The 72,089-nt window shown below is 33.0% G+C and overlaps 2 protein-coding genes across 2 annotated transcripts in view; both read left to right on the top strand.

The window, feature by feature from the left end:
* LOC127865296 (uncharacterized) overlaps positions 1 to 11,634 on the top strand; it is a 15,286-nt gene extending 3,652 nt beyond the window's left edge. The window contains exon 5 of the mRNA XM_052405302.1: positions 11,083 to 11,634. Within this exon, the coding sequence (XP_052261262.1) occupies positions 11,083 to 11,288 (206 nt within the window). The 3' untranslated portion in view covers positions 11,289 to 11,634. The remainder of the gene's footprint in view (positions 1 to 11,082) is intronic.
* A 26,073-nt stretch (positions 11,635 to 37,707) lies between these two features.
* On the top strand, positions 37,708 to 61,490 carry LOC127864892 (uncharacterized). Its single transcript, XM_052404783.1, has 7 exons — positions 37,708 to 38,068; positions 45,223 to 45,388; positions 47,674 to 47,819; positions 49,655 to 49,775; positions 50,439 to 50,577; positions 51,309 to 51,436; positions 61,358 to 61,490. The coding sequence occupies exons 1-7, from the start codon at positions 37,963 to 37,965 to the stop codon at positions 61,488 to 61,490; spliced, it is 939 nt and encodes a 312-aa protein (XP_052260743.1). The 5' UTR covers positions 37,708 to 37,962.
* The last annotated feature ends 10,599 nt before the right edge of the window (positions 61,491 to 72,089 follow it).

The raw sequence follows: 72,089 nt of genomic DNA, 5'->3' as shown, positions 1-72,089 counted from the left end.
ATAAATCATATGAAAACATGTTACGACAAACGTGGTTGACTCGAATTAACTCTTAATTACACGCGAAAAATATGAAAAAGTAAAACGGTTTGTGATGAAAAAGGTATAACATTCGTGATGTTGATAACCCGTAACAATGTCACCATGACTGATGGAAAGATTGAATATGAATATACGAGTGTTCATGATAACAGACCTATTTAATTCAATCACATGTAAAGCTTTATAATATATAATTTAAACAACAAACTAAATAATATTATGAAGAATCTTTTCTTCTTTTTTACTTGTCGTTTCTCGCCAAAAATCTCACGATTAATTAATTCACATTAATCGATTTGCGGACGCATGCATTCATATTTTTATTGCGGATAACGTAATGAGGATCACCAATACAATTGCTTTCACCTTTAATGTCTTACAAACACGAAATCAACGAATATTTCGTAAAATATTTCATAAAATAAAGTCTAGATTTAGATTTATTTCAGTATATAAAATACATATGGCATGGTACACAACATTATTAAAAATTACTGCATAACACGAAATACAAATATCACAGATCAGCTAAAAGACAGGAGCTTAAAAGCAATTAGAAAGTTATCATTTGTTAAAAAAGTACATAAATATTGCTTCTTGTTATATCATTTAGAAAAAAAAATATGTTGCAACACATATTAAATACTATCATAGTGTACCAGGTCAAGTACTCATATACTCAGGATAGCACAAAAAAGGAAATGTGAATTTCCTTATTTCCATTGTGGTCATGGATGAATGATGACATGTCTTAGCAAGGCACAACTACTATGTTCTTATGGGTGGAAAAATTAGCAAATTAACATATGAATAACAATACAAGTCATTTGAATAACACTACACATCATTTGAATAATAATATTTATCACATAGAGATTACAGGCTTTATTAAGAAACTATAAGCTATTTAAAATATACTTTTTAATGCAACCTTAAATGTCTGTAAGCTGGGGGAATCTTTTATGACAATTGGTAAGCTGTTCCATAATAAACATCCCATATATGAGAAGGACTTTTTGCCAAACCCTTTTACTTTAGGGATACTGAAACATGACCCTTTGCTAAATCTGGTATTATGGTTATGAACAGTACTGGCTAGCATAAAATTCTTATTCAAGTAAAAAGGGGCAGAACCTGAGTGTATTTTAAAAACATGGTTAAGAATTATTTGTTCTACTCTTTTTTCGACAGGTAACCAACCCCAACTGAAGAAAGTATTCTTTATTGATGTGACTTCTTGGATCTAGTCTGAAAAAAACCTAATGATCTTGTTCTGTGTAACCTGGAGTCTGTTCTTCAGATTCTGAGAAATGCCAAAATACCATATAGAACAGGTATAATCAAAGTGACATTGAATCAAGGACATAATTAACATTTTTTTGGTATCAAATGATAAAAAGCTTTGCTTTCTGTATAGGAACTTAAGTCTTGCATTTGCCTTCTTAATGACTGATGTAACCATACTTTCAAAACTTAAACATTGATCTAAAGTAGCACCCAAATATTTGACTGAGTCAGTGTGCTGTATAACTGTACCACTGACCGAAATATTAAGGTAGGCTCCTTCTTTAACTTAGTTTTCGAGCCAAATAAAATTGATTCTGTTTTACCCAAGTGTAATGACAATTTATTGTCAACTAACCAGTGACTAACTCTTTCCAGATCTTGTGCTAATAAACACTCAATATCATGTTTAGACTTGCCAGACACCAGAATAGCAGAATCATCGGCATATAATAAAAGCTTATTGTTTACAACCCCTGCCATGTCATTCACGTATATTAAAAATAGCAGAGGTCCCAGTATTGAGCCTTGGGGCACACCACATAAGACATTTTCCAAAGATGATTGTTTACCAGAAACATCAGAACATTGTTTACGACAAGATAAGTAAGATTCGAACCATCTTATAACATCAGGGGAAAACCCTATCATTTTCAGTTTATCAAAAAGTATAAAATGGTCAACAGTATCGAAGGCTTTTTGCAAATCGAGTAGAACCATGCCAACATAATTACCTTTATCTAAGTTAAACCTTATATAGTCAGATAGATGTATCAGACATGTGTCGGTTGAGAAAGATTTCCTAAATCCTGACTGAAACTCATACAATAACTTCTGCATATTCAGATTCGTTCAAGTATTTTTGACACTATACACAAAATTGATACAGGTCTGTAGTTGCCGTCTTCATTTTTATTACCCTTTTTATACAATGGAACAACTCGTGCAGCTTTAAAATCATCAGGTACAACACCTTGTATTATAGATAAATTAATGACATGTGTAAGTGGACAACAAAAAATAGAGTCAACCTAAAGTCAACCTATAACAAATCAATGTTCCTTATAGCATTAGCCAAAATGTTTACGCTAAAAGTGGTATGGAAACATAGATTTAACTTAAAACAAAATGTTCGTTTTTATTTGTTTGTGTGACAATATATTCCATGTGAATTTCCGGCGATGGTGTCCGGACATTTACGAGCGAACGCGAGATAGGATTCGGACAGAGTTGGAAGCGCGACGTAGTTCTCATGAGCTACCCGAATGCAATCTCCCATTCGCCCGTAAATGTTTGGATATCGTCGCGGGAAATTCACATGGGATATATGTTCACAAAAAAAAAAAAACCCGAGCATTTTGTATCTCGTTTAATCTATGTAACCAAAATACATATAGCGTTGACAATTGGGATTTTGCTATAGGGAATACTGATTTTGTATGTAATCACTTATTTTTCGAAATATATTACGAAAAAGCCTTTGATTTCCAGACGAATGCACTCTGACAACGCCTACGGAGCCAACGGCAACAACAACGGCTGTGACAACAACAGCCCAATATGAGTGTGATTGTGATTATACTGACGCATCGACGTTTGAGGAACCTAGGCGCAAGAAGCAACCAAAAGGCAACATGGAAAAAAATGTTCAAAGGGATTTGGAGTTATCGTCCCTGTCAGCGGAAATGGACGACTAAACTCTAAAATTTATCGCGAGAAAACAATTTTTAAAGTACTCAATAAATATTTAAAATGAAAATATAAACAATACTTAATCAATACATATAAACATACTTTAAGCCCGCCATAACGACAAATATGGCGCTGAAACAATAATTAAAAGTGTGTCGCCATGTTTATTTTTAATGCGAGTACATTCGTCTTCCTACAATGGTTTCGTGTAGGATTCTTTAAATCTCAAACCCGTAACCACGAAAAACGACACATATTAACGTGAAGGTAGTCGACACGAATCATGACATGTGCTGCCTGTTTGTTGTTCTGATTATTTTTGACGTCGTCGTAGGGTGTGATTTAAGTGACATTCAAACCGCCCGACACTCAAGAACGATATGGTTTAAATCATAGCATATGTAGGTTTGATCATGTAATGAGTGTGCGTCAATCGAGCAAAGTGTAGTGCCTTTATACTCACACAAATAAATAATGGGAAGTGGTTAACGATATCAATTCTACGTTTTGTGTAAAACCTTTAATTTTTTCATACACACTTTTTTTCATATTTTCAATCTCGTATTTGTTCGCGCGAGGAACTTGAGTATACAGTTTAGAACCCTTTTTTTGCAGAATAAGATCGCTGACGGCTTTATGTTGCAAAATCTACTACTACTAGTACTACTACTACTACTACTACTACTCCTACTACTACTACTACTACTACTACTACTACTACTACTACTACTACTACTACTACTACTAATACTACTACTACTACTACTACTACTACTACTACTACTACTACTTCTACTACTACTACTACTACTACTACTACTACTACTACTACTACTACTACTACTACTACTACTACTATAGTACTACTACTACTACTTCTACTACTACTACTTCTACTACTACTACTACTACTACTACTACTACTACTACTACTACTACTACTACTACTACTACTACTACTACTACTACTACTACTACTACTACCGCTACCACTACAACTACCTGCTGTTGTTCATAAAATAAATGCATGTTACATTGCTTTTGATAATTTATATTCCTAAAGATATATCGTATGAGTAACATATCATGGGGATTAAATGATTGATACATCAGATGGGCTAATTTTCGTACAGTTTATGCTTTACAATCATTTTCTTATTTACTTTTTGTTGAGCTTTTAGTAAAAGAAATATAAAACATATAATTAGTGTAGATAAATATAACAATAAATTCAAGCCTGTTTATTTGCAATATCAGACGTGCCTGATATCTGATTTATAAAGTCAACATTCATTTAAGTCTTTAATGTGTCTTGCTTTGTTTCCTTTTGGTTTAAATTTGATTAGGCGACAAATATTAAACAAACTGTTGCATCATGAAGGTTTCAGAAACATGTTTAAGATTTTTTATTTTTATTTGCATGTGAAGTCGATCAATCACGATAAACTACACAATCAAATTATATAGTCTACTATATATCATATAGAACAAATGAGTATGTTAAATATTAGCATATGTGTGAACATCATATTAACCTAATTTCCATGTTTTTTTGTTATAACATGGTGCGCGTATAAACAAATGCAGCTCAGCTGTCTTCAAGAAATTGACCCGCATGGCAGTTAAAAAATTCTTTGAAATACCAATTTTGTCATTAAGCAAAGTAATACACCCTTATTTTGCGTACTTTCTTCCCGGTCGTATCGCATAGAAGAATCAAAACCCAGCTTCATTGTAAACTCATAAGTGTCATCATTAAATAGAGGTCCAAGATGTCGCCTAGCTAAAATAAACATAAGTTGAAATATCTAATGATATAATTTCACATGTTTTGATTTTTTATCAAGATTTTGTTTAGTAAATTAGGCTCCAATGTTGAAATTTCGACAATTTTATAGTGCCCAAATGCTATGGTAAAGGAAATGCTACCTTTTACTACAGTGCAATTAGTGATTGGAATCCTTTGCCAGATACAATAAAGAAAATTTAAAATAAACATAAGTTCAAATTAGCTGTTAAGAACCATCTATTGTGCTTAGCTAAAACACCTTAATTGTAACAATTAGAATATTTGTGATCTAGTCGTCATGGCAAATATATTATAGAAACATGATTGTTACAACTTACATGTATACTCAATTATTATCAGGGACTTATTGTTCATTTTGTGTAACTTTCATATAGGATTATATTATAGTTAGTATAACTTAAACAGGACCGCATTGGAAATAAGCTTTCGGGCTTTCATGGGCAATCCTAGGTTTTTACACTATATTATCAAAGTTATTTCATTTTACATACTTAGTTTCCCAAAGTTGTGAACTTGTTTCTATAATATATCTAATTACCAGTCTATACTGAAAGTATGTGTTAGTAAATATATGTGACATACATGTGTAACTGTGATATTTAAGTAATATATTTAACAACTGTGATATTTAAGCAATATATTAAATACCATACAGTAACATTTAACCATATTTTAAGTTTGAGGTAGTTGCTGATCTGTTCCCTTCAAAACTAGTCTGAGTTGATACGCTTTATTAAGATCTTTTATTTTGTCGCACTTTTGTGTTCCTTTTCATTGTCATATCTTAATTCATATTATTTTTACGGCAGTTTTTAGACATTAGGTTTTGTTCAGCAGCAATCTCACAAATACTTTTAGTAATAATTGTTATACTTTTAGAAATAATTGTTATGTAAATTTGATTTATAACATGTATATTATGTGTTTTAAACCTGAATAAAAATCAATCAATCAATCTATGTCTACACGTTAACTCGTATATGTTGCGTAACCAAAAAATGTGTATATGTGTAATTTGAAGAAATATGCATACTAAGTGGTTATTTCCAATGGCGTACATCCTTTATGCTTAACCACACTGTAATACAGTCACCCATCTTTTTCGATTACAATTTAACTCTGTTTTCATAAATACTGAGAGTTATTTAACTTGCTAAGTAAGACATTTTGAACACATTCGAAAATTCCAGATAATCTTTCAGGCTTTCTGCCGGGAAATTTCTCCAACATTTTAATAGCCTTTGGTTAAGGTCAATTAAGGTGAATACCTGACGTAAACCGCTTCGCAAAAAGTGAGCTTCTCCTGTAACAACTTGCTTAACAATATTCGGTAACATTTGTACAGGGATACGTGTGAGGAATATCTAATCCGAATACAGCGTTTACTGTTTTGTTTTTATATCACCACCGCAGTTAGCAGCATCATTAGAAGCGTAAACATACCATCAAAATAAAACATATATCACCATCATGACATCGGACAAGACACGTTGATGATTTATAGTGTCGTTTTTATTTGTCTTCATTTATTTCCTGTGCAATATACGCGGATTGTTATCATAACTAAAAAGCATTTTAAAAATCAGAACTGTCTGCAATGTCCTTTATAACACATTTCATTGTGTTCGGAAATGAACTAGATGCATCACGCTGTGAAGTTCCAAAGCGTTTGTTCTTATAAAACACACATATTCCCTGTTGACGTTATGCATTCACAGCGGTTACCTATTTTTTCCTTATTACACTTTTTACAGATGCAAACGTCATGGGGTCTGGCAGGGATTTTCCTCGTCGCAGCAGGTGAACACATGTTTATATCTAACTGTTTAAAACTAATTCTAAGAATACAAGAGCCGTCCTATAACTTTAGTAAAAATTATGTTTTAGCTTAAATTAATTTTGTTATACAATAAACCACATTCGACATTTACATGTAAATGAGTGTATATGCTTGTTCTTAATGATATGTTCGAAGGGGTGCCATATACGTTTAGTGCTCATAAATTGATCATGCCTTTGGTTAATCTGATGGGTAAAAGTTTTCTTTGTTGTTGTTATTATGTTGTCATATCTATTTTTACGGTTATACATGTATTGCATTCATATTTGAACTGATTTTAAATACATTCATTTGTTTGGAAACCAATACGAATAATTGTAACAACGTAAGTCAGTGTAACCATTTTTACTTGACGTTTGTTCATTTAATAGCTGCCTGTATGTATTATTAGGAAACATGAATAATGCCAGTTTATTTCCATATTTGTGTTGCAATTTAAATCTTCATTATTGCCTTTACCTTTGTTTCGGGCATTCTAGTGGACGGAGCCCTCAGAACGTCTAGAGTTTCTTATACTCCGGTGTATTTAACTGACATAGCTTATGTAGCTTTCATGTACGCGGATGGAGCAGTGGGCAACCTTAAGTACAGGTAAACGTATGTTTCTAGTGTATAGTTTGCATTCATTATAAACGTGTACAGTCGTGTATGGCCGTCGGCGTGGCTACAAAATCATAGTTGTAAGCCCCGTCCGTAAACCAAGATGCCCAGTCAGCTGTTTGTCATAGACCACCCATAATAAAATTGATGATGATGCTTTATTTGACAAAATATTGTATGTGTACATGTTAAGTGTAAACATATAATTAAACATATATTTATCTTAATGTCATAGATATATAGTTAGTATTCTGCACCTTCGAGCATTATGCTATGCATGCATTAAAAGATGCAGTTTGATTGAAGTGGGCCTCAAAACCTAATGCTGTCATGTCATTTGCACACATTGCCTTCCTTAAGGATAGAGATTAACACTATTCATAATAGAAGAGCACTTGAAAATCAAAAACAACGTCAACACAGAAGTTAAAAGTAACATGAATACTCAAATTCAAAGAATATTTTGCAAAATATTTCGTAAAATAAAAATTACCCATACAAAATCATTGTTCCTAATAGCAATAGAAAAAATAAAAAAAATTTGGCTATTGCTATAACGCACATTGATGCTTTATGTGTTAACGTTATTATTGTACGAACTATTCGTTGATTGTGAGTGTTTATTGGTTTTAAATTGTGTCCTCGCCGTGGTGTCCGCCTTGCGACCGGAAGGTCACGGGTTCGATCCACACGATAGGAGCGTATCTTAAAATCTCCTCCAGAGACACCAAGTACTGGTTCTAGTCCCAGGAAACGGACTCGAGAGCGTGATGAATGGCTTTCTAGGCAATCAATCTAAAATAAATAGGTTTAAACTAGAGTGTGTTATTTGGCATCACAATGTAATTTAAAACTAAAATCGGTGTTAAAATCAAAACTACGTTACCCAAGCACTAATGTCAACCAGACTATGGTATTGAACAACGTACATGATGCACGATATTTTTTGGCAATGGTCATAGGATACAAATACATTGCAGTTTTACATTATCGTTCTCCTAAATGTCGTTCATTTTAACCATATCATCATCATCATCATCATCATCATCATCATCATCATCATCATCATCATCATCATCATCATCATCATCATCATCATCATCATCATCATCATCATCATCATCATCATCATCATCATCATCATCGTGGTCGTCGTCGTCGTCATCGTCATCGTCATCATCATCATCATCATCATCATCATCATCATCATCATCATCATCATCATCATCATCATCATCATCATCATCATCATCATCATCATCATCATCATCATCATCATCATCATCATCATCATCATCATCATCATCATCGTTCTCCTCCCAGTATAATAAAATTAACACTTTAATCTTAGCCTGTTTTTCGAAATATTGCTTATTTCGCAAAGTGCACACTTCTTTTCTGGAATATTATTTGTAAAGTGTTTAGTGTACGTTTGCGTGTAAACTTCTGAATATATATTAAACAAAAGTCAAATAATATATACTTGCACTAGCATTTTTTATTAACATCTTAAGTAATGTAGCATTATGCATGTGTATATATACTCTACAATCTAATCATGCGTAACTTATATGTCTAAAGTTTTTCCATGTTTGATTTCTCAGCATTGTCAGTCAGCATCCTGACTGCTCTCGGGAGAAATTGCAAGTCTATTTTCTCCCTGACCTTTAGGTAAGCATTCATTAAAACAACATAGTTTATGTAGGCATGCTTTTAACGTCAAGGGAAATTCATTATACGTATTGGTAAATCCATATTAACTAAGTTTAAAATCAAACGTACACGTGGTAAGCATGGATATCTTTTGTCAAATAGAACATATTTATTTTGTTGTTTCAGTGCAACAGATGACGTTGCCACGATAAAACTAACCGAAACAGTTCCAATAAAAGTGTATGGTTTACCAAGTAAGTCCTAGATGTGATTGAGTAAGAAACTGAGGGCCATTTCTTGGTGAAGCGTGTATCAAAGGAAAACGATATATTGTCCAGTTGCGAACAAGTGAGAACAGGCGTTCCAATTGGTTGTGTAATGTGGACGATTGTCTTTGGTGTTGATTGCCTCCAACGGTTTACATAACTGTGTTAAAATAAAATTTTATTGTCGTTTGTGCGCGAAAAAAAGATCTGATAATGATGGCCCTGTAATATAATAGTGTTACGGGATTCGGAAAGCAATTTGTTAATATTAAAACTATTGAAATTGCGCAATTGATGTTTAGAAGAAAGAGTATATGGTTTTAGTGGGTTTGAAAATGTAAAGTGGACGGTATCTTACGTAGTCTATTATTTGTTGTTTTGGAGTTTATATGGTCATTTACGAATTTGAACGTAAAATGCTGAATATGTATTAAAAAAAAACGTTCTTTCACCGATCGCTTAGAAATATATCAAATTTATTAGATTGAGTAATTCAAAAGAAAGTGGGTTGATGTTTGTGGCATGTTTTGAATGCCAATGTTTATTATTTGTATTATAAATTACAACTCATAAGTATGGAGTGCGATTTATTAAAATGGCGCAAGATCTTAAGTAGTAGAAGAAACTAAGTAAAGTGACCTATGTCCCTTACAAATACACAAAAACACATATAGGCTGGGAGTTATTATTGTTAGAGGAGATATTGTACACTATATGCTATGTGCTTTTTTAAGTGGAAAAAACGTATACATATGACAACGCTAATGAGCAACACATCTTTTGTTTCAACAAATTGTGCATTTTTATGTATAACTTCTCAGCCAAGTCATTACATATGTGTACCCACATTCGAGTCATCGGCATAAACATATCATGCGTATTATAATATTACACATTTGAATCAGCTTTTAAATAGCTTAGGAATAAATTGAAGTAGGAATCACTAAACCACTATTTTGGAACTAAAGATAAATCATATGAAAACATGTTACGACAAACGTGGTTGACTCGAATTAACTCTTAATTACACGCGAAATATATGAAAAAGTAAAACGGTTTGTGATGAAAAAGGTATAACATTCGTGATGTTGATAACCCGTAACAATGTCACCATGACTGATGGAAAGATTGAATATGAATATACGAGTGTTCATGATAACAGACCTATTTAATTCAATCACATGTAAAGCTTTATAATATATAATTTAAACAACAAACTAAATAATATTATGAAGAATCTTTTCTTCTTTTTTACTTGTCGTTTCTCGCCAGAAATCTCACGATTAATTAATTCACATTAATCGAATTTACGGATGCATGCATTTACATTTTATTGCGGATAACGTAATGAGGATCACCAATACAATTGCTTTCACCTTTAATGTCTTACAAACACAAAATCAACGAATATTTCGTAAAATATTTCATAAAATAAAGTCAACCTATAACAAATCAATGTTCCTTATAGCATTAGCCAAAATGCTAACGCTATATGTGGTTTGGAAACATAGACTTAACGAAAAAAAAAGTTCGTTTTTATTTGTTTGTGTGACAATATATTCCATGTGAATTTCCGGCGATGGTGTCCGGACATTTACGAGCGAACGCGAGATAGGATTCGGACAGAGTTGGAAGCGCGACGTAGTTCTCATGAGCTGCCCGAATGCTATCTCCCATTCGCCCGTACATGTTTGGATATCGTCGCGGGAAATTCACATGTGATATATGTTCACAAAAAAAATAAAAATAAAAACGAGCATTTTGTATCTCGTTTAAGCTCTGTAACCAAAATACATCAAGCGTTGACAATTTGGATTTTGCTATAGGGAATACTGATTTTGTATGTAATAACTTATTTTTCGAAATATATTACGAAAAAGCCTTGGATTTTCCAGACGAATGCACTCTGACAACGCTTACGGAGCCAACGGCAACAACAACGGCTGTGACAACAACAGCCCAATGTGAGTGTGATTGTGATTATGATGACGCATCGACGTTTGAGGAACCTAGGCGCAAGAAGCAACCAAAAGGCAACATGGGAAAAAATGTTCAAAGGGATTTGGAGTTATCGTCCCTGTCAGCGGAAATGGACGACTGAACTCTGACATTTATCGCGAGAAATACAATTTTTAAAGTACTCAATAAATATACAAAATGAAAATATAATCAATACTTAATCAATACATATATACGTACTTATGTCCGCCAAAACGACAAATATGGCGCCGAAACAATAATTAAAAATGTGTCGCCATGTTTATTTTTAATGCGAGTACATTTGTCTTCCTACAATGGTTTCGTGTAGGATTCTTTAAATCCCAAACCCGTAAACACGAAAAACGACACATATTAACGTGAAGGGAGTCGACACGAATCATGACATGTGCTGCCTGTTTGTTGTTCTGGTGATTATTTTTGACGTCCTCGTATGGTGTGGTTTAAGTGACATTTTTTCATTTTATCATTCTCGTATTTGTTCGCGCTAGGAACTTGAGTATACAGTTTAGAACCCTTTTTTTGCAGAATAAGATCGCTTATGTAGCAAAATCTGTTTATCAGATGTTAAATTGATTATTCATTGTCATTTGTGAGAATATGTTTTCGAAAGTGCTTCTAACGAAATATGGAATCAATCAAAACCCGTTTGCAAGGGTATTGTACTTTAAATAAAAATCAACTGCACATACATAAGCGTCTTTTTGCAGCAATAGAATCTTACAATTATCACTTACAAAGATATCGGCCGCGCTCTGTGAAAAGGGGATTGAATGCATGTGCGTAAAATATTAGCCTTTGCAGTTTTCTCCGGCTAATCAGGGACGACATTTACCGCCTAAACTGGATGTTTGCTTAAACAAATATCATAAAAGCGTAAAGTGTCGTCCCTGATTAGCCTGTGCGGAAAGCACGCGCTAATCTGGGACGACACTTAACGCAAATTCATTCTACTCCCTTTTCAAAAAGCACGGCCTATATGTACAGCAGATGTTATTTTGAACAATTGCACATCGCAGCTGTCATTAGTTTGATTTTCAATCTGTACTTTTACAAATAAGTTTTTCCAGACCCGAAAATATGTTTAGTCCTGCCTAATGTTGCTCACTAAATACAATACGCGATCTTTCTTTCAAACATAATTTTAAGTAGATTTAGTTATAATTTAATCGATAATACCATCTTGCAAACATTATTGATCGATAAGTTCACATGACAATTTATCAAAATACTACTTTAGAAATCATTTAGACACAAACAGTGTTTCTCTCATTTCTTATTACTACATTCATTCTCGAAAGGTTGACTTATTTCAATTTCTACATGAAATCGTTCAACATCTCGCCTACACGTTTTCAAATTCACTGTTTATGTTAAAAAGTATACATGATATGTCAATTTAGCTTTAACGTATTTAAACTAAATCTTACTTATAAGATGCTGACATGTAACGGTTGCACTCCTTTATCACCCACCCAAGTTAATTGAAGTAAATCAATTACATGAAGAACAAACCTTGATATACGAAAGACAGCTTCACTTTTTTATCACCCGCCCAAGTTAATTGAAGTAAATCAATTACATGAAGAACAAACCTTGATATACGAAAGACAGCTTCACTTTTTTATCACCCGCCCAAGTTAATTGAAGTAAATCATTTACTTGAAGAACAAACCTTGGCATACGAAAGGCAGCTTCACTTTTTTATCACCCGCCCAAGTTAATTGAAGTAAATCATTTACTTGAAGAACAAACCTTGGCATACGAAAGGCAGCTTCACTTTTTTATCACCCGCCCAAGTTAATTGAAGTAAATCAATTACTTGAAGAACAAACCTTGGCATACGAAAGGCAGCTTCACTTTTTTATCACCCACCCAAGTTAATTGAAGTAAATCAATTACTTGAAGAACAAATCTTGGCATACAAAAGGCAGTCAACTGAATTTAACCAATGAATGTAGGCTCTAGATTCGATCACTTTCACTGATCCCTGAGCGGAGAGTATGTTTATTCTTGGATGATGTATCTCTCAAAATTAAATTATAATGACTGATCTTTCTTCTATAAATGTTTCGACACAAAAACGTAAGATTTTAAGTAGACTTATTTACTTAAGTTTATTGATAAGACCATGTCACCAACATATTTAATCGATATGTTCCCATTACAGAAAGTATATAGATGCATGCCTTTTTCATTTTATATTGTTTTATTTTATTCTAGAAAATTACTTATGTTTAAACGCATGCATGTATGTCAATTTGGATTTTAAAAAGTTGAACTTTATTTTGTTCATACGGTGCACACATATGGCACGTATTTTAACATATACATTGAAGGAAATATTAAACACGTATTTGAATTGGACATGCGTACATCAAACGTCTCCTAATTTTTATTTATGCGTTCGGACTTAAGTGTAGGAACATTTAATGAATAAACGCCATAATAGTTAAACTGTAGGTATTGCGTACTTTAAAACATATTTTAAAGCAATTTCACAACTAGACGACATAAGACCTCCAAAGATAAGTACAAGCAAACTTATATAAGTATTTTATAACAGATCATAATGATAACACAAAATATTCGTTATGTCATAAACAGATAACGGTATATGTTTTAACGTCAATGCTGAACGGTATTGCTTTGTACAAAAGATTAATATGTGTCTGGTCTTAATGTCATCAGTTGTTCATAAAACCGATTATTTTAAGATAATCCTACGGGCCTTCACAAAATTATGCAACATTATACGATCAAATACAACTATCTCGTTTGTAATTGATGACATGCATACGCCCATGTCTACTCGCGATAAAAATTTAAAGAATTCAAGCATCCCTCTCGTTCATATTTGAGATGTATATAAAAACAGAATAAATTTCTTTGAGTGATAACATCAAGTAATTGCACATGGCATCTTGTAACATCACACATAGGTTGTATTGTGTGGACACCACGTCGACGAATCCGGTTGTTCAAGATATGAGCTAATGTGGTCATTTCTATTTAAATTTGAATCGAAATACTGCACAAAACAAAATACTGACCGACGGAGGGACGGGCATGTTGGCAAAACGAGACTTCAAACCGAAATGAACTGAGTGGCAAGTATATCTTGTTCATAAGCCCATAAACCATCAAAAGCAACGAATAATTTGTTCAATATTTCAATAAAATAAAGTTAACACATAACAATGAATGTTCCTTACTAGCAATAGCCACACGCTACATGTGGTCTGGTAACATAGATTTAACAAGATAAAAATGAAATAAGTTAGCAATAACGCAGTTTATTTTCAGTAAAAGTTGTACGACCATTATTTACAGATTAATAAAAATTATATGACAAAATATTAATAAATGGTTCTCATTTTAATTTATGAAATGCACATGATTCCGCATACGCACGATACACATGTAAAATATTCGTGGCTCCAATCTAAACCATTCATATATGTGAGGAATAATTAAACAACAGGGTATTTGGAATGGGAACTTGAAAGTGATTGAACAAGACTTGTCGTAAAGATTCATTCAAATTATGAAGCTCACTCACGCAGATTATTGCTTCCAGACACACCATCATCCTTGTAACATGTGCAGACGAAAACAAGATGGTAACTAATTAGTTGTTGATTTAAGGTTATTATCAATTCGTGCATGACATTATTATGTCTGACATTTGTATGCAAATATTTAGTATGACAAGAGGAAGTGCTTGCATTCCAGAAATTCCGATATGATGATAGACAAAGCCCATAAACCCTCACAATCAACGAATATTCCGTATAATATTTCGAAAAAAAAAATTAACACATAAGAACACCAATGTTCCTTAGAGCAATAGCCAAAATTTAAACGCTAGATGTGGTCTGGTAATATAGATTTAACATGACACATTTTTTTGCGGGACGATCTATTCTACACCTGTACATGTACCATGTTAGTGTTCATATGTCTTATGAATAGATACCGTTTCAGGAATTACAATGGAATATATTATGCCACAAACAAATACAAACGAGCAATGTGTATCTCTTTAAATCTTTATTACCATACGAAATAGCGTTGAAATTTTGAATATTACAATACACAACATTGATTTTTTTTATAGTTAAATTTATTTTACGAAATATTCGTTGATTTTGAGTATTTATGTTACTTTAAAGGGTGGGTGTTGTTTTAATAGTGGTTGCAGTATATAATATTCATTTGAAATGCTCGTTTATTAGAAAGGCCTGGTAATGCGGAGTTTGCGAGTTCAAGCCTCAGTCTGGCTGTCAAACATGCCTAATGAACATCAAATTATTTCCACGGAAAATCGAACCGTATATTCAACAAATCAGGTGTGCGTCGTCATACGTAGCATAAAACTCGTTTCTCGAGATCAAACAATATTTGGCAGATTCAGATCGCAATCTAATGAGGTAACCGCGCGAAAGAGAAAACAATTAATCAAACTGAAAAGTCATTAAAGCGGATCGACCTGCTGACGGGCGTCCTGCCATTTAAAGATGCAGCGTGTACAACTTGTTATCGCAAAAACGAACATTGCCTTCGAGTACAACTTGTTATCGCGAAAACGAACATTGCCTTCGATAATTAAATATGTGTAATAAAAGGCGAATAATCCTTTGTAGGCAATTTGAACTGTACGCCTTGCAAATATGAGGTTACATATTATGTTGTTACTACTTTAGTTAACTTGTTTTCGAAGATCGAAAAAGAATATTGAAAGGGAGTAATACGAATATAAACAAAGTAAAAGTGAAGCTGAATCATTCTTCTCAGAGGTCTTTTATTTTTGGGAACTGTTTGACACAAACAAAAAACACTCAAAAACAAACTTGCAGCACACACGTATAGAAATATAACAGGGGTCACCACCATAAGAACGCTAAGCATTAGGGGATTAAACTGGTTGAATGAGGCTTCAACCCCCACTACTTGCACATTGGTTTTAGACCACAATTAAGTGTTGATAAAAGGATTCTCAGATAATCATATTATTATGAAATGATACAAAATGTTACTACATTTATTTTAAATTACCTTCGAACTAATCAAGTATTTGATGCACACCTGTTACACTTATTCGAAAATAACTGAGTTAAGTGGAACAAAAACAATAACACGCTTCAGCATCTCATCTTTAATTGACATGAATTGAAAATATACACACATTGATACACAATACAAGTAAGTAGGAAGTCAAAACAGGCAAACTAGAACATGGAAATAATAAAACCTACCATTGCTTGGCGCAAACTTGTGGAAGGGTATGATTACAATATTTGTATAATGTTTGATGATTTAAATAGGTCAAAGTAAATAAAAGAAAAAATATTAGCAGAAATAAGCTGAAATATGAATACATGTCTTTCGTTCCATATGAAGGACTTTAAAACACCATATTGATGCGTTTGCGTTATTTAATACAACATTTTAGCAAGAAACATCGGGTCACCGTATCATTTGGCAAATTAATTTTCTCATTGTTGAAGTGGAAACATGTCTCAAGCCAGATACAAATGCCAAGCTTGATATTGGGTATTATAGAAAAACCATATAGGCATTATGTTTTCAAAGTGAAGTGAATATCGAACCAACATCGAATAACGTGTTAAAAAAGTTTTGTTTAAAGTAAGAATACTGTATTCTCGAGTCGAGTGAGTATGCCCCTCCCGGCACAGGGTATTCGAATTATTTCGAATATTTAGCCACTTCCGGTAGAGTTTCATATAGCAGTCGGACCGTCAAGCATTTCGTTTCCCGGACTTTTTTCAAAATGCTTTTAGGTATTGACCTGATATTTGGTGTGTGAGTCAACCTACATGACTTACAGATGAAGTATGTTTTTCGTTCCGATCCGTTGATTGTTGGCGAAGTTATGGGTTTTGGGCTAATACAAAAACACCTTACCGGTTCAAATTAGTGACGATTTTCCATATCACGTTTTTACTTGCTATAATATTATTTGTTGTTTTTTTCCCACAAATTATTAACGTAAGCAATATTCAGGCCTACGGCAACATGTATCATTAATTTTGCTTTCAATTGATGCTTCTATTTCATTTGTAAATTAAAAGACGTGTTACATCAAATATTAATGTAATAAGCATTCAGGAATCGACATATCGGGGATATGTGTACAGGACGATAAAAAAACAAAACCTAGGGGCTTATCTCCACTGACGAGTACATTAGCGCAAATCCCCTAGTTTATCAGGGACAATACGATACATCTGCTCTTTTGTATTGATGGAACGTGTACTGTGGACCATTTCATGAGAGCAAACTTAACAGTAGGCCAAATATTCAAAGAAAACCCTAACTCGACAGCCAGATAGGGGTTCCGGGCCCCTTTGCCCCGGGTCTGGGTACGTTAGTAATCTCTAGACTTTTTGTTATGGAAATAGTCTGTAGACTATTATAGTAATATAATGTCAGTGAACAGTAGCTATTAGTGTACACTTTCTTAAAATAATGATGTCGGCTATGATAACATTATATATTATACATTTTAGTAACAAGTTGGATTAAGTCATAAAATATCCTCTCGTGCCTAGCATCCCAAATTTATAATTGGAAAATAAACAAAATCAAACTAACTTACTTTGCGTATGTTTGTAACCAATCTGTAAATACACATCTTAATTCATTGTTTTCACGCTTAAAGTAATATCTCTTTGATTACTAGTAAATAATAATGATAATTTTCTGGGAAAAACTTCTTTGTCGTACGTATAACTATCATTTTACTTTTTAACGCGCTTTGGTTTAAGAATTTTTCAATTACATCAGTGAAGATGTAGTTAAAGATATTTTGATTACCTTCTGCAAGATACGTTTTGATTCATGTTCTTATCAGGTCTTCAGCCTGCATAAATATGTCAGATGTAATTACCATAAAGAAGATTGCATCATAACATTAAATCAGCAACAAATTATATCCTGCCTTGATAAACAGTTCACATATTTATACATGTACATAAAAAGACTGCATGAGCCGCCTGGAAGCAATCATGTTGCTTACTCGTGTGCTTTGTGTTATTTGCAAGCGGCATTTAAACTGCCATGCTTCATGTTACCAATGGGCAATTAACGGCACTTTTTTGATTGGTGTTCTCTACAATTGCTTACATTAAACAAAAATGAGGATGAACTCTCGCAAAACCGCTATTAATTGTCATGAACATAAAATCAGGGACCGAATTTTAATTCCCCTACTCGCAAAATGCGAGCGAGATTTATGGATAGCGAATTGAAAAATATAAAGCTTGCTGCGAGTAGAAATTTCAGATTTCTCAAACCTCCTTATCCTTAAAGTATTGAGAGATAATTACTTTGTTTGAGTCTGAAACCGAATCCCGCGGTCTGTCAAAATAAACAGCAGAGTAAGAGAAGCTAAGGGAAACTACTCTGGTACGAACAGCGTCTGTCAAGCATCATGTGACTAGCCGGTGTAGTATGCGAGCCAAGGACAATGCAAACACTGGAGTCTCCGGTTAAATAATACCCACAAAACCACACGCATGTACTGTTGTGTTTGTTTTTTTGTTTATCATATTTAAAATAAAGTTATAAACCACTGTTTTCTAAAACAGCATTAAATAACAATTTGTATACCACTTAAACTATAGATTGATATTGACATGGGGTTATTCTCGCATGACTAATTCACAACTGCACGAATCTTCAGATGTGTGAACAACTCCTTTGCCCTTACGCAGAGGGAAATTATATTAAAGCCAATTAACAACCACATTAAACAATGCCACCTTTTCGGTTTGACTGCGAACGTGAGACAATCCATATGATAACAGGACCCCTGTTAATTGATCGAGTTTGACACATAGTGCAGTCACCTCTTCGGGTAGGCATTGCCATGGAGACATTGTGGATTAGTGGGAACACAGCTTCAAGGTGCAGTTAAACCTAAAATAAGGTACATGTATATATGGATTTTTGTAAAATCCGGGACATTTGACAGATTTCCGGGACTGCGGTCCACGTTCTTCATTTCCGGGACAATCCCGGACAATCCGGGACGAATGGCATGTGTGTAATATGCCTTTCCGTTATTAGTTATTGCAGTTGAAACTGACGCAAATCAAAGTTTGCGGTCTGGCGCGAACTTTCGAATGCAAACTGTTGAGTAACATACTGTATATCAACAGTTTGTTCCGATTAGAATCAAAGAGATTTTTGTTGAATAGAAACAAACTGTTGACGTGTTTATTGCCCGTGTACTCGTCAGTGCCGATGTACATCTAGAAATTACTGTAATATGGTAGTGAATATTACAAATGGATTATTTTGAAATGCACTGTATAATGAATAACAAACAACTATCGGTACTTTTCTATGCGTTTATTGAATAAAACAAGTTAATTGAGCTATAATAGCTTTGTAATAGGTTAAACACACCTACACACATTTATATGATAAACAGTAATACCATTGGAAATATAAATGATTCCGTATAATCGAATACTCCGGATATTTGAATATTCGGATGTCACAAATGGGCTTATTCAATTAAGAGGAAACTAGTGTACCAATAAATGTAAGGTTCAGGTTTTGACTGTTTGATAAAATGTGTATACAACACAGTATTTATATTATACTAATAGGATGACTGCATTGTTTAAAATGGTTTGCTACTAATATGGAACAAGAAATTTATTGTTTTAAGTCAAAAATATAAAAAATCCAAAATTTCGGGTAAGTTTTTGATTTTGCAAGTAAAAAAAAATCAACTTGCAAAATAATGTCAGTGCCTTTATAAGTTTAATTCGGTCCTTGAAAATATCACAGTAAATTTTGATCAGCAAAACGAATGATTTTATTGCGCGCGTTTGTGTGTGTTTGACGAAATGTATTAACCGGATTAGAATTGTGCGTGCATCCTAACTTTATTTATCATACTCTGTTTCACATGTAATATAACCGTAACGAATATGTTCATCTTACACGCGTGTAATATACGTATAAGCGTTTTCATTGGTTAAGTTTTCATTCGATTGATCAATCGCATTGTGTTATTTTGCTGAAACGACGTTGCAACGTCAAATGACGTCAACAAATGTAAACAACATTCGGGATATATCATTATATTTGCGTAAATATTTATTTAATTTGCTCATTTAAAACATGTGATAAAAAAGGTCTGACCTCCGTTGTAATTTCGTACCATATTTTATTTAACTCGTCCGCGAAATTCGTTAATAAGCTCGCCAAGGGCTCGCTTACTAACAAAATTCATGAACTCGTTTAATAAAATATGGTACGATATGACAGCTCGTGCCAGAGCCTAAATATATTATTGGCCGCCCATCGTGTAAAAATGGAAACACATTTGATAAGGGTTACAAGCAAATATCTCGCAAGCATGTTGATTACATACTTCTGTTCGTTATTAAATCATATCCAAGTTAGAAAGCAAGATAAGTATTGGTGCAAAGCATCAAAGGGCGTCGGGAATTTCAGTGTAAAAGGCACTCAATGAAGTTACATGGAACGAATTTTTTCTACTGAAAATATTAATATATTGGCCGATTATTTTAAACAAAATAGAAAAAGATACTGGTATAACCATTATCTATGATTTTGTGTTATAACCCCAAAGAACCATTATCTATGATGTTGTTTTATAACCCCTAAAATAACCATTATCTATGATTTTGTGTTGTAACCCCCAAATATTTTATAGTTCATTTTATTTACATTGGTTTCCTTTTTTTACTGGCATCCGTGTGCAGTTATCATTAATGGAACTGAACTGTGTAGGTTTTTAAAAATCTGCTTCATCTTGTAAGCGTAATTTAATAGTTTTCTCAACTTCAAGGGGCGATGATTCTGAACTTATTCTTACGTTGCTCATTTACGATAGGGGTTGAGTACTCATTGATATGAAAACACTGTTAAAGTGTTAATGTGGTTACGAACCCCCATACCCTCTCACACATATATTTCATGGGCATAACAAAAACAAAAAATGGTTACAATAAAACAGCATATTTATTTAAACTATATTACAACTCGTGCCAGATCCTAAATATATTATTTGCCGCCCATCGTATAAAAATGGAAACAAATATGACACACAGACAGACAGACAGACAGACAGACAGACAGACAGACAGACAGACAGACAGACAGACAGACAGACAGACAGACAGACAGACAGACAGACAGACAGACAGACAGACAGACAGACAGACAGACAGACAGACAGACAGACAGACAGACAGACAGACAGACAGACAGACAGACAGACAGACAGACAGACAGACAGACAGACAGTTCATTTTGACTTATACAATGTACATCGTCAACAGCACATAATGAAAACAGTACAATGCCAATTGTGAAAGGTACACACTTTTAAACGTATTTACAAATGATTTACTTAGCTAACAAAGTAAATTAAATATAAAAACAACAAAGACAGAAAAAAAAGAAAAAAAAAAGAAAAGAGGATGAACATCTAAAGCATTATTGCGTTAATAATAGATGTTCAAACTTTGAGTGATTCTTTAACAAAGAAACATACTTTTATATGTTCTTTTTGATTATTCGATTGCATTAAACTTAAATATGTATACATAGATGGCTTTTTGTAATAACATGGTTTTATGTATTTTTTTCTAATGTTTCTAAACGCCGGGCAAATGCAAATGAAATGAAATTCATCTTCAATATCGGTCGAATTGCAACACATGCAGTGACGCTGATTTTTAGCGACGTCTCTTGCATAACGACCGGTTTGAATATGCAGTGGATGGGCTGACAATCTTAATCTGGTACAAAGTATCTCAAACTTCTTGGTAAAATGTCTAAGTACGACTCATATTCAAAATTGATTTTAAAATTTCGATAAACATCTAACATCGAACTATTATTTAAGGTTCTATACCACTCCTGTGTGAAGTTATCATAAACTCTCCGTTTAAATTCCTCTACAAATGAGTTAATCTCAATATTAATAGTATTTATATCATCAAATGCATAACTAAAACCAAAGTCATCAAACATTTTTTAACATTAAATATCCAATTATGACAGCCTTTATGATAATCTGAGACGGCCAAATTATATATGGTTTTAATAATGATATTTTCAGATCTACATATCTTAAACCAATATTTAATTACACGTACATATCAATGTATATACATGGGATATCTACCCAGCTCAGCATAAACACAAGCATTACATGTGTTAAGTTTTACCTTTAGTAATCGTTTGCAAAATTTCAAATGGATTCTTTCAAGTTCCTTAGTTTTAGTATAGCCCCAGACTTCCGAAGCATAATTTAAAATGGATCCAACAAATGCGTCAAATAATTGACAATGTATCTTCGGTTTTAAATCGTAGTCATTACATTTAGACAATAAAATATTCATTACTTTTTATGCTTTACCCGTTAGGTGTTCCTGATTCAATGTGAAACTCCCAGTATAATAAAAAAAAACCAAGATAATTTAAATCATTCACAACTTGTATGTCATGGCCATTGTAGGTCCACTTTTCATTTGGCAATAATCCGCCTCTTTTCCGAAATACTGTAATTTTTGTTTTCTCTGTATTTACTTTCAATCCCCATAAATTACAATATGATAAGGGTTACAAGCAAATATCTCGCAAGCATGTTGATAAAATACTTCTGTTCGTTATTAAATCATATCCATGTTAGAAAACAAGATAAGTATTGATGCAAAGCATCAAAGGGCGTCGGGAATTTCAAAGTAAAAGGCACTCAATGAAGTTACATGGAACGATTTTTTTCTACTGAAAATATAAATATATTGGCCGATTATTTTAAACAAAATAGAAAAAGATACTGGTATAACCATTATCTATGATTTTGTGTTATAACCCCCAAATAACCATTATCTGTTATGTTGTGTTATAACCCCTAAAATAACCATTATCTATGATTTTGTGTTGTAACCCCCAAATATTTCATAGTTTATTTTATTTACATTGGTTTCCTTTTTTTACTGGCATCCGTGTGCAGTTTTCATTAATGGAACAGAACTGTGTAGGTTTTAAAAAATCTGCTTCATCTTGTAAGCGTAATTTAATAGTTTTCTCAACTTCAAGGGGAGATGATTCTGAACTTATTCTTACGTTGCTCATTTACGATAGGGGTTGAGTACTCATTGATATGAAAACACTGTAAAAGTTTTAATGTGTTTACGAACCCCCATACCCTCTCACACATATATTTCATGGGCATAACAAAAACAAAAAATGGTTACAATAAAACAGCATATTTATTTAAACTATATTACAACTCGTGCCAGATCCTAAATATATTATTGGCCGCCCATCAAGTAAAAATGGAAACAAATTTGATAAGGGTTACAAGCAAATATCTCGCAAGCATGTTTATTACATACTTTTGTTCGTTATTAAATCATATCCAAGTTAGAAAACAAGATAAGTAGTGATGCAAAGCATAAAAGGGCGTCGGGAATTTCAGTGTAAAAGGCACTCAATGAAGTTACATGGAACGATTTTTTTCTACGGAAAATATTAATATACAAATGTATTGGTCGATTATTTTAAACAAAATAGAAAAAGATACTGGTATAACCATTATCTATGATGTTGTGTTATAACCCCCGAATAACATTATCTATGATGGTGTGTTATAACCCCCAAATATCCATTATCTATAATTGTGTGTTTAAACCCCAAATATTTCATAGTTCATTTTATTTACATTGGTGTCCTTTTTTTACTGGTGTCCGTGTGCAGTTTATATTAATGGAACAGAACTGTGTAGGTTTAAAAAAAATATGCTTCCTCTTGTAAGCGTAATTTAATATTTTACTCAACTTCAAGGGGAGATGATTCTGAACTTATTCTTACGTTGCTCATTTACGATAGGGGTTGAGTACGCATTGATATGAAAACACTGTTAAAGTTTTAATGTGTTTACATTACATGAGGAGACCCTCTCACACATATATTTCATGGGCATAATAAAAACAAAAATGGTTACAATAAAACAGCATATTTATTTTAACTAAAATGTCTACATCAAAACAAAAAGTAATATAGAATACAAATACAATAATTTGATTCTACTGGGGCTCGAACCTTGGGCCTCTCACATGTAAAGCGAGCGTGTAACCACTATACTACGGAACCGCTTAAAAAGTCACCTTCTAACTAAGATATAAATAAGCTATTAATAGTCGGTTTAAATGTAAACCCGGAAGTTTAAACGCTGGATAGTGAGCGCGGTTAAAGGTCCATACCAAAGGGTCACTAACAAGATACGGGTCCGGCCTGCAGCCTTCTATATGTGGTTCTTAAAAAAAACCTGTAGCAGGACTTGATAGTAATGAGACTTGGGTGCTGTGATGGTGCTCCTCACTGATAAGCGGCTGCTTCCTTTATCAATACTCAATATTACAATTAATAATACGTGTCGCGCTTCGCGCTCTATAGCGCTTTTATTAGTAACTAGGTGGTTGCTATGATAGTGGAACAAAGGAGTTTTGTTTTTATACAAAACCAGAAAGTTTCACCGGTTCGCATATTTACCCAGTCCCTGTGATCTTTTATTATTGCCCAGTCCCTGTGATCAGTTATTAATTAAAAGAATTAGCTTTGCATTATTGACAATAAATGTTGTAGTAAATGTAATAGGCACAAATGCAGTACTTATTTACACTAATGTACACAAAAATCACCACTATGCAAGATATTCTGACAACAAAAATATATACATTGATCCGTAAAAAAAACTTCTCCTCCCATAAGCGAAAGAAAACGCTTTACATACTAGTCGCCGCACTTCAGTGCGACGCCAATAATATTGAAACCGATTTGACATAACATGTGGGACAAGTCTCGTAACCATAAAACAGTCCATCAATAAAGTAAAATGTCCCCCATATGAACACTGCTGCGTTCAGACTCTGACGAGAGAAATATTACATAATAGAATTTAAACAGATTAAGATAATTGCGTTCATAAGTAATTATTAAATATATATTTTCCGGGAAATTAACAATATTGACATTTTGTCAATAAGTACCGCTGCAAAAATGATGAATTTATGTTAATTATGAATCCATTACTTGTATACAGACGCAAGGAAAATGAAGCCACAGTAAAATGTGCGTTGTGTGTAAAACATAAACATCAGTCTGTAGTTCTAAGTTTGTCATGCACTTAATTATAGAGTTTTCGCGACAATCGTCCTAATGACATACGTTTCCCGCTTAACAGCCTCCCTACCAGCATTTTTAAAATGTATCGTGATACCAACAATGTTCTCAAGCACCGTAGCTCTTGCCTTAATTGGAAAGATTGCCTACGCAACTAGTTAAGTGTCGCATAAACAAAAACGAGAATGTCATGTGTAAGAAGCAGAGACCCTGTTCTGTTCGTAACAAACACATGTTTTGTTCATTTTTGTGATAGAAACATATTACTCAGAAAACGATGCAATTTTTCTTTGTTTAAAGTTAATAATGTGATGATATAAAAACCAAATAATACATTCCTTACATATATAGTAACAAATTTGTAAAGTTTTTAATGCTATTATCACCGTTGCGGGACCTAGGGCGGATCATTTAAAATCGGCCCTCAGAATGTGTGCGCGTGACGTTCAACTGGAAATTGTTCTACTCACCGAAGTTGTGTAATAACCATTTTTATTTTATGCTTTCCGGTGGTTTATAGAGATATATCAGTGAATTAAAACTGATACTTTCACTGTTTCAAACAATGAAAATTATCAGTGAAAATTATATATAATTTTCACTCTTTACTGTGAAATGACGTCATTTTTTGACGAAATGACGTCATTATTCAAGCGAAATTCTTTAGTGAAACTCTTTAACAATGTATAACAACTGTAAAAAAGCATAAAATAAAAAGAAAATTTGTTGGATTCGGTGGAATATCGATTTTAATTCACTCGTGATCATAGAAAAACGATATATTTTCACTCGTTGCTGCGCCACTCTTGAAAATATTATTTTCTATGATCACTCGTGAATTAAAATCGATAATCCACCGAATCCAATAAATATCCTCTATTTATTTTCGTATAGTTTAATTTGCTTCCATGACGAGTTAAAATTCTGGACACATTTCTTCATCGCCATCCATCTTTTCCATTTTAAAGCACTGGATGTAAGTAGGCAATTCTCTGTGGATAGACATTCTTTGATCGATAAAGGAACGACTTATTACTCAAAGAAATTACGCTTTTAACTCAACATCGATTTTCTTTGAACAATTTAAGAACAATTCACTTACCAGGCTTCCTGAAAAGTCCAAAAAAAGTGCATGTCAACCGCCGATGGAAAAGTTAGCCTGTCCGGACAAAAATTACTGAACTATTCAGTAGAAAGTTTTTATTTTCATAAGAATTGCTAAACATAATGAGAACCAACCAACATACCGTGCACATACGGCACCAAATATAAAAAAGTTTGACATTTTAAAAACAAACAGATATTGGTTTATTTTTACAAAAGTAACTTTCTCTTTTCTCGATTTTCATAAAATGACTTGTACATGTTGCATGAAATCTGAATATAAATTAAGTTTTTTATTTGTCGTTGCACAAGAATATGAACTGTACACGACACTTGTGTGCAGTCAGTATACAACACAATAATTGTTTCAATAATGAAGGAACTGAAACAGCGTAACAGTAACAATACAGCGTGTTTAAATTACATTTTATTAAGAGGAAATTCACTTCCGAATAATTCGTGAGATACCCTGGTTCTTTAGTTGAAATTTACAACGAAACTTTTAATGGGAATTAAATGATTTCAATGTTGCACCCACTACAAAATTTAATCTACAAATAAATACACCCACGCCAATTTTCGCGCGTTTTTTACAAGGCAAAGAAATTCATTTAAATAATCTAGAAGTTGTAACCGAAAATAGCTGTACACGATACGTGCCAGTGATTTTTTTTTGCCCAAAATTACCGACGATATTATTCGGCAGCTTCCCAATTGTTTTTTGTTACAATCTTTGTAATTGGATAGATGGTAATATGTCGGACCAATGAAATTGACGTTTTCGAAAAAAAAAACAAAGGGAGGAGAGGACTCTTCAAAACTAGTGACGCGTAAGCGTTCTTAATGACAAAAAGGCTCGACATTTACGAAAAGAGTGATTATAATGGGGTGTTTGTGACCGGCGGTCCGGCCTTTATAAGAAGCCTGCTGACACTTTTCTTACATGTAATCCATCAAGTACATTCGACATTTTAACGAAAACGAAAATGCAGCCTCACCAGTTTCATTCCAGTTTTATATCCCAACACTGTTATTAACATTCATAATATTATAATAATCCACCGTTAACACACACACTAATCGTTCGATGCTTAAAAAATATTTAAATGTTAAATAAAAACACTCCAAGTCCAAATTGTTGTTGTCCTTAAATCTTAAATTTCGTCATTTAAATTACGTCACATGAGATACGTCATAAATTGCGTAATCAATTCAATGAAATATATAAGTACGGGAAGCTGTTTCTTCATAAAATTTAGTGAAGGACCAAAATAGTATGATTTTATTACTCAAAACCTTGGCCCATCTATAATTTAATATAAAAGTAAGATATATATTATAGACGTTAATATACGGCTGAGCCGGGACGGGCAGTGATAATCGGCCCCAGGTCGCAAACGGCCTAAGGGCTAAAGCCCACGGGCCGTTATGCTCCCTTCGGGTCGATTATCACAGCCCTGCCCGGCTCAGCCATGAATTATCCTCTAAATATCACATATCGTCACTATTAATAGTAACAAAATGACGTCGCGAGCGGGCCGTTATTCGTATCTAGCGGACCAATATAAATTATATCAGCCCGCTGAGCCGGGCCGATTGTTCATATCAGAAAAGAATGGGATCGCGCGGGTTATACTGAACAAAATGGCGTCCACATTCAGTCTAAGCCAACGGTGATCAATAAAATTAAGCCACAACTCAACGAAAGAATCCAACATAATTATAATGATACGTAGCAAACAATTTGGATAATACAAATATCGATTGAAACCGAAACTCGTCTGCACATTAGATGTAAATTGGTGCCTTTATTTGTGTTTTAACAAGATTCGTCAAACACTGCGAAAAAGAAAAAAAAATATAAAAAAAGACACACATACCTCCATAAAAACTTAAATCCGGTTCTTAAAATAACAAAGATTTGTAAATCCATTTTCTGTTATTCCATCCGTTTATCGACTTTGATTTTAAGGTAGCGCACCCCTAATGATTTCCCGCGATATATTTTACGATCATTGCCGATCTTCAATGATCGGTTATTTCCGAGAGATGCATTTTATTTTTCAAACTTCGAATTTTGATATATGTTTACGTAATTCCTTTAAAATACATTTTTTTCACAATAAATATTGACTTTGATGAAAATATCATCTGAAAAAAAAATACGATTTCGCGATTTCTTTAAAGATCGACGAGCCTTTTTACCTGTTTACTTATGGATATCTAATTTAAGCTTGCAAAATGTGAAGTTGTCGTTGCCGAGTGGTTAAGGCGATGTACTACATATCTTTTGGGATCTTCCCGCGCAGGTTCGAATCCTGCCGACATCGCATACGTTTTGCGACGCGTTTGATTTCTTTTCTAACGTTATTTGATTTAATATAGCATATAACCTATGTTTATTGTTAAATATATTGAAATATTTATGCACATCCTTCAATTTTTAAAATTAAAATACATTATGGCTAAATTGGGTGATTTATTGCTGAAAATTCGGATGATGCATGTTGCATTTTCATTTTTATTTAAAAAAAATAAACGGTCAATCTGTCTATATTTCACGGTATTTTTGCTGTATATAGTGTTTCTATAAAAACTAAGTTTAAAATATAACTTAAATGATACTATTTTGAATTTTATGACACTTTGTTTTTAATCGACCCAATTTTTACTTGGCAGAAATCACTTACATTTCATGGCGCTCTTCCATAGATAACAAATTCTAAAAATTAAATGTCTGTAAAAGAATTCTTATTTCATCTTGTTTAAACTTTAAGCACCTTTACTGCATCTGCACACACCAACTGGGTGCCCATATTTGGAAATTTGAATGAATTATGGAACTTTTATATACTCCATGGGTGAAAATAATCTGGAAAAAAGACAAGCGTGGGGATGGTTTTGAAAAAATCGGTATATTTTTTTAAAAAGCATGGAAAGCCTATCTACAAATTTGCATGTAGTTCAGTGAAATGATGCTGATAATTAGATTATATTTGGATATGTGCCTATAAAGGGTGCGTTACATAAAATTACACTTTTTATAAACGATTGCATCAAATGCTTAACACTGTCACATAAACACGATTTACGAAATCGAATGTCGAAGCGATTATACTAATTTTATTTCTATCGAAGCTCCAAGTACATTTGTATGCATGACAAAAACAAAATCCGAAATACGTTTTGGAATCGTTCGATGCTTAAAAATGTTTTACTGTTAAATAAAAACCATCCACGTCCGAATTATTGTCATAAAATCCAGAGTGTCTATGTAGTTTCGTCATTGAAATTACGTCAAATGAAGTACGTCATAAATTGCGTTATCAATTAAATGAAAATAAAAGTACGTAAGGCACGGTTCTGTTTAACTTTTAGTGAAGGACCGAAATAGTATGATTTGTGATATAAACGATTACACACGGCAGAGCTGGGCCGGACGTCTAAAATCGGCCCTAGCCGCATAATGGCGGTTATGTCGGCAGCGGGCCGATTATATACGTCCGGCCCAGCTCTGCCGTGTGTTATTGTCTAATTATTAAGCAGTTATACAGTTTGCGTTATGCCGTTACGTGAGAGCAACAATAACCAGAGACTGTATGACAGCGTTTTATGTTTAAGTCAGCTCTTGTATGTCAGGACAGATTTATATCTGCCAACGTTGAACGTCGTAAAGGAGATTTAGTGACAATATATGCCAATATTTTATCAGTGCACAATGTTTAACTTGACAGTTCGCGTGGATCAGACATAAATTGAAATCACAACTATATATTATGATCAACATTTGTCATACATGAAAACACATAATCTGTATACCGCAGTCATTACTGTTACTACATTATTAATGATGGTTATTTCTTTTATACCTAATGATAAAATATGACATAAATGCAGCAAAATAACAGCACCGGTGAAAATAACAAATTTTCGGAACTACTTTTTCTATTTTTAGATTATCATATCAAGATTTACTATGTTTTATTTATGATTACGATTTAATTAAAATCGATATTCCATTGATTACAACAAATGTTCTTTTTATGTTATGCTTTTGTCACCGTTTATTTACATTGTAAAAGAGTTAAACTGGATAATTTCACTGGATTTATGACTTCATTTTGTGTATTGAAATGTACGTCAGGGGAAAAAGGGTAACTTTTCAGCGAAAAGGAAACAGCTAACGATCTTACACTGACATGAACAAATATCCTCTTTATAATTCTATATATAATTATCTATTTTCAAAACAGAATCTGTGCATTTATATATTACGAAAACGATCTTGACACAATTATGCTGAGGTTGTATATACAAATTTGTTCGGACGGATGTAAGTTATTAGATGCTTAATATGCTGAAATAATGAAATGTCAAATTCTGCGTTAAAGATGAATTTTCTTCTCTCATTTCTTTTACTTTTTATTAGGGGTCAATGAAGAGGAACTTCTTTCCCATTGGCTTTTCATTCTTTTTATAAATCATACAAAATATGTATTGTTTGTCAACACATGGCAATCAGGACTGTTCTGACATATTTTATTATGCTGATGATATAGCGCTATTTACAAGCGTATAGCAGATTATGGCAGTTGAATTGTATAAATACTTATTTTTGTATATTTGTGTATTCATGATGCTGTTAAAAAAGAACGAGCATGCATTTAAGAAATTTATCCCATTTTCATCGCGACATTGACGGTATAACACGTTGTGGAATATACTTGCTTGTATTCAACACTGTGGAATATACCTGTCGCGTGCACGGACTACTTTTTAAATGACGTCATGCGATATGCGCTAAAATTAGGTCGATATTGTTTGGTTCATTGATCGAATTATAAGGTCACCCATTAAAAGAAAATGTGCATATTTTGCAGAAAAATATAAAAAAATTGTATATATGACATATTCACCAAAAGAAATGTTGAAATAAAATATAAAATTACACGATTTTTGTTTTGTATTTTTTTATTTATATTTACTTTACCACTGAATGATTTTTCATAAGAAACAAAGTCGACAAAACTTAAGCTTCAAAATTATACGACTTTCAACCTTTTAATCTAGTCATATGACATAATTTTTCGCCATCCGTATAATGAATCAGCTGATTGATGGCGTCATAAAATGCCATACTTATTGCGTCATTTTCCCCATTTTTTTTGACGATTTATTATAAACGCGACTTATTTCTAATGTTTTCTACATGTACTGTATGTCGACATATCTGAATTGTCAATTGATCACATTTTCCTTATTTCGTGTAATATGCATTGTTTATAACCAAAGCATATACTTTTGACATTTAACTTAAATATTAAGAATGTACAACAAGCCATACACATATCGCACAGTTCATGAATAATCTGCTATGTTTGCTTTCCTATTTAATTCACGTTAGGCATAGAGCTGTGTAAAGTATAAGATGGTTAAAATAGCACCACACTGAAATTGGGAACGTCCCATTTTGTACACGGGTATTTTCTACTCATTTATCTGTTGTGTACTGGAATGTTTTCCATTCTTTGTGTATTTATATATTAAATTATTTTCTCGTACAATAAGGGCACTTACCATAGATAAATAAAACATTGTGCAAGTTTAAACATAATTATGTTTGTATGCAGAAATCTGCAAATGCAACCGAGTTTACCAACGGCTATTATTTGATAAACTGCTCCGGTTCATTGGAACAGCAGTAATGTAGAGTACATGACGTAGCGTGTGACGAAGAAGAAAGTTTATCGCGTTCATAAACTCATTTGAATAAAGAGATAGAATGGCATAAGGGTCTTTATTTAACTATGCTAAAATAATTATTAAAGACCCTAGATGCAAAATCGTCAATTATTGAGTTAAATGGATTATTAGATGGATTTTAAAGGATAATTTAAGGTAAGATACTAGTTCTTACGTGTTTTGATTTTTGTTTGTACATTGTACTTTTGTCGTTCCCTGTTCTCGGGGAAATGATTTTAACATGGGCGCCATTGATTCATCGGATCACACACGGCATACCCATAAAATTATATAAAAAACACGTTCTGCGCGTCCTTAAATTCGTCGTCCGAAGTCGGAAAACGTATTGCCCTGTATATTTTGTCAAATAAAGTGTCAGTCGCTGCAATTGTCTGTTTACTCGTAAAAATTGTCAAGGTATTCGATAGCTAAAGAAACTTCAGCGTACAGTTTATTTAGTATTGATAGACCTGTACAAAGTCGCGCCAGTCAAACATCATAAAAAGCGACATTTAAAGTTATGGTTGCCAGAACTAGGTCGTCGATGGTTTACATGTATGATGACATCGACAGCATTTTGCCAGGAGCAAATACTCGCCATATTGGATTTTGATCATTTTCTATCGAAAATAAAATAAATTATAGTAAAGTAAAATCTTCTTTTCGCGGTCGTAATGTGTTAAAATTCGCATACTGCGTAAAATTGAATGTAGGCATATTGTGATATTTTTACTTGTTTTACAGTTTGTGTGTGAACTATTTTGCGTACCAGAACAAATACATGTATATCACTGCGCATGGTTACATTTGTTAGATTTTAAGCGCTTTTATGACTGAATTAAAATTATTGTAAAGATTATTAGATCTATTTATGTTAAATGTCACGTTGAAAAAATCAAATGGGATAAATAGAATACTAGGGTTAGCGTTGAATACAGAGAAGTTTATGTTGCTCTGCTCAAACACTGAAAGCGCTCGTCAAGGCTCGCGCTTCCGGCGTTCTAAGCCTCGCAACATAAACTTCTCTGTATTCAACGCTAACCTAGTATTCTCTATATAATCACCCTCTGTCTAGATTAACTAGAGTAAAGCTCAATGTGAAAACACAATTATAAACATATGACACTTAAGTTGCACCTATCATGTACCGTGTGAATGCGATTTATAAGAGCAAGACAGGCTGACAAGATACATCACAAATTGTATAAATATACATACACTGTGTCCGTTTAAAGAATCAAATAAAACCGATTAAAGCGGACTATAACGTTTTCCATTTTTTGTTATCTGCTTAAGGCAAACAACGACTTCGAGGTAAAGAAGACCAAGTATTGTTGGTAATTCAAAATTCGCAGTGTTAATTAGATATTTACTTTAATTTAAAAAACAAAAAAAGAATAAACATTTGAAAAATAATTTGAATGTATTGACAATGCTTTCCATAGAAAAGCTCTGAGAAGATTTAAAGCGGGTATATACGATTTTTATATGTGTTAATTGTAATATATTAATACAAGTATGTTTTCATAACACACAATATGCAAGAAAAATGATACATTTAAGACGAATTTCATAAAATGCAGCAAATACAAGTTAGCGCCCCGAGCTGAATGTGACGAGAAAATTCGTACATATTTTCCTACAATAACCGATGCATTCGTCTTTTTAGTGAGTGTTCGTGTGTCGTATGAATCGATATCGCTGCAGGAATTTCAAATGAACCGTTAAACTAAATTTAGATTCACATCGTACATGCATTATATACATGCTGGCGAATTCGGCTGTACAGCCTTTTTCGATTACATAATGAAATATATGGCTAATTTCGCATTTTTCGACACATGTTCTTCTTAACTTTTATTTTAGTTTATATTGAAATGTATATATAATAAGTTTTTTACACATTTTATATTAATTAATAAATATTTGACAAGATCGTATATACCCGCTTTAAGATGAGTGCTTATTCATAAGAAATGTAAACCTGATATAATAACATTTCCAGAGAAAAAAAAGACTTTTAAATTGTGTAGCATTAATATGGTTGAATCAGAGTATCACTTTTTATCTATAATTATATTCACGATCGCGAGATTTAAGAGTTAAGGATAACCTTAACAAATCTTGTAACACTATCAACGACTGTTTACATGATGAGCCCTTCACTAAGACTTAACAGCAGCGGAATGTTTGTGAAATAAAGTACACGTATATTTTAAACGATCCGATAATCTTTCTAGTTAGGTTTCTGTTTTTCCTCGTGATAAAATTATCAATTAAAACCGTTTATACATTGAAGTATGTACTCATGTATATGTGTATGTGAATGCTTTTGTTAAGTATTTCATTTAATCCGTTTGCTTATGTTTTGAATATTTCATCGTATGAATGCATTTGCTGCCACTGTAAATAAATTGAAATTGAAACCAACGTCTTTAAGTCAAGCGAATATGACAATATTGTTTGGTCAAATTTACGATGTCTACCCGTGGCGAATACTTTACGTAAATTATGAAGTCAGTCTATTTTATTGAATGACTTATGCAGTTAAGTTTAAATATACTAAAATAAATTATCTGATCGTATTCAGCTACTTATTTCAATAATTTAATTTCCACCATTGAATTTGCAACTGTGTGAGATAATTTAGCACAATTTAATCTGCTTGACGCCAGGGTAAGTTTTGTAACTTTGAAATCTGAAACTTAAGCTGACATTAGAACCATTGTAATGGAAGTCATATATGTATTATATAAAGTCTACCTTCTCAGATTAAGGCATTAAAAAAATCGACAATGACCCATGCTGGGCGGAATACATTTGTCATTGCAGTAGAGCCGAAAGTCATTGGGTCGTAGATATTTCAGAAGTGCTGCGCGTGCAAATTGTATATCGTACCCTAAATGTTAATCTTGATATTGGCATTGATTCATTACTATATTCAACCGTTTACAGAGAGACATTATAAGTGCGTTATTATTGGTTGTAAAGTTTACAACATAGTGATTTGAAATTTGTTTTACACCTATAGTTGATGATAAACATTACGCTCCGCTGACATATAAACAAATATGTCAATATCAATTAGAAATCGTTACACATATATAATAAATATGTCGTCACATTTTTCTCACGTTAAATTTAGCAATTATTTTATTTGTTTCTTTTATATCCAGCGTAAAGCACTTTGTAAAGAAACCCATCGCCCTAAGTCTCTAAATGTTTACAGAACACTCAAGTGCCATTGCTCTATCTCAAGTATGGATATTTTATTTCATTTCCGATTATGTAGATGGTATTTTGAACAACACTTGGTTAAATAACTTTACGTTTTAAAATGTTGATAAACTTAATGAAGTATGTCTTTAAAATTCACTTATTGACAATTTAAGCAATTAAACTATTTAGATAATTAATATGCTTTAGTATACACCAAATAAAAATGGCGTAACAAAGCATACGGTTAAGTCTTTATCATCAAACTTGAGTGTGGTGTTATTGGAATTATTATCACCGAATATTAAATGACTGATTTATTTAAACTTAAAAAACAACAAAACCTAAACCAATTTCAACGGATTCTGTATCGATCCAAAATGCACAGCTCTTTAACGGAAATATATATAACATCATCATATTGTAATTTATTTATAAAATACACCAATTAATGATAACATTTTTACATCAGTTTAAAGGTAACCGATTTGGAACTTTAGATTGAAATGTACCTGTAAATATGCTACTTTTTCCCTAGACAAACAATCCCAGGTATGCCAGTATTAACCTGTCCACTTGACATCCATTAAAAAGCACATTTACAAAAAAAAGATATGCCATTATTTATCAGCTCAACACAACGTATAAACACGCCCATTAGAGAATATCATGCGATGTGAATTTGGACTCTTAAATGTAAACAAAAGAGAATACGCACATTTCTTGGTAATTAACGAATATTAAACGCAGTATATAAAAACTACAGTTGAGAATATTCAGGTCTTCTTTTCTCCAAAATCATTTATCCATTTTGAAGTTAAGAATCTCTTGAAATGTTACATTCGTCTAGTTAAATATGCTATTATACTTCAATTTATCAATCCAATTTATCATTTCCCCGAATTCGAAAATCGTGTTTTCGTCTCAAAGTAATTGTGGAAATCATAAGTATGATTTATATATCCCTCTCCCAAAAAGACTAAGCCTGGCATTTAAGCAAGAACGGCACTGATAATGACGATGTGGTTGATTACAATAAGAGATGGTAGTGCCCAGGTTGCTGTTGTTGTTGTAGATGATGTTGCTGCAGATGGGGAAGGTGGTAATGTGTGTTGTTCTTACGATGTATGATGATGATTAGCGTTAGCATGATGATGATGACAATGAAAGTCATGATAATTTTAATGGCCGTGATCATTACAGTCATGAAGATCATGATCATTATGATGTTAATGATGCATATAAATATGAATCATCGTTGATGATTGTGATTTTGATTTGGTAGAAATGGTACTTATTTATGAAGCAGAAAGTATGAATTTTAAATTAAATAATATAGGACAGATATTAATTAGTAATTGTTGGATATTTTAATCGATTTAAATATTATAAAAATAGTTCATTCACGACCAATATTACGACTTAAACCTTGTTGTGTCAACCGGCGTTGCAAAATCAAATTACAAAGGCGCTCTTCACGGTCCTAATTCATTTGATGAATCAGTGTACACAATGATAAGGACATGGTCGACCAATGTATTTGCTTTAAAGTTTAGGGAACGAGGTCCCTGTTTGCGTTAGACTTGATTTTTCTTAATCCCTCAATTTAGACGCAAACATGAAGATTATGTGTCTTTACCCTCGACGAGACACTTGTCTATTATTAAACTATCTATGAGAACATCGGTGAATTCTTCTCCGCTAGGCCCGCCCACCATAACGGCGATAGCATCGAATTATATCTCACAGTTGAATGTTTATATATCATACCGAACAGCGCCGATGACAGATTGTGGTATGCAGTGCGTTCATGTCGTGTACGAATATCGCTAGATTGGTTTAAATGATATTGAAACAAATTAATCCTACGAAATTATATTTTAAATGAAACTCTTTGATTTGAAAACTTGGGATAAATATAAAGTCGTTCAAGTGCTAAATGCAGTTGTTTTATCAGCGGAATCAGTCATGAATGTTAATTAATAAATGTCGAGCCCTAGGGCGTTTTACGTATGGATTGTTTCAACGCATGTCAGATGTTGTTAAACAATGCGGAGCGTGCTTGCGAACATTTATGCGCTTTCAAAAGCACAACAGTATCGCGGGCGACTAGGGCGAATACAGAGTAGATCTAAAATAAGTTGAGAAAGACTTAGTGTACACCAATACAATAATACCGGACTACCTGGATAGCTGCATTTAATGCACTCTGTAAACGTTTTCATTCTCAAAACGGGTTTGCGATTGGATATGACGAGTCGGATACAACTCATTTATGAAAGAAATCATCACTTCTTCTGATAACCGATGTTGGACTCACTTGTTGAGAAAAACACAATCAAAGGATCCGATGAACCTTTGTTCACGGGTCATTATCAATCAATGCGGAGAATAAAATAAACAAACATGCTGTGTATATATAAATAACACAATTAGGTGACACAGAATACTGCAGTGTAATATTCTAAAAATGTGAAGATTGAAACAATATGGATACATAAAATATATAAAATATGTGTGATAAAAGACAAAGTGTAAATTCTATTTTAAACGGTGGAAATAAAGTTTCATTTAAATCGTTATTAACGTTTTGTCGACTAAATGTGATTTTAAGCGCCGGTAAGTACGTTCTAGTTACTTTATGAAATCGCTTATTATCTCTGATAACATTATATTCGTATTTATGCGTTTGAAACGGAATAACTAAATTGCTTAGATGCACCAAAGATCTTATCATCCGCAATCGTACCTGGGAAGACGCGAAATTAACTACTTTCTTAGTTAACAGCTTTCATTTGTATTATAGGTTATTCTTTGCTAGGGCATGCTCCAAATATCTATGTTTAAGTGACACAATACTTTCTTATTCAAAACATTTTATTTTTGAAAAAGCGAACGAAACAGCAAAATAAACAATTTCGTTTCGGAATGCATCTTAGCGTTAATACGCTGGGCGACAATTTAATGAAATGGAACGTACGCGATTGTATCACTAATGTCCTTACTTAGCTAACTGCGTTATTTTGACTAATTCTTACTCAATTTATAAACACATAAACCATTGGGGCGGTATACGCTGAGTGTAACTGTCAACGAATCGGAAAATATCTTTTGAAACATTGTATCATACTCCAATGTTAATGCGTCACATCACGACGTTCATCAATCATGCATTAAAATGTACAAAAATGTCGATCATTTAATATCATTATAGTTGAGTACTTTTAGTATCGTTCTTAAAAAGACATCGAAACCAACTGGTCTTCTGAATTGCACCACTTATATTAACTGAACCGATTAGCAATACTTCGTCTAATAAAGGTCAACGCGTGGTGGACATAAATTTGTATAAATATGTTTAACCAAACACACACGTGAGCTTTTGTGAGATATATCCAATACGTTAATTGATTATGACACGCTGATAACGATGTCCCCCGTTATAACTATCAAACGCTAATATTCTTAAATAAAAAATTGAAAATTGTTCTGTGAAAAAGGGACTTTAATGCATGTGTAAACTGGACGTTTGCTAAGAATAATTTTTCTGTAAACGAAAAATACCATAAAAGCGGACTGCACAGATTCATCTGGGACGACACTTTTCGGACATGCATTAAACCCCCTTTTCACAGAGCACGTTCCACTTCTAAATATGCAGTTATCTTATTGTATAACATGTTTCAACTTTCGTGGAGAATAACACAACAACAGACCGACTTGGTTGTGTGTTGCCTTCAGATAATTTTCTTACATTTTAGCAGGTATATATTACGAGCAAAGTGGTCTTCTAACTGTTATGCGTTTGCGAACACCGATTTTCACAAAAAAATATATCAACCGCCCAACCAGGTTAAATATGCGGGTCGCTATTAATTAATGACACTGACCTAGCTCTTTTGTGCTAGACATATATCAAGTAATGATAGTATGGCTATGTTTCGTTTAGTGTGTTTTGTATAGCGTACAGATGTATCGACTTCCTTAATTTAGAGCAAACCAAAATAACACACGATGATTTTGCGAATGCTTGTTGAACAGATACTGCTATGACTATGGATGCAAGTTTTGCAGTAGTAGTAGTATATTATTTATTTGCATCACTTTTTAATATATTTTTATATATTTGTCTATGCGATTCGACGAGTTCGTATTACTATAAACAAACCAAAGAACCGATATGTGCATCATTTACCATATGCATACAAATTAGTCACATGCTCAGGTAGTTGCTTGTATTTTTCAAGTTTGTCTTAAGTAGTCGCGGATAATCAATACTTAAATATTTTATTAATACATTTATGCTTTATTGTTAAGAAATTGGTCCGTAAGATCTTTATCCTGTTCGTTATTGTCCGTTAGGGGACTTACAATCTTTACTTACAGACTTCATTCTATACTTTAACTAAGTGATCAGCCCTCCATACATGTCAATGCCTGGCAGATGGGAGGGTTTAGTCTCTTGTCAAATATGTGTGTATATTCACGATCAACGTTACTGACAACACGTAGTACTGTACACCTGACATATCTCTTTGTTGTATAGAATTAGGCGCAACGTTATAAATAATATTGAATCTCCCCTTTTAATATCAACAGATAAGGCAGTTACATAGAAAGTTTACTGACATGCGTATCGGTATTTTTTACACACATTAAAAGGCGAAATCAAGTGGCAATTCTCTGCTATTTCCTGTTAACGTTTCAAATGTGTGTGTGTATTCAAAAGTTGATGAGGTCCTTCCGTCCCGGAAGAGCGCTATGTGAGGACACGGAGTGTGTCCCGGCTCTCCTATCAAAATGTCTTACTAGTATTACGAAAGATGGGAGGAATTTCGAAGTATAGCTGAAATTTCAAGCTATTTTGTGTTTTTTGAAAGATATGCAATTTTGGTGTGGTCCTGTTCTGTGGGGGAAACCGGAGTACACGGAGGAAAAGAAACTGTCCGCTACGGTAACCACAAATCAAACGCATATGCACCGGAATCGGGGATTGATCCCGGGTCGCCTAAATGACAGGCGAGTGGACCAAGAACTACGGTAACCGGAATACCATTGTTAAAGATGCTGTGTCGTTTTCCAAATCTTTCTTGTTTAAAATATAAGATAACATTTCTTTCAAGTCTACATTATCCGATCTTAATAAATTGCATACACGAGATGATAAAATAAGATATGAATAATAAGTTGCCACTCTGCTTGCATTCATGATTTTTAAAAATTTATGAAATTAATTAATGCTACGGGTTTCTCTCCAATATCTTAAACGTCATTTTTTTGTTTCATTTACAAATGCTATGTCAAAGCTATATGAAGATACGTTTTCCCATTCCATCATTGAAATGAGATGTGAAGAGCAATTGATTTACCATATTTTACCATAATTATATATATTCATATCAAGATAATGTCTCAAATGTTAATACAATGTTTATATATTGTCCAAGCTTTAACAGCAGTTAAGAATATGCATATGGTGGTATTTGTGGTTTATACTGAAGACACACTCATGTTTACGCTTGATAAGATGGCCACACGATGCATATGACAAAATAACAAATAGCCAATGTCACCTTAAATGTATCAACATAACATCAAACATGCATCTTCAGTTGAAACGTGTTCAGTAGTCAAAATGATACATTTATACAAGCGTACATTGCCCGATATGACTTACTACATATTGTACTACATAGTGTGCGTGTTACATTATATTGTACACAAGAGTTTAAAAGTGGAGCACCTCATATAGCGTATGTTAAATATTAACCCATGTATGCCTAGCGTCTAGTAAAAAGGCCTTGGCTAACAGTGTAGATCCGTATGAGACGCCGCATGATGCGGCGTCTCATCTGGGTCTGCGTTGTTTGCTTAAAGGAATTTCTGTAAGAAATATTATAAATATAGAAATAAATAGACATCCCTTATTTTGGAAATACATTGATCAAATTTAAAAGGATGGGAGAGTCCACTATGCATACATGGGTTAATAATCGAGTCCAGGACTTGCTTATCGCTCGATGGACAAAAAACATAAACTACGATACCTCGACCTTAATTAATAGTTTGTATGCAACACGACAATAACGTATCAAAACAGCATACGACTTGTTTGGACGGTCGTGTGATTTTAATCTTTCAAATAGTAACCTTGTTTTCAAACCACAAGCTATGAGAAAGTCCTTTTAGTAAATGTTTTCGCACAGCTTCCAACCAGAACATGGGGTTCTAGGACGATTAATGCACGAGTAACTCGATTAAAATGTCACGAGGTCACCACCAGGTCTATGCGTCCAAATATGAAATATGTGATGTCCGCACGTTTCATAAATGACAATGACAATTTAATAGGTGTTGATGTTGTATTTATGATAATGCTTTTTCAGCTCTTTCATCTTCAATCAGATAATCTAGCGTCAATCAGTAGTACTAGACACGACCGAAAAGCGAGCGAAAGCGTTAAATTGTCATTAATTATTAATTAAAATAGTACGTGCAATCAATTTTGCTATACGATTACAAAATACTCGAATTATGTAGTTTTTATTTGCAAGATCTTGTTTTGTTGCGGAATGTTCAACTTACATATTTTGTTTTAAAGACAAATATAATTTCTGTTAGTAATAATAATATACATGTTAAAAATGTATATTCAAATATTCGGTAATTAAATCTTACCTTTTGTATTATTTCAATCCGTGTTGTGATTATCTGGATAATGTTTGATATACATATCGATAACTCTTTTATGAAGCGTTTAAAAACTGTTATTATTTATTATCTATCGGGTTATGAATTTAAATGCATATTACATATTTAATTTTATGTGTACCATATGAATACAATCTTTATGACCGATGAATTTGTTTTGATGTTCAATCAGCGCTATTTAATCTCCTAGCTTTTGTTCGTGTAAATCTCTTTGAAGTTCTCAGTTTTGTGCTTGTTTATTTTGTTTATTTTCAAGAAGAATGTAGCTGCGTGAAAGAAACTTCTGGGACATTGTAATACGACTGCCACTAGTTTGAAGTAAAAAGAATAGCGTGATTGTGTAAAAGCACCATCTAATTCTAACATTTTAAATTGCAACGCTAAAACAACAATGAGAAACACCTTCGGGTTTGACGTTTTTTTAATGGTCACAATATCTCAAGCAAACATAAACGAGAAATTTGACCGGAAAAACACTTGTGTTTATGCATCCAAAAGTGATTCTAGCGTGTTTTTTATAATCAAAGCATTTAAGGCTGTTTTTTTAATGTTTGTTATATACTTAAAAAACTTGTGTTCCTGCATATAAAACAAAGTGTCTGTAGCGTGTTTGTATAATCAAAGAAATTAAAGCTGTCTTAAATGTTTTATATGTAATTTTTTTCGTTCGCTTTATATATAAATGTATTTTTAACACTTATGGACTCGTCGTTTTTATGCCGTTTTTTGTCAGACCATGACAGACAAGGTTTACTTATTTGCATAATTAATATCACGTTAAGAATGGAAGTCTAGTTAATCTATTTATTGTACTCGTATAATTAAATTGAAATAGTTTAATGCGTATTATGGAGCGAATTGGAAAATACAGAACAGGAATAACGTATAAAAGTGTTTTGTGAAAACAAAAGTTTTTTTTTTCGAGGGCGAGGATATTAAGGTATGTAGTCATACCGCTAATAAGGAATAGCGACTATACAGTTGCGTTAACGATATCCAAAGATATAAATATTACCTACCTTTACTTAAGTATCTTTACTTTCGGTATATTCAAGTTGTTCGCTGCTTATCCTGACGATGTTATTACCATTGTCAAACCAAATATGAATAATGTATAGAATATGTTCGTCTTAACCAAAAGCGAATATTGTACAATATTTCTCAGAGATAACCAAGTGTGAATATTGTATAGTACTTTTTTTATTAATCAAACATTGCTTCGGCGATAACATGGTTCCTTACACAACAAGTTTAACATGATCAGTGTTGTTTTTTATCTTTGACATGCAGATATACCCGAACAACCATCTGTACACTGAAACTTACGTTGACTGACAGCAGGACAACGTGCAGTGTATTCGTTCGTGAACTGTCTTTGATAATTTCATTGGTGTTGATACGGTTTCACTTGCTTTACAAATTATCCCCGAGTTAAAAATTCATGCAAGCTTTGCGGACAAATTAATCACAATCCGCCGAACATGTCGGGAGTTCATCTTCGTCATAAAAGGCAATCATTTTTCCGTTTTTGCCAATAAACGAAACAATAAAAATAAGGCTGTTCAGATATAAGCTTCAGTATGGAAATCCAAGATGACAAGGTCAATGTCTTAATTTTGATAATGCGATACAAACAATAGTTTATACAAATTTATTTTCTCGTCATGTGATATACCTATCTGTTAATAAAACACATTACTGATTTGTTATTTTAGCCCTTCACACAGTAGACTATAAGTAATCACAATCATAGTGGCATAATGTGAAGGCTTTCGATATTTATTCGGTTGAGTAACCAAAGCACACGTATAGTCATTTTGTATAATAATGTTTTTGTAGGATAAATGATATAAAGTTGACTCTTATACATTAGCCCAGTTATAAGCAAAGCATTATTATATAGTCGCATGCTGTGATAAATTCGAATCCACGGTAACTTGTCGAAATGTTTCATAAATTTAGACTGTTAATGCCATCTTACTTTGGAACCTGTCTGCGAAACAATGTACGAGAGTCGGTATGGATAGATTAAAGGTATTCACAACGACAAAAAGAAATCCGCGTGTTTAAAATAACATGTGAAATATGCTATTTCCTTCATTAAATTATTTTGAGGACATATATTTTGTTTTTAATGCAGCAGTAACTGTTATATGAACGTTCGTTGTCGCTGGCGCATACAATCTCCCAACTCTGACAAGCAAAATAACAGCCAATGTCAGATCATAAACTTTTCCTCGAATGGATGTAATAAAAGTTTGCTCCATGAGTCATTAATTCTGACATGCTGCTCGTTTCCATTTCACGTCGTATTACTAACACCCTCAGAAATATTAGAAGCCGTCGCAACTCTGCATAATACTTTACACACCGACTCCGAAATGGCGAACCCATATGGCAATGCAATTGTTACAAACATCGCAATAAATTAGCGTGTTTTATGAGTTATTTTACGAACGTATCATAACACTAGATTCCGCGGGTGGACTGATACAAAGTGGATAAAAGTGTGTGTTTTAAATAAGAAACTGTTAGCAGCGCTTTTATTATGGTGATAACAATGTTTTTGGTTTAGACTTTGGTTTCTCGCGGGATTGTTCAAAGAAAAAGATCACATGCAATAACTTGAATAATATTGGTATAATACGTTTAAATGTTGTTCTGCTGAGGTTTACTGTTTGGTAGTATTTTATATAATATACAAACCATGAGACTCCAGACATTCTATCGGAACCATGAAGTGATGCTACAAATAGTTTTACATTAAACTATTTGGACCTAGCAGCATGGTATATCGTAGTGTCAAAGTACGACATGGTTGTGCGAGGAATGTCTGTAAAGTTTAAAGTTCTGTACAATTAAACATATGTACTGGCACTCATAAAGAGCAATCAATATGAAATATAAAACATTTTTTTTTGTAAATAGTTGTTGAAACCAATCTGATTGTATACTCTTATTAATGTTATCACTTAATATGTGTATGTGCAATTAATGGCTAAACATATAATCACTCCGTAGTCATATGATCAACGGTTACTATTTGGCTTATCTCTTTCTAGTATGCCTTCTCCCGCTTTGCGCCGCACAGTGCCCAACGAGCGACCGGGTGCAAGTGACGACACAAGAGTGCTTCCGGGAGTACAGCATCCAGAAGGTATATGTGGACAGAAGCGAGCGGCGATTATACTCTGGCGTCGATATAGAAATACTCAGAGCATACTGCAGGTTAGAGTTATGTATTCTTAATCAGTAGTTTATTTAAAATCTCCTGTTCACGATACACATATTTTACTTGGTTGACTCTAATATAAACAGGTAGCTGTCGCTAGCAGTGAATCCTTCGGCACAGGTGAATTATTGTCGACGATTTACAGTAAGAATAATTGATTTCATTTTTTGCTTACACAACTTTAAATATGACATTGTAATAAAAGTTTAATAACTAATTAAAATAGCATATTTGTAAAACCCTTAGCACTAGCATGTAGTTATTTTGTGTTCAGTTTGGCGAAAAAATATCGCCCAAAATGTCGGAGGAGTCCATCACAGAAGTTGCAATATGTTTATTTTATACAAAGGGATATAACATATTGAAAACTAGAAGTGGCGCGGCAGAGGCCGACGCGTATCCCCACCATAAATGTTATATTAAAAGGTAATTTTGGGTGGGCAAGGCCTATGTTGATGGGGCCCCGAGGTGGGTTATGTGGATATGGATGGTCGAGATATACCGTGTTGTCATAAGGGATGTTCAGTATTACTTTTAACCCATTTATGCATAGTGGACTCTCCCATCCTTCTAAATTGTATCAAATCATTTTCAAAATTAGGGATGTCTAGTATATTTATTTCTATATTTAGAATATTTCTTACAGAAATTCCTTTAAGCAAACAGCGCAGACCCTGATGAGACGCCGCATCATGCGGCGTCTCATCTGGGTCTACGCTGTTTGCCATGGCCTTTTTACCAGACGCTAGGCATAAATTGGTTAAGTTAAAAGATTTGGTTACGAAAACAAAAATTGTACGAAAAACAATTTGTACGAACAAATTTAGGTACGAAAACATTTGGGAATGAACCAAACATTGGGTACGAAAAAAATGTTTGGTACGAAAAAAAAAATTGGCTACGAAAAACATTAAACACGAAAAATGTTGGGTACGAAAAAATATTTGGGTACGAACAAAATTGGGTACGAAACATTTTAAGTACGAAACAAAATTTGGGGGTACGGGGAAGCATTACCCGTGCACCTCTCGATAAATTGAGAAGAGGACGACAACCAATCTGCCTTTTCCCTTATTAATGGCCCTGGGGTGGGTAATGTGGACATGGATGGTCGAGATAGACCGTGTTGTTATAAGAGATGTTCAGTATTAATCTGAAGTCAATTGGTGAATACATGAAGAAGTTATGTTAAAACAAAATATTGGGTGGACGTGGTTGTCCACTATCTCCTCCTATACTATTAGCACTAGAACATTGAAACTTACATACATGGTAGCTATTAGCATATGTGCGACGGCGCACTATTTGGAATTTTGATCTGACCCATTGGTCAAAAGTTATTATCATGTGCGTCGCATCTTGTTAGTAAAATGAGTTTTTTTACCCATTTTAAAGTTTTGGGTGGGCGTGGTTCTCCACTATCTCCTCCTACACTATTAGCACTAGAGCCTTGAAACTTAATGGTAGCTATGAGCATAAATTATGTGCGACGCTGCATTAATTGGAATTTTGATCTGGCCCCTGGGTTAGAAAGTTTTTATCATGTGCGTCGCATGTTTTTAATAAAATGAGTTTTTGTTTACACATTTTACCCATTTATTTGCCCATAAAAATTGACCCTGGGGTCAGATCAAAATTCCGTCGCCGTCACCGCCGCACATATGCTCATAGCTACCATGTGTGTAAGTTTCAAGGTTCTAGTGTAATAGTGTAGTAGGAGATAGTGGCCGAACTGACGGACAGAAAAACGTGGGGATAATGACGCAGGCGCGCTACGTGTATTGTATGCATTGAAATCGATACGACTGAAGAAAAACATTATTGAAATACTCTTCGATGAAAATCGCACGGATAATGTTCAAGGAGATGCATTCCTAAGTGTAAAGATGTTCAACATTAAACACATTGGATTAATTATAACATAGATGATAATCACAAAGTAAATGTGTTTTTTGAAATATCATATACTCGGGAAGGGCTCAAACCTGACCGCGCTAAGTGAGATTTTAAGCTTAAGTTTAAATACTAATTTCGTAAATATTGTATTTGTTTCCGACGAAGGAGATTCTTGAGTATTATGAAAGCCAGATATTTAGTGATTTAAAAGCTCTCTACGTTAATAATTATAATGATGATATCATAATAAAATATGATAAACATACATAAAATACTTGAGGTAACGTATCATTACAATGGCCTGTCAAATTTAAATTGGCATTCCTGTTCAGTAATGTTTGATGTGTATCATTGAAACGTCATATCTTACCTCTATGCTTTCTAGTTCGTACTTGGAGGCGTACAATTGTGTTCGTCAGCTTCTCCAGTCTTGTCCGACCTCTTATCATAAGGACATCAAGACCGCACTTACACCCTACGCAGACGAGCCTGAGTTGACGGAGCTGTGTAGAACACATCGCCTTTATGAACGTAAGTAGACGGAGCAATACACAACCTCTTTTATGAACTTAGATTGATAGAGGGTTGAAAAACTCATCGCCTCTACGAACGTTAGGAGACGAAGCTTTTTAACATTTCCCGAATTAATTAAGTTGACGGAAATTGGCATAAAGGATTAGCGTTCATGAACGTAGGTAAACTGAGCTTTAAAAAACCATCTTGCGCGCGTTTATGAACGTAAGTAGACGGAGATGTGCAAATCCCATCGCCTCCGTGTACGTAAGTGGACGGAGCTGAGAAAAATAAAACGCCTTTAGGAATTTAGGTTACTGCGCAAGTATGCAAATTCCAATCTTTAATATGACCATATCTTAATGGAGCTATTCATAACCATTCACGTTAATAACCTTAAAACACGGAGCAATTACTTACCTTTCGTTTTTGCATACGCAAGTTTCCGGACCTATTCGTAAAATTCATAGGCGTTATGAACACATTTCGTTGTAAATATATATCGGATTGATATTTACCATGTACACTTCTAATGGTATTATTGTTATAAGTTGTATAAAAATAAAAATAGTTTCAAAATCACCCCAGCTGTTTTAAATACCGACTGAGCAGTGTATATTTTGGTTTGTCTTATTGATGACTCCTTATACTTGTTTCTATAATAATGAAATCGAACACAAAACTGCCTTAGTGTTTGACTTCAACTTTATTTTACATAATTGTGTACTTCCCGTTTATATATACAACAGTAACTGAAACATTTACTGACTCACGCAAAATGTCAAGCCTTGTTATTTGCCTTACCTCCATTAATCAAGAAGATTTATTGCATACACTATAGCTCTAGATATTGTTATTACTTATGGACAATTTTTGTGACAAGAAGGTTTTAATTTGCAATTAATTTCGTTGTTGATTATGATGTTTTGATAATGGCATACACTGGCATAGACCGTTAAACGACTCATGGAAACTTATACGTTGATAATTGACTATTTAGGCGCCTTAAATTATGTATGACAGACAGAGTGTAAGAAAGTTTGTGCCAATATTTGTTCACGGTGTTTATATGACTATATGCATTTGTAAATATGCTCCTCTTTAAATATGGATCGTGCGTCTGCTGCAAGGGTCGTATTGGTTAAAATCCGAATGACGGATACGTAATACACGACCTACTAGGTAAGATAATAAAAATCTCTGGGAACCTCAGAAGTTTTGCTCATTTCTGTTACGTTACCGGCAAATGGTTACAATTTGGCCTGTTAAAGTTACTTGAAAAACTGCCAAAAAGGATAAATCAACAATTGTATTACACGTACTTATTGCCATATATCCTGTTAAGTAAAAGAAAGCGGACAAATGCATGAAAGTGCACAAGTCAGTTTAACGTGCTGGTGATTATGTATGCCAGGGTTAACACTGTTGCCTCCACCCTAGGAACGTTATCGTAGCACTCGTGTGACAAAACTTGTTTAAAAAAAACATTATACGGACGGACAAACGGGCAAGGGTACAATGAATGACCCTCTAACCTTATTTGGGCATTCACAGTGGACAAAAATGTTTTAAAGTGTCTCAGTGCTCGATTATCGGAAATGTTTATAGACCTTCTTCTCGCGATAAAACAAAGAGAAAGCATTTATTTGCATCATCAGTATTTCGTTTTAACTGCAAACACTAACGATAATTTAACATTAACGTAGTTGTAAATCTAACGTATTAATAAAACCTTTTTAACATATATATGATTTAATAATAAGATGAACTGCCATCTCTTTAGAGTCCAAATCCAAAAGAAACCGTTTACAACATCAATTTGACCAACTTGATGACCCCTCCTTTTATTGCAGTGTACGCCCAGTATATGATGTGTTTCTCGGATCGAGGCAAGAAGTCGGACTGGTGCTTTGATAAGGAGATCAACAGCTCGGTGATGCACGTACACCAAGTGGAAGTACAGGAACTGTGCAAGTAAGCAGGCCATAAGGGTATGTGGTTTTAAAGTACATATATGCTCTCTGTCAATAATTCCAAAAACAAGTTAATTTTTTCTTAAATCACCGCCATTTTACGAAAGAGGAAGGTTAATGCCTATCGACAAAAGTACGTCTGACGTTGGGATGTACATTACAAGCGATTTAAATGGAAAGAGCTCATACTTTCATGTTATAGTCTACATATTATGCATAAGCTAAAGACATTACAACAAACAATTTATAAACTTAACAGTTGTTTTCATTTCTTGAACCTATAGACGAGACTTTAAGAATTATGAAATCAGAACGTGAGGTGATTTTGACGATTTGGGTGTTGAGTTCGTAGTGTATGTGCTATTTACAACTGAACACAGTTGTCACACAGTTAACCAAACAAAGGTTATAGTGTCATTTATCATGTTTATGTGTATGTCAAATTGTCTTTATATCTTTACAGTATTATCATCCCATTAGTGATTATCTACTTGGTTTAATTGCTTGGTTCAGATTTAAGAGGGTGTGATCTTATTTTGTGAATTTGCTGGTATGGGGATTTCCCAGCAGTGTTTTTACATGTCTTATTACTTTGAGTTCGTATTTAATACTTAAGAACGTCTTTTGCTATTTCAAATTAAAACAGCGTCTTGGTCGCTTTCAGTCGAATGGTGTCCGTGACACGATGTATCGAAAGCAACATCCGGCTCGGCTGCGGTGAGCAGGCGGCGGAGCTCGTGCACCTCCTTGTCAAGCCCACGGTTCCCGGAAGTGGTCAGTGCGTGTACCCGCTAAATCCGGAGGTAAACAGAAACACTGGCTGTTTTGTTACACTTATTCATATAACATACCTGCACTTTCTGTCCGTAAAGCTAGCTTGATTTATCGGATCTACTTAATTTAGTGGGCGGTAGTTTTGAGTATTTATTTTAATTACTTATATATTCGATTGCCATGCAACACATTAATGATTTCAATTATAGTTCTAGACGATTGATCGCTTAATTTAATTATGAAATCATGTGTTCCTAGTGTACATGAAACGGTTTATTAATAACTGAATAGAATCATGTGTTCACGTTGATCCAAATTTGGCGGAGTGTTGAAAATCAATATTCCTACAATTAAGAATATACCATACTTAGAGGACTGGGTCCAAACATTGCTTTCAAACAGAAGATTGTCACTAAACTAAGAGGTTACCTGACGGAGAGTTTTTGTGGAGTTTTTTTTTTCATAGATTAATATTTTAAATTAAATAGAATGATAACCACTTCTTTTGTCACTATGTTGAACATATTCTATGATGTATGTACACACATATTTCGTGCCAAACGATTGATTTTGTCACAACTGATTTTTAAAGAGTTATTTCACTATGGATATGCATTTAAGATAAAAATATCAATGTTATGCCAAAAATAAAAGTTTTGTTTCCTATCATATCTAAAGCAAGGAGTAATAAAGGTCTAACAAATGCGTTTACACCTCATATTACCATACACTCGTTTGTTATGCCTGTCCCTTTTTGCAGACGACATCTACCGTCAGGCGCACCCAAGTTCAACAACCAACCAATAAACCTTCCGGTTCTGTATCGTCGTCAAAGAAATCAAACAGTTCTGAAGCCTTCCATCCGAACCCAGTTTTGACGATATTGACGTTGATTTTATCAATTCGTTTTCAATTATTTAAGGCCCTGCCGTCCTGATATCTTATTTAGCTTATATTTAATAGATGTGTAAGGAATTTTTATTTTCTAAGCAGCCATTTGCTTATATTGCATCTGGTGAGGCTCTCAATGGCTCTTTCAGATTTAAACAAACAAAAGTTCTGTGTAAACTTAGTTGGTTTCGGTTCCTTTCACTAAAAATTATAAATAGAACGTTGCACTGTGCCTTACGCATTTTTAACACCGTTGTGCTTTTCAGTATGAATTTGACCGGGTGTTGCGTAAATGGTTCCTGTAAAAACACGTGTTGATTGTTTACGATCCAATTTGGCTTTTTTATAGGCAAGTACCAGAGGGCATAGGCAATACATTGTTTACACGATTATGTCGTCATACGCCTCATACAAATTGATTTACTAGTTTTATAATAGTATTTATTGAAGTTTGATCAAATCAAAGCATTAAACTTTATACACGAGTTTCAAACGTTTTCACAAATAATTTGTATCGATTTCAAAGGTTGTGCAATTTGTTATTGCTTTTAATATATTGATCGATAACCAGCTATCTTCCCGATGGAATAATACGTACTTTTAATGTGAATTTACTAAATAAAATGGCGTAAACATCGGGTCTTCTACCTATATCAAATACGATATGCATGTATATGTTATAAGAAAAACAACTGCTCGACGATGGCAATGTCGTGGGTTAAGACTAACATTATCAATTTGGCAAACCAGTATGTTCATACGCAAAACACGTTTGACCATGTAAAGAGCAAACATTTGTAATGTATTTGTGTCTTCATTCAAATAACATTGGATTGTATAACGATAGTGCCTGAATGCTGCTCTTTAGGCAATGTTTTACATAAACTAGTCGCAAATGCTCTGTCACGGCAAGTGCAAGTATAATTGTGTTTTGCCTAATTTTCCAGAAACATGTTTTCAACAAGATTACAACCTTTGCATCTTATTTTAGACATATTGATTGGAATTCTCCTAAGGTCGGAACATCCTTATTGGCTGTTATTGTGGTTGTGCAATAAATGCATTCAAATAAATGCGATATACATAAATAAATTGCCACAAAACACAAACAGATTATCGCCAAACATATATATAATACACATTTTTGATAAAATGTAAGAAAAATGTCAAACTTGTAATTCTAAATCAAGTTTACTGTCTGGCAATATTCTTTAATATGGTTTATTTATATAACTTCGATAATAAAATATTTAATTTCTATATTAAATTGTGTAAAAAAATGTTCTCATATATAAACCGCTTATATATTCCGTACATACATGTGTGGTATTTTAGCAACTGTGCACTTGTTACCGACATTTTTAATCATAACGTGCTTTTTTACAAGATATGTACGAGATGAGTATTTAACTAAATGTATGATGGTCTATGTCTTTACAAAATATCATATATACTCATGTTACCTATGCAAAATCTATACTGGAATCTTGCTAGTATTAACTACGTGTGTTCAAAATTATTGTTTCACTTCGTTTCCCATATTTATGACTGACATGGTCAGTATTTAGTCATTGTATTACATAAACATTCTACATGATGTACAAAGTCGATTTAATTGCAATCTATTGCTGATTTATAAATGCAATAAATTGTATCACAAATATGAAACACATGTGTATGTTTGTTCGATGAGTTCAAATTACAGAGTCAACCTGACCTATCGTGTGTTCTCAATATTTAACAACGTGATGTCACAAGGAATCACATGTTGGTGTAACTTACTTGCCAAGCATATTATTGGATATGAGTTGCTAAAAAGCATTATCATCAATACTGTTGCAAGTTTCAAAAGATTTTCACGAAATAACAGAGAAGCAATTAAACAGCGTATGTTATCCTTCGAGAAAAAGATGCTTATAACTGATAACACTGCGTTTCAAATCATCATACACGAAGGCATTAGTTTTATTAGTATTAAAACATGATGGAATGCAACCGTAAATCGAATACCTTTGAGTATTCATTAGAAATCACGACTTGTATTGTATGTGTAAATTTTGTAAGATATCAGTATAAACTAATATTGAGAAACTGTTTAAGAGTAAAACAAGAGCTGCTTATATGGGTTTTAAAAAGTTATGAGAGTTTGCGAAAGTCTAAAATCAATTAATCAATTAATCAATTCTTCCTTCAAATTTATTTGTATTTATATTGTGATTCTACTGCTACGTTATCAACATGTTACAACACTTTGTTTTTGTATTAGTTTAACTCGTACTAGTAACATAATACACACGTTGTATGTTGTCTGATATAAATTCATTTATTTTATCGTAAGAAATAATGCATGCGTGCATGTTTTTCCTTAAGGTACACTATGACTCATATTTATCGGAACAGAAAACCATAGCTTAAGTGGACTTTAGAAATAAAAAGCTCATCGTCATTAACACGTATATAATAGCAAGCAGTTTAAGAATTAGCACACAGTATCTATAATTTCGAAGATAACTCAATGCTTTTTAAAAACAGGCAATCAACATGTTTTCTTGAGAATTTCACATTACTAAGGTTAGTATATACGCAGCGACTGTTAGCAGTGGGCTGGAGAGGGTAGGAGATACAAATGCACATGTGGTATACATTTTAAAAATATAGTTGCGAGGTTTGGGGACTTATCATAGCGACGTAAATTTATCGCGTAACGTTTGTGAAAGATCATTAAATGTAAAAATATCAGCACATTCATTAATGCTATATGCCGAAGATGGTCGATTCCCCTTCCTTATATAACGATTTATCTGAAACCTTTTGTTTTGATAACATAGACTGTATTTTCCATATAACTGAGACAATTAATTATTAAAATCATAGCATTATTTCAAAGATAAGATATGAATTGCAAAACTTAATCTAGCAGTTAGTCATGTAGCGCACTGATTCTGTCAAAGGAACTTCAACACGTTTTTGTAAGCTCATCATATATTGATATCTTTGAAACTTAACATAAATTGGCTATTATCGCGTAATTGTAGAAATTAAATTATTTAAAGAAACTTGAAAACGCCAGCATATTGTTCCAAACCAAAGCATACGTGTGTTATCTTACTCAGTGAAGTCAAAGATGAATATTACTTTTTTTCTAAAATATCCTTTTGGGGATGTTGTAACAAATACATGGATGCCCATGTATTATAGATCTGGTCCAACTTTATACAAGTTTACCAAAGTACTCAATAGTCAAACACAAATTCGTTAAAAAAGAAAAACTAATATACTACCAAGAATGACAACAATTGTTCAAATGCCACCATTATGACTATTCTCATCATTGTCGTTCATGTGGGTACATTTGTCGTTCCGGTGTGTTGTTTGCGACTTTCAAATACAAATCGACGCCAGACGGATATAGCGAAATCAGCAACCATATAGCTGACCTGTTGCATTCGCATTTATTTAAAAGAAAGGTTCCAATAACCTCACTAAGAAACCATTCTATATTCTTAACATATTTATTTTTCCATTACTTTACATTAAAGACATCTGATTTTTGTACAGTAAATGGAATATTTGACATATAAATAATTCTTTCTCTTAAGTTGTAGATCCAATACACAAAAAACTGTTTATTGATAACAAACATAGAAATTATGGATTCTACGTCAAACCCTTACCACATAGCAGCAGTAAAGCGCGATTTTATGGCACATTTCATGTCTAAGTCGGCTATCACGCGTCCCGAAAAAAGTGTTGGGATAATTGAACGTCGTTTTAGGCTTTAAATCGCAATACATTGTATATGTCTTACTAGGTTTAGCTGGAGTACTTGCGTGGGTATGACGTTTATTGTAAACAATAATTGTGAAAGGATTGGCATGTTTTCCATGTGTAAACCAATACTGATAATACGAGGATTGCGCATTAGCACTTCTTCTTCCCGATACCATGGTAATTACAATTTTTTATCAGAATGTTGATAAGACGCAGGTACCTATACCGGTTGTTCTTTAAGGCATCCCATAACGGTAAATCTTTAACGCATCCCATTTAATCAAGCACACAGATAATAGATGTCATAATTGCAAGTGTAAGATATTAATCACCAATGATAAATAGTTTTCTTTTAATTTCAATAACCATTATTTGTCCCGCCAATTTACAAGGCCTGATCAATTTTAAATTAACACAATAACACAAGCTAAGATAGTGAAGGAATGATATATTAACTAATTATTTACCTGATCAGTAATCTCTATGAAAACTATGTAAGTTGAAGAGAAAAAACACATTATGGCTACTTATCTACAAATCAATATGTATCTGTGTGTTCGCAACAATGAACATCGCACACGTGCATCGAAAATATCATGTAATTATGTTCTAGCAGAAAATTAGAATTAAATGGAGATAATACGATTTTTTAAATGTGCTTTATTGTAATATGTTGATACAAATATGTTATGATAACACAAATAAGGCAAGAACAAGTACATATTAAAGACAAATTTCATAAAATACAGCAAAGAATTAGCGCCCCAAGCCGATTGTGACGAAGATATTTCGTACATATTTTCCTACAATAAGCGAAGCAGAGGTCGTTTTTTATAGGATCGGAGTAATTGTTCGTGTGTCGTATGAATTGATTTAGTTGCAGGAAATTGAAATGATCCGTAAAAATTAATTTAGATTCACATCGTACATGCATTATATACATGCTGGCGAATTCGACTGTACAGACATTTTCGATTTCTGAATTAAATATCTGGCTTATTTCGCATTGTTCGACACATGTTCTTCTTAGCTTTTATTTTAATTTATATTCAAATATATGTATAATAAGTTTTATTACAAATTGTATATAAATTAAAAATATTTGACAAAATCGTATTATCTCCCTTTAATATCGCGAGTTATTATCTAATAATTTTCTGTGTTTTAAGACGATAACGTGTATCTGATTGTTTTGTTGTGATTTGTTAGATGTGTATGTCGGTTTAATGCGGTGTTTCCTAATTAAGTCATATGCATATAATGATATTAAAATGCTTATGATTAAAATACACATTCTAAAATTATTTGTGTATCGATGTTATGGTGTGAATAATTGTTTTGTTCTTGATGTCCGAATTGCATTAAAGATGCGTTTTATGTTGTTTTTTGCATTATGTTTATTTTCATAATGAATTTGACCATGCATCATTTATAAGGTTGTCTAAAAGAATACTAAATGTTTATGATAAAGTAGTAGATGTCTCTTAAATTAGAGGTTTCCGGATGTATTTAAAGCAACTTGACAACGGTCTAGAGCCACGAGTCTTCATACGTCACCATGCCATTAAAATAAACAAGAAAGGAAAAAGAAAAATTACAAGTAGGGCTGCGTATCCCGCTCGCAGTGAAACCTAAATCGTTCATAACTACAACATAGTGTTTAGCGGTAATAGATATATCTTACAAATATCGCAGATGCTTTAAACAATTCTTCACTCTGTAAACTTGTATGCTTTTAACTAGGGCTTTCCATCTGATATGTATAAATAATTTAATAATATTCGCATGCCATCCACATGTATGTTAATTATAAAAATAACGACATGTCATACACAGCTTATTTAGTATCGTTTCAGTTCTTTGGATATATTCAAAGGATATCGCATCGTAAATTGACGTATTGAGACTCTTCAATTGAGCGTTGTTTTTACAAATTGAAGACACATGGTTGTAAGAAGAATTGTTTTGAATGTATGTGAAGAAAGCTCTATTAAATAAAAACACCACTCCTGATTTGTCCTTGTGTAATTTTATATAGTGGGAGAGAATTTTTACAATTTAATGAGTTTAATAATGATGCTTTGATTTATGGTGATGATCTAGATGAAGAATGATGACAATGGTATAGTATGATTGTGAGAATTGAGAATAGTAAATTTACTCGTGGCTATGCGTACATAGTATTAACTAGTATGTGGTTATTCATTGTTTTCAAGCCTTATGTTTAATTCGTATGTACTATATTTTTTCAAATGATTTTGCTGGAATGCTATTTCTTTTTCTCTATCATTGCAATAAAACTTGGCACATCTAGTTTGTTGGATTTGCATCACTCCGAATGAAAACGTCAATGAGTACAGGGATAAATCGTGCATTTATTCCTTTATCTCATAGGCATGGAATAAATATGTGTGTTAATCGACATAAAAAGCCTATCTTTATATTCGTTCTAATCGTTTTATCGTAGAATGTTCTGATAGCAAAGACAAGAAGATTTTTCGTTGATAACTATTGACAAACAAAACCCATTAACTGCATATTTACCATTTTGACAACAGACTCACTTGCACAACTCTTGCAGCTGTCATTTTAAACCATATCTTATATTGTTGCTGAAACTTATCTCATACTTGTACAACTACCGTTAAACGCCTACACAATATTGAGTTCTACTGGTAATACAATTAGAAACACGACTTTAACAACATGTTAAACAATTATGCACAATGAAAGTTCTAGCAGTCTACGTATATTTATTTCGATCTTAAAAAGTTAGTATTTTACATATAATTTTATTAAAAATAACATTGGAAACATAAAGAAACAGAAAAAGTGTTTGTTATATCATATCAAACGTGAACATACAATGAGTGTTAGATAGTTCTGTTTAAGTAAAGCACACTTCTATAAGCTATATTGCAACAATTAGGACAAGAATAAATCTAATTTATACATGTATCATCTGCATTCCTTATCGCGAAGATTTAGGGACCCAGTATTATATAGAACACATGCGAAACATCGTTATTTATCCCAGGAAGATAAATATATACAACGTGAAACTTTCCCGAGTACGTTATTGTTATAAACACATTACATACATGTTAAAGTCAGATGTTGACATTTTACTATACACTTCTTAACGATGATAAAACTTTAAACATGCTAAAATGCAATTTCAAAGAAAATAATATATACATACGAATATTTATTGATCGATTTAAGTTCTATTATGATTTCTTAAATAAAACAAAATGTATATGAGATGTGGTCCTAAAACGTAATAGTCATTTTAACATCAAACTATCGTAAATCGAAATTGTTAATGTCAAAATTATTTCCGTGCTTACGCTAACACGAGCGACTTATGTGTTTTGTTATATGTTGAAGGAAAATGTGCTGTTAAGTGCTCATATAAGATAGTTGCAAATACAAGTATCAGAATACATGTAGATGGATTAAACGTGCACTTACCCATAACTTACCGAAACAGACAGAAATACAAATGGCGGTTCAGCACCAATAAAAGATACAAATAACATAATGTGTCAAATCCATTCAAACAAAAGTTGGTGGAATTACTGTGCCGTAAATAATATTCATGAATGTTGTCATATTTCCAGTCTTTAGAGGCTTTAAGCGGTACAGTAACGGTGTATAGTGTCATCGGAACATGTATTAAACCTTGTTTGTCCTTTTTAACATGTTTTCGCTATATTTTTACCTATGAGTTCACCACGTGTTGAGTTCTGCATAAATCTCCGACTTTTTACAGATTAAGTATAAACATGAAGCCAACTAACATAAATTCAAATAGGGAAATGCTTATATGTGACAACCTTACTGCAAACTACAAGATTTGTAGTTTCAACTTTTTGTTAAAACATGGCGACAATTACAATCATATAGTGAAAAATTTTGCGTGTAAGATGTCCGTTTGAAAGAAGTATTCAATTACCTAATCAGTTGAACATAAATTGTGTTCTTAACACACAGTTAGAAACAATTTGCTCCGTATGTAATTGATTAATATTTCTAAAGATAAATTATTCGAGTAGTTTCATAGGATTAAACTTTCGTTCGGTATCTTGCAATAAAAAAGTAAACTAAAATCAATGTTGAAGCTATTAAAAATTAAATCCTCCATGAACTCTTCAGTTAACATTTGCAAACTTCCTATGATAATACAAATACATGTACTTGGAGATTCCAGCAATGCTGTTTACGTACTGATTTGAAATGTTTCCTGTGGTGTTTAGCACTGCGATTGATTTATGTGAGTAAAGATGCGTAATTCTCCTGTCAGATGTTAATGACAGATACAACTGCAAAGGCAAAGAAAACGCATATTATTGTGCAACTAAGTCATTGTGTAGTTGTCTAAATCCGGGTCCATATTGTAACACTTTTAAATCATATTATTCATTTACTTCGACGTGTTACGAAAAGGTACATTGTAAACGTCTGAATGAATGTCGTGGATTTAAATACGGCGCAGCAACAGTATACTAGTAATTAACATTAACACCACAAAATGTATACTTGGAATTGGCGCTACTTTGAAACAACACATAAAAACATGGCATAGATATTTTTTCTGTGCGTGCATATATAATTGGTGAACTAATTTTACGGTATGACTTCGTCATTAGCAGCGTGAAATTCTCTTCTCTTTCAATCGTATATATTTTCAGGATTCATTTTTTATGATGATCTTTCTTTTAAATCAGCATTTACTTAATATAATAGTGCGTGTTGTTAACAAAACAGACGTATTTGTCAATTCAATTGAGATTATCACATTACGACCTTAAATAAAAAAACATTTTCTTATACAATCAGTAGTGAGTGTCTATTGTCTAATCTGCAAAGCTATAATGTAACCAAAACAATTTCCGAAATTTTGAAAAGCTATTTTTATCTATCACGCCTTCTTACAGTTATTCGAATAAATATTTTCCGATTCTTCCTTTCGATATTCTATGCATGCTTTTTATTTTCATGCAGTTCATTTTAATTATAACATTCAAACACGTATACATGCTTATGCTTATGATTTCTTAGAAAACAGAAAAATATAGTATTACCTCCAAATGGTGTCTGTAGATTTTATAATTTCAGTAATGTATTAACTGATTCGTACATACTGGAAGAAAACTGTTTAAATCTGTCCATCGGTAAGTATTTGATCTGATCATTATAGCAACCATTGAAAGCTTGCATGTTTGTCTCGTTGAACAATAAAACAAAATGCAAATCTGTGTGATACATGGGCAATAACGATTAATGTCAGTTTAGTTTTTTCCTCACATTTATTACTTAGTTCTTTCACTACTTTTCCTTTTGTTTCTTCAAAAGAATGTTGAAATAAAATTCAAATGACTTTCAACAAATCCATATAACTGTCACCGAATACTTAAGTTTATTTTGTCATACATTTATGTTGGGCGTCGAACCCAAATAAAGACATGTATTTGCCGTTCAGTGAAATTAATTTAAACAATTGATTTCAATAAGCCACGGAATAAGCAGTTAAACTTAAACGGTAATTATGATTTCGAAACTCTACTTTTTTCGAAAATGATTTACTGTGACTTTCGCAATTCCCTAATAATTGCATATTTATGGTAACAAGCCTATTAATTGTAATTGAACATAATGAAATCGTCCTATGCATCTATATATAGTTCCAAATATTGAATACATCGTTTACGCGTTGTAATACAAAACAACTGACGTTCAATAGTGGAACATAATAAACTAGTATAGCGTATATACAATACATATATTGCGTAAACATATCCACACACGATGATACAGCTTATGAACGAAACGGTATTTACATGTCATACTCATCCTTTAAAATCTGGAGAAATCTTTAATATTTTTCCCAGCCCCAAGCTTAAGAATTGTTCCTTAAGTCTTCCTTTTTGCGATGCTCTTACCACCAGTGAAGATTATGAGGCAATCAATGGTCATGTTATATCGATCAACTCGTCGTGAAAATTGTTACGAGGTCACAAGCAGGTATTTTCTTCTAAATATGAAATATTGGATGTCCCCACTATCCATAAATGAGAATGACAATTTAATAGTTGTTGTGGGAGTTATGTTAATGGTTGCCCTGAAAATCTATTTTTCGATCAGTTGTGTACGTCAGCTACTCCAGTCCTGTATGACCTCCTATCAGCACGACATCAAGGCCGCACTTGCATCCTCTGCAGACGACCCTGAGTTGACCGAGCTGTGCACAACTGATCGCATTTATGAATATAGGTAAACGCGGAACTATCTACGTGTTATCGTCTTTATGAAAGTATGCTAACGAACCAATGAAAAACCAATCATGTTAATGAAGTAAGTGAACAGAGCTTTTCGTGGCTAATCACGTATGTAAACACACGTACATGGAGATATAAGTACATATCTTGGATACATGAACCTAAGTTGTCGAAGCTTTGCCACGCCCATCGAGTTTGCTACCTACACATGGCAGGACTATGGAAAATTGCAATTATTCATTTTAAGTAAAAAACATGTTATCAAGGTGCACACGTAGGGATACCATGCTGATTATTATGTCTGATAAGTTGCTTCACTCTAGCCGCAGTTCTAGTAACCTTGATTTGAATTGTTAAAAATTGCTATTTCTAGAACTCTATACCTTGCTCAAGATATGTACGAGGTGGTCTTGTCGAGCTATGTAATGTTTTGATTTATTTTATATTAAAATTTATTGTATATATGTTTTAAAAGGTTCATACAGTAACATTTACGATGCAAAATGTTTTAATGTAGTGGTTAGCTGATGTGTTCAAGCTTCCGTTTTGCATCCTCATATTTATGACAGTTTATTTATGAGAGTGCAAATCCTAAGTCAATGTATCACGCATCGAGTCTATATTATGTACATTTTACTTCAAGATGTTCATGCTTAACTAATGCAATTACGTATATGATAATATAAAGTACAGTTTAGTTTGGTGTTGTTTTAAATGTGTATTCTAAATTATTTCATTATACCGGACTATGCAAATTTAATTTAGTCTCACAGCATACATTGTACATTACGTAATATAATAACTCGATAATAACAATAACATGGACGAAAAAAGTAATTACATATTCGTTATTAACTTTGTTTATTTGTACAAAGTAAGCGTGTGGCAATACAAAAATATTAAAGTAATTCTCACCATTGTAATTTATATCCTTAGTCTTGATATTATAACATACCTAGAACAAAAATATTGTTTGTTGAAACAATGACGACGATGGATCCAGCATGTTATGTTAGGTCACTAGAATAGTTTTGTTATCATATTCTTTCAGTCAATGGATTAAAAGTTTAGGAATAGTTTCAAACGGTTCCCCTTTTATATCTTACAACTAAAGGGCATCTAGTTTATAGTGTACACATTGGGTAAAAATAAGTCTTTCCTTAAAGTGTGTCAGCTCTTTTGCTGAGAAAAACGTTAAATGTTAATGAATTGTTTGAGATAGATTAACTTTAAATATTATAAATTTGCAAATCACGAATGTGTATATTCTAGGCTAATCTTCATCGACCGCATAAAAAGAAGTTAGTAAATCGATATCAATTAAAAATTCCGTCAATCAAATTCACAGTGATCTGTCTATTTAAAGTCGTACACAACGCCGTAATAAATGGTGTTTTAATGACTTCACTAATTGTTTTAGATTCTTTGCAAAGCAGCTTTAGTGATAGTTCACGTATACGATAATTAGATGTAGGTATACGCAGTCGTAATTTAATGTATGTTAAACGTAATTTAATCACTGAAACAAAAATAAACACGTTATTAAAGGTGGGCGAACAGAAAACATATTTTTGTGATGAGGCACTTACATTTATCGTTGAGACATATTTTTAACCGCAGGTGTTGACGGAAATAACATCATATACAGTGATCGAATGAAACTCAATTGTTCAACATGTTCGATCTTTAAATTACTTGATCTGCAAACTTATAGACTGTCAAACTCATATTGTGTCTGAATATGTCTGATTATATTCTTATTTGTGGCGTTTTTACAGGTTTCGAAAATCATTATAGACTGTCTTCGCACATTTAACCAAACATTCATCTTTAAAACACAGCTTTTAAACAAAACGATTACAAATAAACTCACATTCATTATCAAAAGACATTGGTAGTCTAATTTAAATAGTAAATAACGTACACATGATTGTTTTTACAAGAAGCATTATTCGATTTATTTTACCAAAAATGCAATGATCGTCATGAAGAACAAAAAGAAACATTACATTAGTACTTATACTTAATGATCATGCCAAACTTGCTCAAAAATATTCAACAAATTTTACCTTGTATTATAATTTAATGAAGCCTATGATAGTGAACACCATTATATAGCAAATGTAAATCTAAAACACGATGCAAAAATAATAATCAACAAAATGCGAAGAAACCGATTTTGAGTTTCAAACAATCTAATCAAGTTTCATTACAAAAACATGTAACCATTTTTTCAAACAACACCCGATGCCACGATACACCACAGTTGTAAACATGCATAACTGCGATTGCCTGTTAACATCGCTGGCAATAATTGTACCTGCACAGACCACAGTCTGCTGCCTAATTATGAGTACATTAATTTCATGCGTAGACTATGACAGGAATGTTAGTTTAACATGCGTGTTCTATGTAACATCATAAAAACGTAATTTCATGAAGAAAAACAGTCAAGCTGTCTCCCATTATGGATTTATATCGTACATGAACGTTCATAACCATAAATATTGAAATTTTAGGCCGTACTTAACCCGTACGCTTAATGGTTGATTATGTACAGCTGTTTGAGAAAACGGTAAAACACGACTTTAAGAGACAGGCAGCAGGTTCCACTTGTACAAAAAAACACTTTTTTGTTTTAATCGAGTGTTTCACAGTTTTTTTTATATATAAAACATGCCTAATTAAATTAGTTTAACTATTACTGGTTCAAGGGCGGTTCCGTAAACGTTTTAACGACTTTTAAATGACAAAAGTTGTCCAACGTAAAAACACCATGAAAGCATTCATTTATGCACAGAAACAATAAGGATGTATGTTCATATCGAACAGACCTGATTATGAATATAACAAATACCATCCCGGGCATAAAAACGAATCAAATATGTAGTCATATTGAACAATTTTCTAATAAATAGAAGTCGAAATGAATTTATATTTTATTGACATTAGCAATTCTTATGCTTCTAGAAAGGGAAAAATGAAAACTCCGTCTGAATTTTAGTTTTTTGCAATGTTATGTTTCGGGTTAGAAACGAATTGGTACGTTCTTACACACATGCGCTATGATGGTTTAACAACAAAATCACGTGTCCCAATAGAAAAAAAACAAAACATTATATACTTATCATTAAGTTTCAAAAGTAATCCAGAACGTAAACACATAATCACATTATGCAATATATGATGTTAGCGATGACATATAGTTTTCCAGTTTTGTGTTTTCGATGTGTACGGTGTAGATGGATTTTGTTTTTCGAAAGCATGCTGCATCGTTTAAAGTGATTGATTAACTCTTAATGGTGCAACCAATTAATTATAACTACACACAATGCTACAAAACGTATCTTGTGTCGCAGGCACAATGGTTTATGTTAAACACCAAAACGCAGATTGTTTCCTAAGTATTTTCCTTCTTTGTCAATAGAAATAATTAGAGTACTTATCACTGAGCGTGTTTTTAAGTTTGATCTCACAACATCCTCTCTGGCTTTGGAATTAACAAGCAAGGATCGGTTATTAAAAAAAAAAACTCATTTACAATCTGAATTATATATATAACATTTATTATAAAAATATATGCTCCATTTTTGTTATGGAATGCATGCGCCTCCGTTCGACATACTTATTATCGTCTTAAAAAAGTCATACATAATAATCGAATGAAAGACATGAAGATAACCTTAAATCAACAACTAATTAGCGTGATGTGTTTGTAAGCAATAACATGTGTATGATGCGGGTTTCATAATTTGAACCCTACTTAACAACATAGCCTGTGCAATAACGTTTGAGATCCCATTGGAAAAAAAAACATGTTATATAAGCATTAATCTTAAAGATGAAAGGCGTAGAAGCCAGGAATAGTTTGCATTGTGTCGTGCGCATTTACCATCATGTGCATTTCATCAATTACAATGCGAAACGTTTATTTATGTTTGATCATATATTGTTGCGTTATTCCATGTATAATCGTACAATTTTGCTAAAACTGGTTTATTTAAAGCTGAGTATAGTTAAAAAAAACTTTAAGTCATCTTCTGTGAAAAGCCATATTATTACGTTTAACCTTATTGTTTCTATATTCTTTACTGCTTTCTATTTATTACATAATAGAAGTAGAAAAACGTTAACGAAACGCTTGCACGTGTTTTTAATTCATCATTAAATAGTTATGTAATCTTTGTATGATATAACAGTACACATTTGTTGTCCAGTCCAATATAATAACAGTACAAACTATCGAGTTTAACCGTGATATTGACCGACACTTGAGTCAACCAACATTTTTGAGAAGTTCAGTACACGTGAGATATACGCATTCATAATGGACTATATGTGTATCAAGAAATTACGTCGTTACGTAACTGGAGCGTATTAGATCTATGTATTTCAAATACTTCAAATCGTAGAAGTGTTTGTAATGTCAGTAATATGATATTATACCCAAAGGTTTTTGTATGATTAATTTTGTATATTGTAATTATATAGTATATATTGAACTATCAACCGTACAATTCGTGCTTGCTATAATTATCACATTTAAATCGTTTGTCATGTTTGGATATACTTATTTAGCTCGCATTGTTCTAACTATTACATCCGATCATCATAAAAACATGTATGCTACCTCTATCTTTGTGGTTTGTATTATAAGTGTTACCTTTGTGCTTCTATCCTAATCGAACACACGACTTTCTATAAGTGGCGCCATCTTCTTTTGACAAAACATTATTAAAAGAGCCCATGATCAAAGCGATATGGTATAAGTGTATGAATGTATTAAGGTATGATGACAATGATGTTTACCAAACAATACCCAAATGTGGTTAACGCATGTCTGTTATTATAAGATGTAAGGACCACAATAATATAATTGACTTCAAGTGTATTTACATATATAATACTTTTTTGATTGCTTTTATTGTTATAACTGTCATGCCCATTTATGGAGATAAAATGTGTTCTCATTTGATTCAATTATAATTTCATAATGACAGGTTTCAATGCTGTTCATTGTTCTCAAAAGTAAAAGGATGCATACTGTTACGGCTTTTAATGTGCTATATTTTGCATGTGACGCGTCGGCAATTGCCCCGAAGTCACGTTGATTGATGAGTTTTTTTTTAAGAATGTTACACAAACTTTAACTTGAATTCGAACCTTGGATATTTAGATAGGTGTGGCGAGTATTATACCACCATTAAATGATTCGGGTAGACAATGCTGCTCTATTCAAACAATGTGCTTATATTATACGTTGAATATGATGATTGTTTTTCCAAATACACGAAAAATGTCATCAAGAAATCATTAAGCTTGTCGAGGATAAATATCACATTCAACCACTGTTAAATTATTCATGCTTTGACAATTGAGTAGACACGTTTTATATTGCACGATGGCAGTATTAAACTTATAATGTAAACAATCTTGTCTACGCATGGGAAAACAACTCCAGTGTTTAAAAATTTTGACGTATTCGTAGCGACAGTTTTTGGAAAGCGTTTTGAAAGGTATTGTTACTTGCTGAATGAGACGATTCTTTTCAGTTGTTTCGAGTGTTGAGGTGTGGTAGAATTGCCTCATAAATATGTTCAAGACCTAACACTAAAATAAAAATTCATGAAACAATGTATGCACAATGTTTGGAACGATTATGAGTAGTAATTAATACATAGACAGGGTACTTTACACTCTTTTCACAACTGAAACATTATGTTTGTCGAACACTTAAACATACAAAACAACAACAAGAACAACTTGTTCCACTTGTCTTGAACGTCAGGTCAGAAAGAAACCTTTCTCGTCGGATAAAATTAAGAAATTAAGAACTAACCTCTGCCGTCATTTTAAAACGATGTATATCTGCTAGCTATGCCAATTAAGCTTTGTCAGATCACATCGATTTAACAGTTGTTTTACAGTTTTGTATTGGTATATCGGTAAAACGCCTTTGAGCATTTTAACAATATTGCTAGGTACGCACAAGATTGCAACATTGGTTTAGAGGACATTTATACCGTTAAAAAATCAGCCAAATGCACGACGGAATTGGACGGTTTGTAGTACAAAAGCATTGCCATGTTTTATATTCAAATAAATCTTTATTGACCCATTTTTATGGATTTAGTTTTATTTTCACGCGTTTAAAATGTAATACGAGAGAAAGTATGAACTCTTTACCAATGCATTGCTGGTATTCGACTCAGCATTATTAAGAAGGAGAAAAGTAATGCATTTGTACTTCGTATTTAATATATACATCCGTTCAATTAAGTTATGAAACATCTGTATGATGCGCAAGAGCAATATAAATTGTTGCTCTCCAGCTCAACTTTCACTATATTAATATTCACAACATTCTATGTCAACATAATTCAAAAGTTGCTGCTTTCAAAGTTAAACATGTAAGATATGTAAGCGTAAACAAACTACCAAAATTCTATATATCCTACTTAATACGATTCCAGCTACTGACTTTTAAACATTCAATTAAAACATAAAGGTAAAACCTAATAAAAATATTATTAATAAAACATAGTATATAGCATATTTTAATGAACTGGCGAACAAAACTTGCGAAATGTAACGAATTTCTATAGCCCAATCACCATATGTCGATATTATGAACTGATTAGGAGAGATTCAAAGTATACTGTGCATGAGTCAACTAAAATACGATATACCAAGTTTTATTATTTTATGTTTAACGTTGATGTTCTGTTATAAAAGTGGTAAATAGGAACAGTAATTTTGCTCCTCTTTAATATACTGGGATATTATTGTAAGCTTTATATGAGTTAACATGTGTTATATAACTGTTGAAATTCCGACATGAAATTGCACTTTTTAACGTTTTTATTTTCCAACTTTAACCAGGCATTTCAGTATCAATATCTGACACGTTTAATACATGTTTTACAAAATATCCCGTTTCATGACATGTTCTATGACATTGAATATTAAAACACGAAACCCTATGCTATTCACGTTATTTCTATCCTTTATCAGTATAAGCATCCATATCTCAATTAAATGCTCTACAACTGTACACTTTCATGACCTATTTGATGAGTATATTATAATATATATTTAAGAATATGAGAAAAAATCAATTTATAAACTATACATTATCTAACATATCAGGACTTTGCAAGAAATTCCGCTGTTTTATCTTACATTCAGCATGCTGTAACTTACACATGGCGCACTGTATTCCCATGTTGAGCTACACACACGGTTATAAATTTTATGACTTCCTACGCCAACAGTTAACGCAAGTTTCGTCTCTGGCTTTTGTTTATATTTTGTTAACAGGCTTTTAACATCGCTTTAATCATGGTACAAATCGTTTTCTTTATAATGGTAGTTTTATTAAACTACAAATATAAGTTGTGTTTTATTCAACTGAACAACAACTGTTTTTTACATAAATTCGAATGTGTTGAAACGTCTCGCCATTAGCCACGATTATGTAGTAAACTGCTGGTTAGTGGGTTGTTTTTAACCTATGACATATTTTAAGTTTGTTTAAAAGCTTATGATACTCGAAAGGGGAGTGCATATAGTTACGCTTTTCTCATCCGTCCGTCCGTCAATTAGACAATCGGTTCGTCCAGTGTTTTGATTCAAAATGAACTAGAAGCGACCGAAAATGCAAGCACTTCATGTTTAAAAGAATGAAAAGATACATAAAGTTTTTACAACAAAACATGTTTTTTTTTTTTCTAAACGTATGACGTTCATGGATAAATTTTCTTTGCATGGCCGAACTAAATATATGCCTTAATCATCCATGGCAACCCTCGATTATAACTTTAAATCAACAACTAATTAGCTCTTATCTTGAACAATTGTGTTTTCAATTTGTCTGTCCAATTACAAGAAATATGGCGTGTCTTGAATGAATATTCTGTGTATGTGAGATTCATAATTTTCATGCATTCGTACAACATTTCATGTTCAATTACTTTTAAGTTTCCAAAGAAAAACCTATGTTTTTCTAACATGTTCTGCAAGTATGAACGATGGGGATGTCAGGGATTTTTTGCATGATTATCGCGCGTATGCAGGAGCATGTGCATGTCATCTATTACAACAAGAAATATGCATTTTCATAATTGATAGTATACTATTAAATTATGTTTGTTTTTTTTCGCGTAAAATTGGCTGAAAATAAAATGCTTTATAAATAACTGATTAAATGTGGACCAAACAAATAGTCGTTATAAACATAAACATAGACGTGAACATGTTTATTGATATATATATTTATGTGCAATATGTAATGCTGCATATTTATTGTACGGGCTATTCGAATGTTGGCATTTTTAAAGTAAAATTGATGAAAATTACTATATAGCGTAAATTTAATGTAAAGATTTGATTATAAAGATGATATCAATGACACTTGATATTTGACATATTAGGGAAAAGCTATGTTAAAAAGTCATCAAAGTGGCATGTACGCACGATTGTTCCACCACTCGCATCATTCCATCTTCGATAGAGTTTGTGATAAGTGTTTGGACCTGCGAAATACTGTGAACCTGTACCTGGATATATGATTCAACTCATGGACCAGCTCTTGTTATGCACACATGTGTTTACGGGTTTTAATTTTAGATTTTCTTACATGTTTTGTGCATGTCGATCATTCATGTTCTTGTTTATGACAGAGAGGCAGCATGTTGACAGAAAAGCCACCGATATGCATCTACACCGTGTTACAGGATCAACAAAAAATATAATATGATGGCTTAAGAAATGTCGTTCTGAAGTGTCAGTGGATTTTAAGCGCTTACACCACAACACACAAAGACGATGGATATACTTCTTATAACGACGAAACAGCACAAAATAAGCGTCGCATCGACAATTCTTGATTCGTTCTCGCGTCTGTGCGTATCGTGTTGTGTGTGTTTGTGAGTTAATTGCGTACTTTTTCTTATTTGTAGGAGGTCAGTTACAAGACACTATGCAAAGACGACACATATATCTGCAGTTACAACAAATTAACAAGGATCATATCTTTCTGATTTGTGCAACATGTGTTGAGTGTTTGCTTTTTATCAAAGTTTACTTCATCGCTGAATTCAAAATAATGCGTTTTAGAACATGAACATGTTAATGTTAAATGTTTAAATACATCGAATTTAATAGTTGTTTAGCTTTAGGCTTACGTGCTGAGGATATGTGTTTTGCAAACATTTACGTTTGTTAAACGCGTACTTGTATTGCATGTGTCTTTATTTTTATGTGATTAATTAAAATTACGAGTTAATGTGTTTTGCAAACATTAACGTTTGTTAAACGCGTAATTGTATTGTTTATTTAAGTGTCTTTATTTTTATGTGATTAATTAACATAAGGAGATAATTTATAATCTTGTTAACTCCTGAACATTTCATGTTATAAATTATTTGAATTTAAATCAATTTAAAACCCTCACATGTTTAACGCGTTTCTGATTGTTGTTATTAATGGTTGTCAATTTGTTAAATGATCATTCGAATTATGATTGAAAACAGCCTGTTTGAACGAACCTCGAGTTTGACCTCGAGATCAAATCCTACGTAATAAATTGTGTTTTCAAGTTGCTTTAGCTTTCGGTATGCATGTATAAATTGATACCATAATGAATATGTCAGAAGTGAACGCAGTCAATAACGTTCGATGCAAATCGCCAATAAGCGGCTAAAATAGAAAATTTATGGAAACGACGTGTAGATACCCTAAATCATCTTTTTGAAATGGGCGTAATTGCGGTTAGACAGCTTGCTTTTGCGATGACGTTTTGCCCCAATTTCAAAAACTCTTCCTTTACTTAATCTTCTGTTGAAGAAAGTGCTGTTTACGCTGATGCAAAGAAGATCAAAGCATTAAGGCTAGGATTTGTGTTTACTGTCACAACACATCATATCATTTATAAACTTGTTAAATATTAAACAAATGTGAACCCATACTTAATTAAACCAAATAATAAGTCAACAAATTAAAAATAAATACTATAAATATATATGGCATTATAAATGCTATATCAGTAAAATAACAAATTAAAGCGGCATTCATGTCGAGTAATACATTTATAGTGTGCCGCTATACATTCGATGAAGTTGTCGGTCGTAAACTTTTCTTCACAACAAACGGGATAAATCGTGATCAACAACAACTTAGAACAACTACGGTTAATGCAGTTAGGATCTACATGCAATACACGTAAACAAATAGGCTATTTTTGAAATGTCAATTCCATTAAAAGTATACAAACCATCATCGCACACCATTAAACGACGACATTGGTCGATTATGAAATCATAATGTTTTCATTCGTACAACGATCGATATATTAATACACTTTTGATATTTCGCGACATACCTGCACCAAAACTCAAGCTATCGAATGCATCAATGATATATTGCTGAAAGCTTTTAAACAGCATATTAAGTCTATCTTAATTGACAGCACATCTGGTCCTTTATCATAATGTACCGTTACCAGTCTAAAGTCAAATTCAGTACCAACTCTCCATTATTAAACATGAATGCCTGGAACATTTATCAAATGTTTAACACGGTAGTAAATGAATCTTTTC

The sequence above is a fragment of the Dreissena polymorpha genome, chromosome 1 (assembly GCF_020536995.1).
Source record: "Dreissena polymorpha isolate Duluth1 chromosome 1, UMN_Dpol_1.0, whole genome shotgun sequence".
NCBI classification, from domain to species: Eukaryota; Metazoa; Mollusca; class Bivalvia; order Myida; family Dreissenidae; genus Dreissena; species Dreissena polymorpha.
Note: the sequence above shows the minus strand (reverse complement) of the source record. Positions and strands in the feature narration are given on the sequence as shown.

Bases quoted from the DNA above. Each gene is read 5' to 3' on its own strand.
- LOC127864892 (XM_052404783.1), top strand. From the start codon at position 37,963: ATGTGTGATAAAAGACAAAGTGTAAATTCTATTTTAAACGGTGGAAAT. The intron at 38,069-45,222 runs GTAAGTACGTTC...ATCTCTTTCTAG, and splicing joins AAATGTGATTTTAAGCGCCG to TATGCCTTCTCCCGCTTTGC. The intron at 47,820-49,654 runs GTAAGTAGACGG...CTTTTATTGCAG, and splicing joins AACACATCGCCTTTATGAAC to TGTACGCCCAGTATATGATG.